Source organism: Erpetoichthys calabaricus, chromosome 2, assembly GCF_900747795.2.
Source record: "Erpetoichthys calabaricus chromosome 2, fErpCal1.3, whole genome shotgun sequence".
Classification (NCBI taxonomy): Eukaryota; Metazoa; Chordata; class Cladistia; order Polypteriformes; family Polypteridae; genus Erpetoichthys; species Erpetoichthys calabaricus.
Window position 1 is genome coordinate 205,248,564 of NC_041395.2, and position 72,089 is coordinate 205,320,652.

The 72,089-nt window shown below is 39.5% G+C and overlaps 1 protein-coding gene and 2 non-coding genes across 5 annotated transcripts; all 3 read right to left on the reverse strand.

Moving 5' to 3' along the window:
• Positions 1-8,526: 8,526 nt before the first annotated feature.
• On the reverse strand, positions 8,527-27,836 carry ncl (nucleolin). Of its 3 annotated transcripts, none has more exons than XM_028795046.2 (16): positions 27,539-27,836; positions 26,819-26,929; positions 24,788-24,935; positions 24,514-24,648; positions 24,120-24,305; positions 23,644-23,799; positions 18,916-19,005; positions 17,340-17,463; positions 15,804-15,937; positions 14,948-15,074; positions 14,283-14,407; positions 12,381-12,501; positions 10,433-10,575; positions 10,198-10,324; positions 9,736-9,950; positions 8,527-9,038 (listed from the first exon to the last, which is right to left on the reverse strand). In XM_028795046.2, the coding sequence occupies exons 1-16, from the start codon at positions 27,554-27,556 to the stop codon at positions 8,980-8,982; spliced, it is 2,019 nt and encodes a 672-aa protein (XP_028650879.2). In that variant the 5' UTR covers positions 27,557-27,836; the 3' UTR covers positions 8,527-8,979. The 3 variants fall into 3 exon arrangements, with proteins under 3 accessions (XP_028650879.2, XP_051778191.1, XP_051778190.1); XM_051922231.1 differs by having other exon boundaries at positions 14,948-15,070; positions 15,800-15,937; positions 18,916-19,002; positions 27,539-27,834; XM_051922230.1 differs by having other exon boundaries at positions 14,948-15,070; positions 15,800-15,937; positions 27,539-27,834.
• LOC114647465 (small nucleolar RNA SNORD20) lies at positions 10,648-10,728 on the reverse strand. Its single transcript, XR_003715527.1, has one exon. It is a non-coding gene; the product is annotated as a small nucleolar RNA SNORD20 (small nucleolar RNA).
• On the reverse strand, positions 17,542-17,614 carry LOC114647464 (small nucleolar RNA SNORD82). Its single transcript, XR_003715526.1, has one exon. It is a non-coding gene; the product is annotated as a small nucleolar RNA SNORD82 (small nucleolar RNA).
• Positions 27,837-72,089: the final 44,253 nt, after the last annotated feature.

The following is a 72,089-nucleotide window of genomic DNA, read 5'->3' on the forward strand; positions in this document are numbered from 1 at the left end:
CCCTAAAATAAAGATTCACGATATAAAAATAAATCGATTTTTTTTTCAGAGATAGTTTGACAATACTATATTTGTGAGACAACGTACTAAATGAGAATATTATTTTATGTACAGTTTTTGGAAACATTTCAGATTCCAGTTACAGCTAAAGAATACTCAATAGTATCTCATGCCATCCCTAGAGGATGACATGGAATAGATAAGCAGTCAATTAGTCAATTGACATATAATGTATTATTGCAAGGAGTTAATTTTTAGGATAAGTAATGTAACAATAATTATAAAAGAAATATTTGTTCAACAATTTATATACCACCTGCAAAAACCTACTGGAAATCTAAATGTGAAATAGTAACTGGCAAAATGTTTGGGTGATGTCAAGTATGCATTGTCTGACCAATAAAATGAAGTGTCATACAAAATTATTCATAACATTTATCCTGTTAAGCAAATTTTATCCAGATTCAATTTCAAACTAGATGAGAAATATATATATATATATACAGTATTGTAATATGGATACAGAAACTATAATGCATTTATTTTATCAAGGTATTCCAAACATTTTGGATTGAAGGACCTTGAATAGTTTGTACAAATTTATTTGAATCTTCAGTTATCCTTCAATGATTTTAAGATTTTATTTTTCTTTATTGTATTAACAATGATTATAAATAAAGTACAAAAAAAAAATCAATGACTGCACATCCTTCACTATTGGTCAGTGCAAGGTCCAAACTTACTTTAAGGTCCAAATCTTAATCATAATAATAAAGAACCAGGCTCAACTTACATGAAACACAAGAATAAGGAAAAGTGAACAAAAATAACAAAGAACTGTAAGTCATAAAAAAACAACAAATTACAGTGGTGTGAAAAACTATTTGCCCCCTTCCTGATTTCTTATTCTTTTGCATGTTTGTCACACAAAATGTTTCTGATCATCAAACACATTTAACCATTAGTCAAATATAACACAAGTAAACACAAAATGCAGTTTGTAAATGGTGGTTTTTATTATTTAGGGAGAAAAAAAAATCCAAACCTACATGGCCCTGTGTGAAAAAGTAATTGCCCCCTGAACCTAATAACTGGTTGGGCCACCCTTAGCAGCAATAACTGCAATGAAGCGTTTGCGATAACTTGCAATGAGTCTTTTACAGCGCTCTGGAGGAATTTTGGCCCACTCATCTTTGCAAAATTGTTGTAATTCAGCTTTATTTGAGGGTTTTCTAGCATGAACCGCCTTTTTAAGGTCATGCCATAGCATCTCAATTGGATTCAGGTCAGGACTTTGACTAGGCCACTCCAAAGTCTTCATTTTGTTTTTCTTCAGCCATTCAGAGGTGGATTTGCTGGTGTGTTTTGGGTCATTGTCCTGTTGCAGCACCCAAGATCGCTTCAGCTTGAGTTGACAAACAGATGGCCGGACATTCTCCTTCAGGATTTTTTGGTAGACAGTAGAATTCATGGTTCCATCTATCACAGCAAGCCTTCCAGGTCCTGAAGCAGCAAAACAACCCCAGACCATCACACTACCACCACCATATTTTACTGTTGGTATGATGTTCTTTTTCTGAAATGCTGTGTTCCTTTTACGCCAGATGTAACGGGACATTTGCCTTCCAAAAAGTTCAACTTTTGTCTCATCAGTCCACAAGGTATTTTCCCAAAAGTCTTGGCAATCATTGAGATGTTTCTTAGCAAAATTGAGACGAGCCCTAATGTTCTTTTTGCTTAACAGTGGTTTGCGTCTTGGAAATCTGCCATGCAGGCCGTTTTTGCCCAGTCTCTTTCTTATGGTGGAGTCGTGAACACTGACCTTAATTGAGGCAAGTGAGGCCTGCAGTTCTTTAGACGTTGTCCTGGGGTCTTTTGTGACCTCTCGGATGAGTCGTCTCTGCGCTCTTGGGGTAATTTTGGTCGGCCGGCCACTCCTGGGAAGGTTCACCACTGTTCCATGTTTTTGACATTTGTGGATAATGGCTCTCACTGTGGTTCGCTGGAGTCCCAAAGCTTTAGAAATGGCTTTATAACCTTTACCAGACTGATAGATCTCAATTACTTCTGTTCTCATTTGTTCCTAAATTTCTTTGGATCTTGGCATGATGTCTAGCTTTTGAGGTGCTTTTGGTCTACTTCTCTGTGTCAGGCAGCTCCTATTTAAGTGATTTCTTGATTGAAACAGGTGTGGCAGTAATCAGGCCTGGGGGTGGCTACGGAAATTGAACTCAGGTGTGATACACCACAGTTAGGTTATTTTTTAACAAGGGGGCAATTACTTTTTCACACAGGGCCATGTAGGTTTGGATTTTTTTTCTCCCTAAATAATAAAAACCATCATTTACAAACTGCATTTTGTGTTTACTTGTGTTATATTTGACTAATGGTTAAATGTGTTTGATGATCAGAAACATTTTGTGTGACAAACATGCAAAAGAATAAGAAATCAGGAAGGGGGCAAATAGTTTTTCACACCACTGTATATAGGGGTAAAGAAAATATTAAATATATACAGTATAATAAACCATATTCCTTTATATTTATCAATCTTTCAGCAGGTCTTTTCTTTACATAATTTAAGCAGAAAAATAATAATTTAAGTCATTTAAAAAATTGAGAAAAGAGTAATTTAACGATGCTTACATTTATGAATAACAAAATTACCTAAAATAATAAAAACTTGACTAAAAGGATATCTTGTTTGTTTTCTAACATAAAACTAAATCTCTGGAGAAACTGTCAAGGTAAGAATTATTTTAGTATAACAATTTGTGCAAATCGTACCAATTCTGACAGAGGTTGGAATAAGTGCAAAAGAAAAACTGAATTAATAATGAAGGGAAATGCTGCAACAGAATTTGAAAAAGTACTCTACACCATTCTTAAACTTGCATATTCTTTTTGACTTACATTAAATTAACATTTTGCACAAAAATCTTTAAAAAGCATAGGATTTTATTTACTATCCAATAGGTGCACCATAGACCAACTGTTCCAATTTCAAACTTTGATTTACATTTCCACCAGAAGCGAGGGGAGGACTGATGGTTGCAACAACCGGTTGGACATATGGATATGTGCCTGTTAGGATGTATAATTCTTGTGGGTGGAATTCTGAATCATCGGACACGTGCAGTGGGCGAGCTAAACTAAGCATTATAGTAAGGGGTAGTAATTATATCTAATATGGAATTACACTATAATTCCTAGAAATATGAGAGTGTAGTGGGCTAAGAGTAACTGCATTATAATAATGATTTTATTTATTTTATATTTAATGAATCGTATGGTGATACCTATATATGTATAAAAGCTGACCAGGAGCCATAAAAAGAAAAAGTACAGAGTAATGAGTACAAGTGCAAGGTATTAAGTCACTTTAATTTTAATAAATTAACTTTATTTTTTGGCTGTAAAAGATACTACATAAGCATTTCTTCCAATGGTTTTGTATGGCAGAATGATCATCTATAACAAGGATCCCAGTATGTTTTCATATTATTATTGCACAGTTTGAGAAGAAAGATGAATGCAACATTTGTTAATTCTCATTTTCCTGATTTTTGAGTTATTGATTATAAGTTGTATTAACATTTTTTTTTACCAACTAATGAATTAATGTTTCATATTCACATCACTTGGTGCAGAATTTCTTTTTTTGTTACTCTGGCCATGCGAGGTCCCGAAATATCTACAAGACAACAGGGTAACACCATGTTACCATGTTCCTGTAACAATATCATTATTAAAAAACAAAAAAGTGTTACCACTCTCCATCTCACAGCCATCAACCTGCTCAGCTATTGAACTTCTGAATTGAGATCCACCGTGACCTGCCAGCCACCAGACCTTTGCAGGCTTGGAGAATACCTCAGCTACATGGTGAATTCATTTCTGACAACTTGTAGACATGGGTGCTGTAATATTATTTAATTCGATCTAAATATAAGATTATTATTACTGTGTCTGGATTTTTTCTGACTGATCTTTGCAGTGAAATTTCCAACACTCAAGTTGCACATTTTAATAAAATCAAAATGCAACTGGCTTAAGGAATAGAGCTACATAATGGGTTTAGAGTATGGATGGATAACACCAGTAAGCCACTTACCAAGTACAGTTTTGTCTTATCACCACAACTTTATTCATTGCATACAGTAAAAAAAGTTTGGCAGCACTGGCACTAATTGGTCAGCCATTCTCTGGAGGAAGAATAGCTGCAGAACAGGTCTTAAAATACAAGAAACAAAATGTTAACAATGAGAAATGACAGAGCAAGTAAAGGATGGTACTTCAACATGTAAGATGATCTCTAAAGGCGCGAGCAGTAATGAGAGGAAATATGGTGTGTCTAAGACAGTGTTACAAGGTCTCAGGTGTGTTAAATTTGGTGTTATTGCTTTCACACTCTCATACTGGTCACTAAGTTCAACATGGCAAAGAACTCTCGGAGGATCTGAAAAAAAGAAGTGTTGCTCTACATAAAAATGGCCTAGGCTATAAGAAGTTTGCCAACACCCTGAAACTGAGCTGCAGCACGGTGGCCAAGACCATACAGCGGTTTAACAGGACAGGTACCACTCAGAACAGGCCTCGCCATGGTCAAACAAAGAAGTTGAGTGCCCGTGCTCCACTTCATATCCACAGGTTGTCTTTTGAAAATAGATGTATGAGTGCTGCCAGCATTGCTGCGGAGGTTGAAGGGGTGGGGGGTCAGCCTGTCAGTGCTCAGACCATACACCGCACACTGCATCAAATTGGTCTGCATGGCTGTCATCCCAGAAGGAAGCATCTCCTAAAGATGATACACAAGAAAGCCTATAAACAGTTTGCTGAAGACAAGCACACTAAGGACATGGATTACTGGAACCATGTCCTGTGGTCTGATGAGACCAAGATAATCTTATTTGGTTCAGATCGTGTCAAGCGTGTGTGGTGGCAGCCAGTTGAGGAGTACAAAAACAAGTGTGTCTTGCCTACAGTCAAGCATGGTGGTGGGAGTGTCATGGTTTGGGGCTGCAGGAGTGCTGCCGGCACAGGGGAGCTACAGTTCATTGAGGGAACCATGAATGCCAATGTGTACTGTGACATACTGAAGCAGAGCATGATCCCCTCCCTTCAGAAACTGGGCCACAGGGCAGTATTCTAACATGATAACGACCCCCAACACGACCACTGCCTTGCTAAACAAACTGAGGGTAAAGGTGCTGGACTGGCTAAGCATGTCTCCAGACCTAAACCCTATTGAGCATCTGTGGGGCATCCTCAAATGGAAGGTGGAGGAGTGCAAAGTCTCTAACATCCACCAGCTCCATGATGTCGTCATGGAGGAGTGGAAGAGGATTCCAGTGGCAACCTGTAGAGCTCTAAAATAATGGTGGCCACACAAAATATTGAAACTTTGGGCACAACTTGGACATTTTTCACTTAGGGGTGTACTTACTTTTGTTGCCAGCAGTTTAGACATTAATGGCTGTGTGCCAAGTTATTTTGAGGGGATAGCAAATTTACACTGTTATACAAGCTGTACACCGACTACATTGTATCAAAGTCTCATATCTTCAGTGTAGTCCAATGAAAAGATATATTTGCAAAAATGTGAGGGGTGTACTCACTTTTGTGAGACACTGTACATTGTTGACTTGTATTAGAAAAACAAAGAACTGAAAAAATGAAATGGAAAACAAACTGAACTGGAAGCCTCTGGAGTCAAGTCTGTTGCGGGCCAATACACTCAAAACAGCAGTCTATGAGCACAATTTTGACAGTGTAATCCCAGAATACTTCAGAGGAAGACCAACAGAAACAGCTTGTGGAATTGATGCACGAAGACATTATGGATATTTTTATCCATAAACTTATAAACTTCAGCACTGATATGTAAGAGATGGTTGTTTGACTAGAAGGGGGATACAACATTCAACCGAAATGCGGAGTATGACTTTAAAGCTAGTGATTGGGGCCAATTATCTGTTTGTAGGACCCTACTGAGTAACAATCAAACATCTAGAGCCATGCCAGGGATCTTAGAATTCAGCTTATCCATGCACGATCACCTTCAAAATAAATGGTGCATTTCTCCATGCATGTTGTAACTCCAATTCAGAAGTTACAAATGCATAACACATCATCTGTGGAAAGATCAAGTTAACCACTGGGAAGCACACCACTCATTAAACCATTGCATACTACAGAAGGGGAAACAAAAAATATTACACACTTGAACTAAACACACTCCACATCCAGAAGTACCTACTTTAGACACCCTGGTTCTTCCGACATCTTCAGAGAAACAGTGCCAACAACAGCTTAATATTGTAGAGACTGAGCAGACAGATGATCCAAAGATCAGGTGGTCAATGTACTGTATTAGAAAAAAAAATAAGATTTGGGCAGAAGGCAAGTGTGCCAAACAAAGAAACTTAAAGGAACAGAGTACTGAGTGAAGATCTGCAGAGTGTTCTTATATCCTCGTTAACAAAGTACCATGCTTGGATCAAATGCTCATCTGTGTGGTCAGTAAAAGAACCATCTCCTTAACTCTGCAGCAAACATGGGTTCTGAACCCTTCCATTTCAGTGTATTGGGGCATCCATCCCCCACAACCAAGTATACATAGAGTCTCATGGGTGATTATATATACAGCTTAAGAAACGTGGTAAAATGGGAATTTGAGTAAATGAGGTTGGAAATGCATATTGCTGTAATGAATATCTGCTATTCTAACAGAAGAAAGGTACAAAAGGCAGACTGACTGCACTTATGAAATGGTCAGTGAAAGTGATCCTGGCTAACGTGATATTAGAAAGGAAGCCCATGTGACACAAGGAGAACCAAATTTTGCCCAGTAGCTAGTTTGTAACATTGGATGACTTTAAAGTTAAACACTTAAAGAGTATTAGTATGCAGGCCCTATATAGAGATTGAGAGGAAAAAAACAGACAAAAAACCACTAGGCACACGCTGCCTGAAGTAGAGAAGGGAGGAAAGTGGAGAAACTGGTAACAGACCAGATGCCTTTGGAAGTGGCGCAAAAAAAAAAAAAAAAAAAAAAAAACACACAAGGAACAATTTGAGAAAGTTTGTGCAAGCTGAAAGCAACTAATGTGAAAATATAAGCCTTTTAAAACAAATTCCTTTGTATAGTAATGGTTAGGTGTTGAGGCACGAGAACTAGACCAAATATTATGAATGCAAGAGTCAATGAACATGTTACAAATGAAGATAATAAACAAAAACCACCAGATATGCATTACTCTAGTCATTGTTTCATCACCGTAACAAGAAGTTCACATAAAGCAGTACAGTGTACAATACCCAATAAAGCTCCAGTAATCTGTGGTAGCAATTCCAAAGACTTAACCAACCACATGATTTCCTTATCTTAGAAAGCAGTCAGATTCCCATATGCAGCTGCACTTCAATGCAAAAAATGGCTTTTTGGTAGCTGCTCTCCATCTCTGGTCATTCAAATACAACTGAACAGTGGGTACTGGGCAGATTATGCTGAACTAGAAATGTTGGAGCAGTAAAAAATAATAAAAATTAGCAGCTAAACAAATCTTTGTTTGATTGTCACCAATTTATCATAACACTTTCAGCACCTATGATGACCAAAAAATAAACACACTCACCACATTCATAACTGTCAATTTTCAACACCATTATATAGTGTCTTTCATTTACTGGTTTCAGAACACAGATTTCCTACTACTAAACATGAAAATGAAAGCTACAATATTGACCTTACTTATCCCTGGGGCAAAACAAAGAAAATCTTTAATTTAATGGGGAACTTTTAAGAAAGATCCCTTCGCTGTCACACAGTCCGGTCTCTAATAAGGATCACCTCAACACTTTTCAAAACCCAAATGAAGCAGTCAGATACAACTTTAAGACAGTACATAGAAGGTAGCTGGCAATTTCCAGAAAAGTGGTGTAAAAAAAGTTAGTCTAAAAGTAGACAAACAGTGCACTTTTGTTACAACTAGTATATTTCGTTTTTAATCAGACTGAATAATGAAGGTTAGAATTATTTTGCAAGAGTACTCAACAAAGAAAAAGTGGTACCACCTAGTGGTCATTTCAAAGACACATTAATCAAGGCACTTCTTTCATTACCCAAAGCTGGAGACTAGCACTTAATGCCACAACTCATACGGAAAGAAGGGGGAGGAGAAAAAAAAAACAAAAACAAAAAAAAAAAAAAAAAAACACCACACACAAAGACACCATCACCAAACAAAAAACAAATCACCTTCAACTGAATACATTACACTGAAGCTTTTGGGTTCACATATTTACCAGGTGCAGCGCACTTCTGTTTTAATTCTCAACTGTGGGGATACTCTGAACTTCTCCGTCTTTGCAATTTCCTCTGAACATTTAGAATCTTCGGTCTTCATTTGAAGCAACTTTGCAGGCATGATAATTATCTTAGAACGGTTACAGGAGAACTCACTATACAACATCTAAATTTTTCTGACATGTACATCACCCTTCAGAGATTCTGAAGTCCACACATACATTTCGATCCTTTTAATCGGTTAACAATACATTTTGCACATTATCAATTTGTAAAACATTTTGCATTTACAACAAACTTAAAAAAAAAAGTATACAAAGGAAACTGTTACTTTTTACAAAAGGTAAAATGAAATTCTACAATCTCATTTCACGTAAAACATGGACCTAACCAAACAATGTATCTGAGTCAGTCACTGCTGCATTCCATTTTACATCTTTTGAAAAAGCTTGACAACCAGGAAGGAACAAATATGGGTGGTCTAGAAACACCTCCGAGTCCACAGAGATCTTCATCTAAAGGGCTTGACAGATCATGTAGAAGCCCCAAAATTTAATATGTTTTATTTCTGGAATGTCCCAAAAAAGAGGCTCTGTCAGAGCATGTGAAAGATGACCAAAACCAGAGTCCATTTGGGAAACGAAAACAAATAAAAAAAAAAAAATAAAAATTTAATCATCAAACTTAATTTTCTTTCCTTGTGGCCGGCCTCCAAATCCACCACCTCTGCCTACAAAGAAAGGAAAAAAAGTGAGGAAGATGAACATGCCCTTATTCATCTGCACATTTCTCCCTAGACATTACTGGCAAATTAGATTTTTCACATCAAGCAAGGAAACTAGTGTGCTAGTTAGGCAACTGAAAACAAAGTTCCTAATGTAGTTAATATGCAGGATCCAGCAAGCACACAGTAAGGGATCCATGTTTTATTAAGGGTTTTGACAAGAGAACATTTTACCAGTGGAAACATATGGAGAAGCTAAGAAACACCCAAGAACAGAGGAAACGGACTACTCCACCATTGCAGGTTAAATGCTCATCTAGCTGTGCCGAATTGGGAGGGGTAGTCAAGGAGATACCTGTTGTACAATGACCGGTGTGGTTTTATTCTTAAATTTGACAAAGGATTATGAAGAATCTCATTTAAGATACATTCAAAAAGGACTCCTCTTTTTGCTCATTTTAGCTTTTAGTCTACAAATCAACACAGTTTAAATTCATCTCTGTCTGGGATGTTAATCTTTTGCATGTTCAAAGTTTATATATCCTGTATGACCTCCCCATATAGCGGAGGAGAGATGTTGGGAGCATGCACCGATAGCCACCGCATGCAGGATTGGGACCAGAATGCAGTGATTTGATACCTTAGCACCACACCTCCCATAACTATATTAAAAAGAGAAGCATTCAGAATTGAGAAAACTCACCTCCAAAACCACCTCTGCTGCCACCTCTACCTCTGAAACCACCACGACCAAAACCTCCCCGTCCTCCTCGTCCCCCACCTCGGCCTCCACGCTGGCCATCTCCCTTAGGCTTGGCAAAGTCAAGGGTCACTTTACTGCCATCTATTTCACAGTCTTCCATGGATTCCTTGGCAGCCTTGCATTCTTCCTCCGTATCAAAGTCAACAAAGCCAAACCTGTCAAGAGACCAAGAAAATTAAATAACCAAATCCAAAGAAAGAAAAAAAAAAATTTCATAAGTCGGATAAAAACACAAAATTATGTAAGCACACCAGACCAGACACTCCATCAAGGAGAGCCATGTGATTCGGATGTGCACTTAATCTACTTCTCGTGCGAATCCTGGCACTGGCACTACACTGTCAGAGAGGAGCTCATGAGAAGAGTGGGGTGGGGATTTGGGGGGTTTAGTATTATACACACCCTTTGGATGATCCTGTATCCTTATCTGTGGCTACTCGGGCAGCTACAGCTCCATCAAAAGAATCTTTCAATGTCTGGTCAGTTGTATCTTCAGACAGACCTCGTACAAACAATGTTTTTGTAGGTCCTGTGTTTACAGAGTAAACAAATGTCATCAAGACAAAGAAATTATGTGCAGTGGTGAAAGAAGCCACTTCAAAATAAGCTTACAATAAATATCAACCCTGAAACTTACCACCTGCTCCTCTACCTCCTTCCGATTTCTGATTTCCCTGGGAAAATTCCAATCTGACTGTCCGGCCCTCAATCTCAGTGTTGTTAAAGTTATCCAGAGCTTCCTTTGCATCTTCTGCACTTTCAAATTCCACAAATGCAAACCTTCAATGATAAAGTAACCATTTTAGAGAGGTAATATTAATGGCTGTTTGTGTCCCAGTATTAAATTAAAGACTAGATCAGTACTTGACTATCTAGAGGATTAAAGTAAAAACAATCATCAGTTTTGCTCAGAGAGTCAGTTCATCATATCTAGTCAAAAACACTTGGGACAACAAAATAACATAGTAAAAAGGGAAAAAGCTCACAACAGACTCAAAGAAAATGAGAATTTGGGATAAAAGAAAAGCAGGAAAATCCGGTACATTGACTTAATGTACAAAAATATAATCTTGTTAGATCATCATCAATCCTGCTCTGTAGAGGCTGTCAAAGTAGTTTTGCGCTGCATTACAGAACACGCTCAGCATTTCTGAGGAGTAATTTTTTTCCACAAGTACAGCATATATTAATTTGCCCCAAAAAGCAGTATTAAGTGAATTTGTTTTAATACATTTAAAAGTCTCACCTAGCAGCTTGCAAGTGCAGCCAGTTAAGCACACATCAGATGCATCACAGTGTATCATGAAATGCAACTAGAATTGTAAATGTTAGTTACAACAGAAAATTTCTCAGCATTCAGACATTCAAGCTCCCACATTTCTACATATCAATTTGTACATCCAATGGTCAGACTCATTACTTAATTTTTATACTATACTGAAAGGAACTTGGGCGGCACGGTGGCGCAGTGGGTAGCGCTGCTGCCTCGCAGTTGGGAGACCTGGGGACCCGGGTTCGCTTCCCAGGTCCTCCCTGCGTGGAGTTTGCATGTTCTCCCCGTGTCTGCGTGGGTTTCCTCCGGGCGCTCCGGTTTCCTCCCACAGTCCAAAGACATGCAGGTTAGGTGGATTGGCGATTCTAAATTGGCCCTAGTGTGTGCTTGGTGTGTGGGTGTGTTTGTGTGTGTCCTGCGGTGGGTTGGCACCCTGCTCAGGATTGTTTCCTGCCTTGTGCCCTGTGTTGGCTGGGATTGGCTCCAGCAGACCCCCGTGACCCTGTGTTCGGATTCAGCGGGTTGGAAAATGGATGGATGGATGAAAGGAACTTTATATATAAAAAAAAAAAGTTCAAATTAACGTATTCAGCAACAAGCCTCCTGTTCTACAACAGCAAGCATTTATGTTACTGAGCATCAATTATTGAGCTCTGGAGACATAATTTGAAGTTTGAATGTAATTAACAACTGATAAGAGAAATGACCAAAAAGTCATCTATCAATCTAGTTAACTGCATCCATAAATTAGTTAGCACTGATGGCTCACATCTCCCATCCAAGTACTACATGAAACTGCTTCCAAGTATTGTTAATGTACAGACTAATCTGGGGTATACACATTTCTAAACATTTAAGCTAGCAGCCGTACCATCTGCTCAAAGAGAATGTACATCCAGCCTCCAGAAAAAATCATGCCAAGTATCTGATAAAAAAAAAAAAAATTCAAAACATGTGCGTTGTGAAAATGAATCTCTCCATTGGGTATTTGGTTAAGGTTTATTTTATGCTACTTTTGGAGATACTCGTTCTTTACTTTTTAAAATCAAATTGCTAAACTTAAGTGAAGGGAAAAAAAAGTTGGTTATGATCACTGACTTCCAAAATTATTTATAAAAAGGAATAACTGATTATGTACACACTGTGCACTTTTCTGGATGCCACTGAAAAGTAATCCAAGCAGGGAAAAAAAAAAAAAAAAAAAAAAATACTACATACCTTACACCCCAGAAGACAGCTCATTTCAGATTCCCATAGACAGAAAGCAACAATAGTTGGAAAGAAGCATAAAGTCTAAAGTACTCATTCTTACCCTCTGGATCGCCCATTGTTCTGGGGTATTCTGCATGACACTGCTTTTTCAAATTTGTTTTGTAGGCTGTCTTCAGTAGCTGAATATGCTAGATTATTGACAATTAGAGTCTTTGCACCTCCTGCAGCGGACACAAAAGGTAAAAGTTAACATAGTACAAGATAAACACGTAAATAAAAAAGAGGAGACAGCAAACAGTCAAATATCTACCTGACACCCAATCAGGTTTTCAGTCAATATGTTAACCACAGAAATGATAGACTGATGTAATTTAAAAAGTAGATTGCTTGTGACCGAAGATGTGCGTTGTAAAGCAAGTTGAACAGTCTGGCTCATCTCCTACAACTGTGTTAAGTGTATAAAGCACAAAAGGAAGGGAATACACAAATCCACTTCTACTGTGCCACATAATATAACTCAGGTATAGTGTAATTTATATAAAAAGGACACACTAACACTAAACAGAACAAGAAAGTTTTCAGCCATGCACTTCGACAAATTATTACCACGGTATAGCAAGCTGCTGTATAAATCCAAACTGGAAGCCCTTAAACAGCAAATCCCTATATATAATTTGTACTTCTGATTAATTACAGCAGGAGTTAAGAATGTTCCTAACATTCATTCAGAAAACTTTTCAAATAAAGTGCAGCGGCAGGAAAATGAGCAATATCCTAAGACAACAGTTTTGCCATATATAAATTTTACTGGTTATTAAAACAAAGAAATTAGCTGGTAGAACAGCAACTCTCACAGTGTTAACACTGGCAAGATGTCTTATTCAAAGTGTGGCAATGCATAAGCCCTCTAGCAAAACTTGAGTGTACTAGTCTCGAGATAATTCTTGCAAAAATAAGCTTACATAGTGTTGTACCATTTTTAAAAGCACTGTTACTATACAGTGATTCACTTTTGTGACTGAAAAAAGTAGAGGCAGGGAAATAAAACTGATACAGCTGAGCACTGCAGTATGTTTTGACGCTTTTTTTTTTTTTTATTCATTGTGAAACATGTGTCATATGCAAGAACATATGCAGCAGTAATTGCTGGCAGTTTGGTTGTCTGTCAGAACATTCATTCATTTAACGGCACGGATAAAACAAAATACGATGGCATAATAGAAGGTATACCACCTAACTTAGCACTGCTGCACATATGTCAACACCAAATGTGCCATACAAGCTTAACTTAAAGACAAGGTTCATCATGGTTTTTGCAAAGAGTATACATTAAAAGTTTAATTCAAAATGTATTAACATTGTTCTACCAGTACACTAAAACCTGTTAGACCTCAAAAGTTTCAAGTACTTTTATATAAAAAAAACAGGAAGTGGGGATGTAATGTGGGCATTTTCAGTCTCTACTAGAGTCTGCCGAGATCCTCAAAAACCTCTTTTTTCTTTAACTTTATTAAGTGTGAAGGAGGACGTCAATTTTTCTGGGTGCAAAAGAATGACAACACAGTGGGAAAAGGACTTCTACTTTACCTTTAGTCAATCAAACAGGGAACGATTCAATGGAAAAACCTCTACAGAATTAAATCAAAATCTCTGAAGACATAAAAACCTCAATATCATATTGTGACCAAACGTCACCATACCATTAGGCCATTTTTTCCCCCCATGCTGTTTACTCTTACTATGACTGCTTCTATAAAGGTTTATTTTATATATATATATATATATATATATATATATATATATATATATATATATATATATATATTTTTTTTTTTTTTTAAAGTTGAGTCTCGTTTGTTGGTTGATTTGAAAGTTCTAATCCATATCAAAAATGCTTGAATCTGGTCGACTTTTAGTATAAGATGTGCCATACTTGTGTTTGTAATAACATTGCCTTTATAAGTGTAAAACAAGACAGCAGCTTAAGTTTTAAGTAGCTTACCAGTTTTGTTACTCTTTGCTCCAATAAAATCCAACATGATTGCTCGGCCTTCAATCTCTGTGCCCTGTTTTTCCTTCATCATTTTCTGTGTTTCAGCCTCAGTCTTGAACTCTATGTAAGCAATCCTTTTTCAAAAGAAACAAAGTTAACTAATGTACATCAATAGCAAAGTCTCAGTTTTACACAAAAATTAAATCTAACCAGTGACCAATCATTCAATTCACATTATAACAAGAGACACATCCACCCAAGAAGTATTCAACTGATTGTCTGCCTGCACCACCTGCTCAAAAGCTGCAACACAGAAAATGCCTTAATGGTGTGCATTAGGCTTGTATAGTAGGTGAACATGCCAATTTAACAGTTCCCAGAAATTAAGTCATTTTCCACTTAAAGGTGATACGTTGTCTTTGTGGTGGTTAGCTGCTGTATCAGTAGCGTCCAAGAGGCTTTTACCTCCAGAACCACATTAGTTTTATCAGCTGGTCTTGGTTTAACTGGAAATGTCTTCTTAAAATGGGTATAAACATACTCTGTCTTTTGTAAATATCACAGGTGAGCGGGCTAAAAGCTAATGCCTCTATCAAGGCAAAGTCCTAAACACAATCCTTGTCTTCTAAAACCCTAAGCTTTGGGATTCCAAAAAAACAGACTAAAATATTTACCCTCGACTGGACCCATCTCGTGCATAAGGCATCCTGACATCAACGGCATTTGGGAACAACTCTTTCAAATCATCTGAAGATGAGGAGAAAGGAAGGTTCTTCACAAATAAGGTGCGGGAATCTCTTTCTGTTAAGGAAGATATTTTAAAAATTTGCATGAAACGAACAGTAAAATGCCAGCAATTGGAAACATCTCAGTACAGTGGCTCTTAGAATTCTGCAAAGTCTCTTGAAAGTTAAATTGGCTGCTTCATTAAAGTCAGCACAAGTTTCTTGAAATCAATCTGCTATTAGCATATTAGAAATGGTTTATGGAGCTTGGTCTTAAAAGATAAAACCAGTATATTTCTACAAGCTAAAGTCATTTTGAAACAAATTTTTATAGCTCAAAAAGAACCCAACATAAGGGTTTCAGATGCTTACAGGGTCACAAGTAATGCACACAAATGTTTTCTATTCCCAGTCACATGAGAGTTAATTCCAATATTGATACTTACACTCTTCTGTGTCAAAGAGGAAAATACAACTTTGTAGAGGTGAAACAGCACAGAGCACAATGAAAACTCTCTCATAAAAATGCATTTAATTAACATTCTGTATATGTTAAAATGAAAAAAAGGATACCTTGGCTTTTTGAATTAAGCAATGCATGAATAGAAAATTTCAGATTCAAGCAATGAAGCACAAGCTTTTATGTAAAACCTGAAAGAATTTTAACATGAAAATTGCTGAAACAATCCAGTTGGCTTGCAATACAAACTTGGACTTAATTATGCCCCAGAGAAGCAAACATGCTAAGGTTGCAAATACAAATTTTTATCTGCATGTGAAAACCAAAGCAAAACATGCTACTTGCCTTTCCTACCTGAAGGGTCATCTTTGCTTTTTGCTTTATCCAGCCTTATTTCCTGACCAAGGACCTTCTTCCCATTAAACTCCAAAGCCTTCAAAAGCTGTTCTTCAGATGCAAAATCCACATAGCCAAATTTCCTGAAAACAAACGAACATTCAATAAAGGAGAATTCCACATGGAACTCCAAATTTAAAGGCGACCTCCTTCCAAAAAAGATGGGGGGTTAGAGAACCACCAGCAGCATCCCCTTTTGTTGATTTTAATTTGTTATATTATATATATATATATATATATATATATATATATATATATATATTATACACACACACACACACACACACACACACACACAAAGTAACCCCGCGATTTGCCAGCGAATCGGAAATCCTAGAATGGCAATCAGTTTCTGTTCCGTCCGATATGTGGATGAATGACATATCATGGAGGGCGGGTGCGTCTGGGGAAATGTCATTTAATCCAATAAGCATATCTGTACTAAAGCGGTTTCGTTTTGTGGAGACGAGAGTCTGTTGCCTTCGCTGACACCGACTGCTTGAACAGGTTGTGTTGTTTGGGGGCCACCTACTGACTCTGGGAAGCCGCTCCGTCCGACTGTGGGGAGAGCGCCACAGCGCAATATGCGCCTCGGTGGGAAGCCGCTGCGTGAAGACATAGCATGGAAGGTATATGTGGTGGTGTGGGTGGTCGCGTCCGGGCGGCTGTACAACCTGGCGTGCACGCTTTACCCCAGGTGTAGTTCACAGGTCGTGGTCTCGTTTCTGTGTTTTCTTTGGTTTGAGCCGTGACTCCTTTCGCAAGCGCGTTGTCACAGCATGGACCTGTTGGGATTCCGTACATCTGGCGAGCCCTGCGTTGTAGTGCGTTAGTGTGGACCTCTGGGGTTTCCGTACTGTAATACAACCTTCGAATCCTCGTTTCTTTTTTTGCTCTGTGGCGGGTGGCAGTGCGCGTGCGCCTCGATGTGCCCAGCGCCCTGCATCCATAACCGGTTTACAACCTTCGGTTAGTAAGATGGATATAAAAATAAAAAAAGTTTCAACAGTCTAGTTTATCTACGGCAGAAAAATGGGGCTAAACTTTGTGGTATGTTTAAAATACTGCAGTATATAACACAATACGGGCGGCACGGTGGCGCAGTGGGTAGCGCTGCTGCCTTGCAGTTGGGAGACCTGGGGACCCGGGTTCGCTTCCCGGGTCCTCCCTGCGTGGAGTTTGCATGTTCTCCCCGTGCCTGCGTGGGTTTCCTCCGGGCGCTCCGGTTTCCTCCCACAGTCCAAAGACATGCAGGTTAGGTGGATTGGTGATTCTAAATTGGCCCTAGTGTGTGCTTGGTGTGTGGGTGTGTTTGTGTGTGTCCTGTGGTGGGTTGGCACCCTGCCCAGGATTGTTTCCTGCCTTGTGCCCTGTGTTGGCTGGGATTGGCTCCAGCAGACCCCCGTGACCCTGTGTTTGGATTCAGTGGGTTGGAAAATGGATGGATGGATGGATAACACAATACTACTGATAAGTATAACTTACCTATTATAACCAATTCGAATATCCTGGACCTCTAAACCCTTCTTGGTAAAGAAGCTTCGCAGGGCATCTTTATTTTCTTCAAAAGTTTTTGCTGTATTTAAATTTCCAACAAAAAGGGCAAAGCCTAAAAAGGAAAGGCACATCATTAAGACATTTTTAAATACTTAAAGGATATCCTATAATGTGGCTAATTCTTACAGCTACACATCAGAATTTTTAATTATTCACATCAAAAAAGTTCAGTATTAAGTCCCTTCTTATTCATCACATGTGTAAATAAATATCACTGAAAAATAAGATGTAGAAGTCACATCTAAGGTGGGAAAAAAAAAATGTGTGTACATATATATTATGTACATATTATAGTATATACATATACAGTGATCCCTCGCTATATCACGCTTCGACTTTCACGGCTTCACTCTATTGTGATTTTTTTCTCATACACGCTTACATCACTATGCATGCGCTTTCTGAGAACTTTTATCTAAGCCCCACGATGGCTCCTAAACGTGCTGCTTTTTCTAAGCCTTCTGACAATGAAACTAAGTGCCGGAGGAAGATGCTTACCATCCAGGAGAAGGTGAAACTCTTGGATATGATCAAAGATGGCAATACCCTACAAAAGCCTCCTCACGCATATGAAAAGACAGCGCCAGCAACTGCCTATCAAGATAATCTTCAGCCGCACACCCAGACACCCACTGCCTACTCCTAGTACTGCTTCAGCAGAAGACAACGACGCACCTGCTGAAGATACTACACCACCTTGTCACGCTTGGGTCACAGATTTGCACAGACACACAGGAAGTTGTAGGAAAAAAAAAGAACTTTATTCAAAACACTGCAAACAAACATTTGTCTCTTTTCAAAAGTTTAAACGTGCTCCATGACAAGTCAGAGATGACAGTTCCGCCAGGAGCAGAGAATGTCAGAGAGAGAGAGAGAGAAACAAAACAACCAATTCCAAAGCTGTGAGGCGCTGCACAATACTTTTAAGTAAGCGGAGTACCGCGTGAGAGGTTTATCGCGCATTATATAGCACAAGTAAGAAGGGTAAGGAGCAATGTGAAGGTAGACTGTCGGCTGTTTCAGGGGTTTTCCCAGGGGCGTCTGTGTCCTCTGAGGGTGCGATCAGCGGTCCAGCTTACAACCTGAAGACTCTCCTACTGAGCTCGTGCCTTCATAGGTTAGTGGTTGTGTGTAAGAACTGAGTGTGTGTGTAATTAAATGTACAGTATAATAATAATAATATGATATTTGTAACATCTGTCATTTTCTCTTATTTTGTCTAATATATTGGGTAATACGAGTGTAAATGGTGACTAAAGGGTGTTATTTCATGTCTAGAGGGCTCTAATAATGTTAAAAAAACGTATTTAGAAGGTCGTAAACAGGTTTTCTATACTCTAACTGCGAAAATATTCGATTTATAAAATAAAGAATCCTTCTTCACGAAAATTCATTTATCGCAGTAGAGTCTGGAACGGATTAACCGTGATAAACGAGGGTTCACTGTACACACTTTTTTTTCACCTTAGATGCGACTTCTAATATATAAAATAAAATTACTTACTTTCACCTTCAGACTTGATCTTTTTGGCTGGTGGTGTTGCAGCTTTTGCAGGTTCTGGTTTCTTTCTTTTCCCTGCTTTTTGGGGGGCTTCTAAAAAGTGAAATAAATTATAAAGATATGATTGCTACCTGGAAGCTCAGCTAAGTAAAAGAACTGTGTATACTGAACTGTTACTACAGTAAATTTTGGCACCATAAAATGCACATTTGGAAATCTGTCCAAGACAGTATAATAGCACAAGGCAGAACAATCATTCTTTTACATATAGTACGCATGTTTGACTTGGTACCTCTCAGAAATTTTGAAATCAACATCTTCACTGTTTCCAGTCAAAACTGTTTTACTCCACATGTGTAACACCCATCACATCATATTTTCACACTGCATATCAAAACACATTTGTATTTCTGGCTGTATACATACTGTACCCTATTATGGCTCAGATTCACTTTTTCTTTTCAATCAGAAAAACCAGCATGTGCCTATATATTCATCAAAACAATAAGAACAAAGACAGCAGCGTGTAAAATATGCTTTGTACTTAGAAATGAACTTTGGATGGTCTGCGCTCAAAGTAACATAAGAAAATGGACAGCAGAAAAATGAGTATTTTGTGATAGGAGTCCATCCACCGGTCACACACAACAGTTTTGTTTTTTTTTTTTTTGTTTTTTTTTGAAGGTTACACAAACCTGTCACCCAATCTCCGTCTTTTGCAACTACTGCACTCACTGGTACTGCCAGAACAAGAAATTGTGTCACTGCTAGTCTACCAACAAAATGTGTCACTGTGGCTGTGTGATTCACGTGTGAGAACAATTAAACATTGCCACTGCACTCTAATAATCTGAATGCATCCGTTCATTTACCAGACAACTGTATCTAATGCGCCTTAAAAAAGTTTACATTTAAAATTAAGATATTTACATACCCAAAGGTGTCTTCCTGCCAATAAATCATAATTTGCACACACATGCTGAGGGAATCAGAGTGTCAATCTGCTTTACCAAAGATGTCAACTACAATGGGCCACACACAGGGAAAGGCTCACTGCCACTGGATAGTGGAGGTTCACAGCCTTCCAAAGGTATATACACTGCCTGGCCAAAAAAAAAGTCGCCACCTGGATATAACTAAGCAAATAGGTACGAGCTTCCTATTGGATAATTACTGCATGGGCGATTATCTTTCAGCTGGCAACAAGTTATTTAAAACCCCAACTGGTGCAATGAGTTGCTTCTCATTTCTTAAACAACCATGTCGAAAGATGCATCTTGTGGTAGTGGAAAAGATGTTAGTCTGTTTGAGAAAGGTCAAATCATTGGCATGCATCAAGCAGAGAAAACATTTAAGGAGATTGCATAAACTACTAAAATTGGGTTAAGAACTGTCTAACGCATTATTAAAAACTGGAAGGATAGTGGGGACCCATCGTCTTCGAGGAAGAAATGTGGCCGGAAAAAAAACCTGAATGATCGTGATCGGCGATCACTTAAACGTTTTGATTTCACCAATCGAAGAAAAACAACAGTAGAACTCAGGTCTATGTTTAATAGTGAAAGTAAGAGCATTTCCACACGCACAATGTGAAGGGAACTCAAGGGATTGGGAATGAACAGCTGTGTAGCTGTAAGAAAACCACTAATCAGTGAGGCAAACCGGAAAAAAAGGCTTCAAATTTGCTAGGGAGCATAAAGATTGGACTCTGGAGCAATGGAAGAAGGTCATGTGGTCTGATGAGTCCAGATTTACCCTGTTCCAGAGTGATGGGTGCATCAGGGTAAGAAGAGAGGCAGATGAAGTGATGCACCCATCATGCCTAGTGCACCATCATCAATGCAAGATCTTGGTGAAAAATTAATGCAACACTGGATGGAACTAAATCTTGTGACATTGCAGAAGCTTATCGAAACAATGCCACAGTGAATGTGTGCCATAATCAAAGCTAAAGACGGTCCAACGAAATAGAGTGTGTGACCTTTTTTTTTGGTGGCAACTTTTTTTTTTTGGCCAGTCAGTGTAGTTGTCAATCATTGGTCATTCATATTGCATTACAGTAATCCATCGCTATATCGCGCTTCGACTTTTGTGGCTTCACTCTATCGCGGACTTCATATGTAAGCATATCTAAATATATAACATGGATTTTTCACTGCTTCGCGGGTTTCTGCGGACAATGGGTCTTTTTACTTCTGGTACACGCTTCCTCAGTTGGTTTGCCCAGTTGATTTCATACAAGGGACGCTATTGGCGGATGACTGAGAAGCTACCCAATCAGAGCATGCAGTTAAGTTCCTGTGTGCTGACTGGCTCAGCGACGGAGTTCTGCATTAACCAGTAAGTCTCATCTCACTCATTCAGCATTAACGTGCTCCTGCTACTGCTTCAGGGGCCGTGTCCAAGCGCCAACAGAAGATGCAAATGATTGCAGAAAAGGCAAAAGTTTTGGATATGTTGAAGGAAGGGAACAGCTACACCGCTGCAGGACACCATTACGGCATCAATGAGTCCACGATTCTTTTTATTTAAAAAGGAGGAAAAGCATATAAGATCTACGGCCGCAGTGTCCTTTAACCAGGGCGCAAAACGAGTTGCAAGTGGACGTGATAAGGCAGTAGTCTGGATAGAATCTGCTTTAGGGAATTGGATTGAAGAGTGCTGGAAGAACAACAACGGCAGTGCTACACAGTCGCCTGAAGAGGCTCCTTTAGAACAGGCTACTTTAGAAGAGCTGTAACGCTATCCTTTGTTGTGCAGTAAAATTAAACTCATTGTTATCGGACAAGTCGTCGTGTCATTGTTGGCGAGTAACCATAATTATCTACGTACAGTACTTATTACATGTACATAGTTTAGTGTCACTGTACACACATTTTACTGTATACAATTTTTCTTGCATTGTACGTATTTATTGCTGGTGGCCTGTCTGTCGTAATGGCTGTAACATATGTGATATCGGAGATGCTCGATATTTTTAAAATAATATTTAGGTTTTACTGTATTTTAAACTGTGTTTACATAGGTAAGATTCGTTGAAATTATGTAATATCTAAGAGAATACAAAGGGTTTATGCTGTATAATTGTGCGGAAAATGTTTACAATAGTGTGGGAGATTTTATAAGGGCTTAAAATATATAAAAAGAACCATATGAACATATGGTTTCTACTTCGCGGATTTTCATCTTTCGCGGGGGGTTCTGGAATGCAACCCCTGCGATGGAGGAGGGATTACTGTACACAGTTGTTCATAAAAGGAAGGAATTGTGTGTGTTACAGCTAATCTTTACACACAATTTTGCAAAAAGATTGAGTCACAGTCCAATCACAATTTTGATTCTACCAAGAGCAGCATGTTTGCCAAAGGACTCGATTCTACACTTGATTTGTAAGCAAGTCACAGTGTACAGCTTTTTAAGTTCAAGCATCATGGGTACAATTACAATACCCAGAGTATGACCTTTGCACACATTCTCCCTATGTTAGTTTTCTGAGCAATGTTATTTTAACTTTTAGTACCTGCAACATTTATTGTACTGGTAAGTACTGTTACGCTGTACCTGCACCTCTCATAAGTTTCACATAGAAATAGTGTTTCTCTGTGTCTAGGTATGAAATTTCAAAAGATAGGCATAAAAGATGTATTCAATGTACAAAGAGGTATGTAGGTTTGTATTCAATGGTTTTACTTTTTACTTAAGAGTGACAAAGTGTGTGTGTGCATAGGTGTGTATATAATGCTTAAAACCAAATAGCTGCAACTGCATTACTTGTTTTACAAGCGTTGATGCAAGAGACAATCTTTCCAAAAATGGAGACACTGTGCCAAACAGTACATCTTTGCAATGCTATGGGATATGACATCTAAAACTTGTGGCACAAAAGAAAAGTGATTCCAGGGTTGTGCATCATTTTTGGTGCTTTATGTAGTTGGTATTTGTGCAAATAAAGGTTTCTAATCATAAATACTTTCAAAAATTTGGAGTGTCGTTCTCATTCTTCAGCCATTTGCAGCTATTTTATTACTCAAGTAGAATTATAGCCATTTCTTTATGGTATGCAATTCAGAAGCAAAAACACTAAAAACCCCTCAGGACAAAATTGGGTAATACATAATTTAATTTTCATAAACATCACTGAAGCAAAGAAAATTCACACTATGAGTGGGGAGCACCGGATTCTTGTATATTTATAGGAGACACAATCTTTCCTGCCATGGTCAAATAACATATAACCTTTACCTGAATTAAGAACAACAATGTGTATTTTTTACTCAATATCAAGGCCTTAAGCATACATTAAACTTAAGATAATTCTGAAACAGCAAGTTAACAAGCTTTCTTGCTTTGGATTCTATAAGGAAATGTTGTTTGGAACCTCTGTAAATTTAACCCATACTTCAATTTTATATTTAAAAATCTTAGTCTCAGTTATTACCACAATCACCCTACTTTCAACAGCCCCCAATATATAACATTAAAACACACAGCATCTCACTTCATTACATGTTAATGGATAAATAATGTTTTCATGACAAATACAGGGATGTTTATTTAGCAAAGAAATATGGTATTGTTTTCATAATGGAGCCAAAACAAACCTAACTTTAATACTCACGTAATGTGTAAGCCTAGTACAAAAACAATTTAAAGGCATAACCAATTTAAACTTATATAGCTCATGTAAGTAGTTTTCTTCACAAACACTCCTCCTGAATCTAAACAGCTCACCTTCCTCATCCTCATCTTCCTCCTCCTCCTCATCATCGTCGTCGTCATCATCATCTTCCTCTTCCTCGGAGTCGTCCTTAGGCTTAGCTTTGGCAGCTTTCTTTCCCTGAACTGCAACAGCTGGTGTTATATCCATGGCTTCCTCTTCCTCTGAATCTAAAATGAAACATTTTACATAAACTGCACAAATAAAAATAGTCTCAATATAACAATTTACCAACTGTAGTCTAACAGATCAAACAACCTTAGACCAATAGGGGAAAAAAAAGGAGCCACATCCACCCAGCCAATATCAACATTTTTCCTAATGTTGCATAATACACTACAAAAAAATTAATTTGCAGCAGCTTTCAATTCACTTCTACATTCTGCAGGCATATTTTATGGTACACCTAGTTTGACCATATCTGTTTTGGAGGGAAACAAAAAACAAGCCAACATCAGGTGTGCACCTGATGTTTCAAAAATGACCTCACCTTCTTCGCTGTCATCTTCATCCTCCTCTTCTTCAGATTCCTCATCTTTTGCTGCTGCCACATTTGACTTAGCTGGTGTAACTTTCATACCTGCCTTGGGTGCAGGGGTCTTCTTGGTCATAGTAACTGCTGCGCCTTGCTTAGCTGGAGTTGCTTTCTTTGGGGGTGAAACAGTTGCTTCTTCATCTGCAAAAGTTGAGAAAGAAAAAAAGAATGTAGCCTCACATAAAGACAATGTCCCATACAACCTAAGAAAATATCAGTATGGCTTAAATCTATAGTAAGCTGCATAAGAAACTGGAATAGATTAGTTCACTTTAAGAATACAATTCCTTTAAATCCCATGTTGCATCTGTCTACCCCAATAAAAAGCACAATTGTGTATAAATCATACCATCATCATCCTCATCTTCCTCTGAAGACTCTGCTTTTTTTGCTGGGGTAGCCTTCTTGGAAGACATAGCTTTCACATGTACAGGTATTGCCTTGCCCTTTTTAGGGTTAGGTGCAGACTCTTCATCTTCAGAATCTAGAAGGTAAACAAATCACTTTTTAAATGGCCAGATCAATAATTACTCTAATAAATTAATTGAAGGAATGCATTCTTACTGCAAGAATGCAATGTACACATTTGCATATTAATGAAAATACCAATTTGAAAGTCTTACCTGATGCCTCACTATCCTCATTTTCGTCATCATCATCTTCCACCTCCTCCTCCTCCTCAACTTGCTTTTTTGCTAGTTTTCCATTTTTAGCTGCTTTACTTGCCTTAGCAGGTGTTAACTTGTTTCCCTTAACTTTCGGCTGTGGTACCTACAACAGCAGAACAATCTATGATTGCTGGAAAAACTAGAAAAAATGCAAGGTCTTCATGCATGTTTGCAACAAATTATAGCACTGGATCTCAAATCTTCAACAAAATCATCTAAATGTATTAGAAGCACAAATGTAAAATGAAACCAATACTCCTGTCAAAAATTGTATTTTTAAAGATATTTACCCCATGAAGTTTATAGTGGTGGTCAGGCAGAATGAGTAAACAATTTATAATGTAACAATGTAATGCTGACCTGCTCTCTCCAAAAGCCAAACACAAAAAATAGCCAATGGGAAGAAAAAAAAAACCAAAGATAAAACACACAACACACCTCATGCTGCATTATTATCCACATGTCTGCTCTACATACTTTTCGAATTGATATTTAGCTAAATTATTACTGCTTATACTTAAGTCAAAACAATTTAGCACAGAACAGGAAATACAAAATTCCCATAATTCAGTGTATTTGAACTGAAGAAAGGACCCTTGAGGAAAGAGGCAGATCTTTAATGGGAATGCATCTTTCCTATTTATATTTCATGTTGAGTCTTTCGAGGCAGTAGTATTTTTTTTACAAAATATACATGCATTTTTCAAGTTGAGCATCTAAATACATAATGTGGATCATACAAGATGTGAGTTTTCTCCTCCACCCGCCATTTTTTACATTATTATCACTGAAAACAGAACCACCACCACCACTCCCCTTTCATATTTTTCAACACAGATGTCCCCTTTCATAAAAGACATAAAAAATGTGATTCACACTGCATTTACATTCATATTATTATCGTTGGTTTTGCACAACTGACACCAAATACCCCTTTCTGAACAGTGGTATCAGCTGCTGCCATTTGGGCATCATTTTGATTACCAGGTACTTCAAAATGTGCAGTTTTTTTTAAATGTAAAGCTTATATTTTTAATATAACTACACAAACAGACCATGAAAAAGAACTTTGGTACTACACAGTGTACGGAATACAGTCCATACACGAACATGGAAGAGAAACCTCAATGTTGATGATATATGTTTTTATCAAACATATGTACAAAAACGTATCCTCTTTTCATTCTGCAAGTACCTCTCTGGTTATGTTTTTCGCCACAAAGGGTTAAACTATGCATGTGTATAAACACTGGACTCCTGTCTGTTGTACTTACTGTAATTAACCAATCGCTCACAAACTACTCAATATAGGACTTCTTTGTAACTGGAATGTGTGGAGTGTCTGCAAAATCCAAAATATGGGCCACCTGAAAGCCACGTGGTTATGACTGCGCCCAGCACTCCACGTGACTATGACGGGGCCATACAAATCTGCGTGTTCAAAAATGCATTTCTACAAAGTTTTGTAAACCATAGAATAGTGGAAGCAAAACGAGTATTACAAAACCAGATGCCTACAGTGCAACAAGCAGGCCGTTAATGGATCAAATCCCGCTGCCATTCCTTGCCTAAACCAGACACGTGGCTACCAGGCAGCCCACCGTATCCACTTGCATTCTGGGACTTGTGGTTCTTCTTTTTAATGAAACGCACAGGTGGTAATCGAACTTTTTGTCTGACGCTCGACCAGTCTACGACAAAATCCGATTAAACAATGTAAAACACAAATAAACGCGTTTCAACATGTGTGACCTGATATGTATGCCGGAGGACAAAGAAGGAAGGAACCCTAGGGTCGAACGTCTTGTCCAAACTTAAGTGTTTGTTCAACCACGCCAGAGTATGACCTACGCATGTGGCCAAGCTTTCAGACTTCGAACTTTATTCTATAGCCGTAATTACTCGTCTGTTGAGGACTAGAAATATACAGACACTTTTTATATGCCTTATGGTAGAAAAGCACATGTGGCCAGATTTTGTTCTTACCATTTCCTCCTCTTCTTCCTCCTCTTCGCTTATATCCTCATCCTCACTTGACTCGACTTCTTTCGGAGGCGGCGGGGCTGCCTTCTTAGGATTGAGTTGTTTTTTGTTTGCCTGATATGAGAAAACAAAAAGTGGCAAAAATTGAACAGAGATCACCTTTACTTTTAAAATAAATGATTACTTGGTTTTTCCAAAATCTAAACGGGGTATCTGTATCAAAAAACAATCACCATCAGGGATGCACGCGGGCCGGCCCACTGGATATTTCACGTGCTGCTTACGGCCTACACCCGCTTTCTGCGGCACGCGACACAGTAATCATAAAAATCTCACTTAACGCATCATCTACGAGTAGAAGACGTCCAAGTAATCGTCTCACATGCAATCATTATTTTACACGCGTTGATCTAATTTAGGCACGATCGTGGCTCGCATAGAGAAGGCAAAAAATGAAGACATCACCTACGACGCGATGGTCTTAACAAAAACGACCGGATTTTTTAAATGGCGGTCGACTTCGGAAAGGCAATCGCAGTTGATGTCAGTGAATAAAAACAACAAGGCAGCGATCGCCATATATAACGCCACAGTCAGCCATAATCTCGCGCGCAGGAGTCTGCAAAGTAAGGTACTGAAAACAGGATTAAACGGCGGCCGCATTAAATAAAAAAAAAATACTAATCTTCGCGAGGTTTGCATAAAAAGTGCAAACAAAATTACCTTGGCAAGCTTCACCATCCTAACGGTCGAAAAACTTGGATTTTGATTCAGATCTTTTCTTAATTAATGGCGCTATTCAGCACGTGGCCTAACCTCTGCTGCTCTAGGCGGTTGTGAACAAGAAAAGACAGAGACGCAGGAAGGCGCGCGAGTTCCCTTCTTTCGGCCCTACAGCTACTCACACCGCCCCCCTGGCGTCCTCATACACACATGACCGTGGTACGTCCAATCATAGCAAACGATCATTACTCTCTGTGTCATTCGCCCAGTCAGGGAGTGAGTTCGGTGCACGCACGCCCTCCTTCTCCTGTCCCCCACGGTTACGCCTGGTAAACTTTGTTTCACAAATCACAAGAGCCCAGCGAAACTCCTTCGTCACCGCCTCTTTCAACTCGTCAGTAAGATTGATAGGATCGAAGGGCGGTCGATAAGTTGTGTATGGCTTGCAAAAACAACCAATCAACGACAACAAATGCATAGATCGTCTCCACAAGGTGGGTGTTTGTTTTTCCATTAGCCATTAGAATTTCGAGTAATCCGTCACGTGGTCTTATGTCGTCCAACGAAATAGAAAGCATCGCTGCCTACCCTCTAGTTAACACGTGGTAGAAGACTAGGTGGCCATGTTGGTTGTGTACGCTGTGTGATATAATTAAGCTTTGCGCGTACTAAAATGACTTTTCCTCACTGAAACGTCGTTCAGTTGATAGTATGGCAGGTACTGACTTACCAAAACAAAATCATTTTTAAAATAGACATGATTTTTCTGCTGTCAGAATTATATTGTGTCCGTTAAAGAAAAAAGGTTTTCATTTGTCTCTGTGTATGCCCAGTGCTATAGCCTACTAGATTCGGCAAAAAGAAAAAAGGTTTTCATTTGTCTCTGTGTATGCCCAGTGCTATAGCCTACTAGATTCGGCAAATTAGTCACTAATCATTGACATTTACGCTAGACATGGGCCTTAAAATGTCAAAAGTGTTTGGAAAAGTGGCAAGTGGTAGGAATGCATTTTTGTGAGGTGGTTTGCTTTCATTTTTTGAACTGTTAACTGAGGAAATGTTAATATTTCTAAATATTATTTAAGGTGGTTTTCAAGCATAAACAGCCTCGGTTAAGATGATATAACATTATAGGCTGATGATTAAGACTGATTCCTTACAACTACAGGAGAATGGGGTTGATGTCGGCGATGATCAACTAAAAATTCAAACGGAAGACAATACATTACATGGTGGTAAAACCGGGATCTTCATTCGTTGTCCTGGATAGCTGCAGGCATTCGTTCCAACCAGTTTTTTAATTAGGAGGCAGTCGTTGTAGATGATGAAACTTGGTATTTAACTGTATTGCTTATTAGTGCATTCATTCAAGACAAATTTTACAATATAGTTTTATGAGAACATTATCCTTTTGACAGTGGCACAGTGGTAGCACTGCTGTCTTGCAGTAAAAAGACCAGGGTTCATATGTCAGTTTTTTCTTGTATGGAGTGTTCATGTTCTCTCCATGTCTGAGGTTTCTTGTGGGTGCTTCAGTTTCCTCCCACAGTCCAAAGACATGCAGGTTACATGGATTGGCAATGCTAAATTGGCGATGGTGTGTGTCTTGTATGTGTTTGCCTGGGGATTCACATTGCACACTATGGTTGCTGGGATTGACTTCAGACACCCACAGCCCTGCTCAGCATTAAGCGAGCTTAGAAAATGATAGTATTTATCCATACAATTTGCACTTCACAGTCTTCTCCTTTTCTCTAATTTTATTTCTAAACATATTACTGTATTAATACAGATAAATCATGATGTGCATTCACAATTGTAAATGGAACTGGGTTAGCAAGTTATTAACTTTGACTGGTTAAGTAGACATGAAACAATTAAAACTTTAGTGCAGCTACTTAAAACTAAAACAGACACAAAGGTTTTGAATCATAACAATCAAGCTAACTAAAATTAAGCCCCTAAAATATGTTGCTTTATCAGAAATTAAATGGGTTGTAATTAAGAAATTGGTTGAAGTCAAAACCCGTGGCCACTGCTGTCCTCCAGGACAGGGGTGGGCAAAGTCATTCCTGGAGGGCTGCAGGTTTTTGTTCTAACCCAATTGCTTAATAATTATCACTCATTGCTCTAGAAACACTTCTGCTTCATTTTAGTTATCTCTTTCATTAAGATTTTGAACCCTTATTGCTTATTTAAGTCTTAAACAGCTGCATTCTCGGTTTTCAATTGCTCCTTATTAGCAATAAGATGCAAATGACAAAAGAAACCAGCAGTTATCCATTTTGCTTGTTACCCTTTACACCTGTGTGTATTTATCGTGCACTATTTGGTTTAATTAAATACTTGGAAGGAAAGAGAAGAGAAAAAAGTGAAGGACTGAGAATTACCCATCCGTTTTACAAAGTATTTGGATGATATCCTTAGAATGGATAAAAAATCTAGATTATGAGAATGACTTGACATAGCATAGTTAAAGCACTAATAAGCCATGAAATGTAATTATTGGCAAGGATTGTTTTCTAATTAAGCAACTGGGTTGGAACAAAAACCCGCAGCCACTGCGGCCCTCCAGGAATGACTTTGCCCACACCTGCTCCAGGACAATGAATGAAGACCCCTATGCTAAAAGGAAAATAAAAACAGTATTTTAGCTCCTGAACAGAAAGATTCTTTAACTGAATATACTGTACATAGGGATCGTTGGAATCTGTTAATTCATTTATAATCTCCAGTGAACAAGACCATTTCAATTCTTATTGGCTGCAAGTCAGGAACCTACTGTGGATGGGGTGCTTGTTTGTTATGAAATACACTCACACACATAAATACACAGGGTGATTTAGGAGTGAAGAGTAAACCTAACATACATGTCCCCGTGATCATCAGAGGTGACTGTGTGCAGATGGTACAGACCTATAAATACCTGGGAGTGCAGCTGGATGATAAATTAGTCTGGACTGCCAATACTGATGCTCTGTGTAAGAAAGGACAGAGCTGGTTATACTTCCTTAGAAGGCTGGCGTCCTTCAACATCTGCAATAAGATGCTGCAGATGTTCTGTCAGACGGTTGTGGCAAGCGCCCTCTTCTACGCGGTGGTGTGCTGGGGAGGCAGCATTAAGAAGAAAGACGCCTCATGCCTGGACAAACTGGTGAGGAAGGTAGGCTCTATTGTTGGCATGGAGCTGGACAGTTTGACATCTGTGGCAGAGCGACGGACGCTCAGCAGGCTCCTATCAATTATGGAAAATCCACTGCATCCACTAAACAGTGTCATCTCCAGACAGAAGAGCAGCTTCAGCGATAGACTGCTGTCACTGTCCTGCTCCACTGACAGAGTGAGAAGATCGTTCCTCCCCCAAACTATGCGACTCTTCAGTTCCACCTGGGGGTGTAAACATTAACATAATACAAAGTTACTGTCTGTTTTTACCTGCATTATTATCAATCTTTAATATTGTTTTTTGTATCAGTAAGGTGCTGCTGGAGTATGTGAATTTCCCATTGGGATTAATAAAGTATCTATCTATCTATCTGTCTTTCTTTAGAATTTTGAGGAAAGCAAATGTAGACATGGGGAGAAGGTGCAAACACTTGCATCCAAGTAGTTTGGAATCAAGCCCAGTTTACTGGAGCAATCTATTGTATACCCTATTCATCCATCCATCCATTTTTAGGTGTGTTTGTATATAATGTGCAAAACACCTATTGTGATAGCCATGACTGTCAGTCTGACTGCATAAACCAACTCAGCCTCCAGTGGACCAATTCTGAACTCTGACACACTCTTCAAGAAAGGTGGTCTAGACAGTCAATTTTGTGTTGAGATATCTTAAGCAGATTGTACTGCACAAAATTATGACATTTTAAAATAGATTGAAAAGCATTTGCAAATCTGTGAACTTGTCTATCTTAAAATGGAGAAGCATTCTGTGCAACTTTGTGTACAAATTAGTTTACTGTTTCAATTTTACCTTAACAGTAATTACATCAGCTTGTACATTTAGTATATTTTCCTCTTTTACTCATCTGAGCACCACTTGGATTACCGGTACAAGTGAGTCAGACACCAAGGAGAGTACACACAGGCAAGCTGCTCTTAGAGATAGATGGATACTTTATTAATCCCAAGGGGAAATTCACATACTCCAGCAGCAGCATAACGATAAAGAAAATATTAAAGAGTGATAACAATGCAGGTATACAGACAGACAATAACATTGAATAATGTTAACGTTTACCCCTCCAGGTGGAATTGAAGAGTCGCATAGTGTGGGGGAGGAACGATCTCCTCAAGTCTGTCAGTAGCGCAGGAAAGTGACAGCAGTCTGTCACTGAAGCTGCTCCTCTGTCTGGAGATGATACTGTTCAGTGGATACAGTGGATTCTCCATGATTGACAGGAGCCTGCTCAGTGCCTGTTGCTCTGCTACGGATGTCAAACTATCTAGCTCCGTGCCTACAATAGAGCCTGCCTTCCTCACCCGTTTGTCGAGGCGTGAGTCGTCCCTCTTCTTTATGCTGCCTCCCCAGCACACCACCGTGTAGAAGAGGGCGCTTGCCACAACAGTCTGATAGAACATCTGCAGCATCTTATTGCAGATGTTGAAGGACGCCAGCCTTCTAAGGAAGTATAGTCGGCTCTGTCCTTTCTTACACAGAGCATCAGTATTGGCAGTCCAGTCCAATTTATCATCCAGCTGCACGCCCAGGTATTTATAGGTCTGCACCCTCTGCACACAGTCACCTCTGATGATCACGGGGTCCATGAGGGGCCTGGGCCTCCTAAAATCCACCACCAGCTCCTTGGTTTTGCTGGTGTTCAGGTGTAGGTGGTTAGAGTCGCACCATTTAACAAAGTCCTTGATTAGGTCCCTATACTCCTCCTCCTGCCCACTCCTGATGCAGCCCACGATAGCAGTGTCGTCAGCGAACATTTGCATGTTGCAGGACTCTGAGTTGTATTGGAAGTCCAATGTATATAGGCTGAACAGGACCGGAGAAAGTACAGTCCCCTGCGACGCTCCTGTGTTGCTTACCACAATGTCAGACCTGCAGTTCCCGAGACGCACATACTGAGGTCTGTCTTTAAGATAGTCCACGATCCATGTTACCAGGTATGAATCTACTCCCATCTCTGTCAGCTTGTCCCTAAGGAGCAGAGGTTGGATGGTGTTGAAGGCGCTAGAGAAGTCCAGAAACATAATTCTTACAGCACCACTGCCTCTGTCCAAGTGGGAGAGGGATCAGTGTAGCTTGTAGATGATGGCATCCTCCGCTCCCACCTTCTCCTGGTATGCGAACTGTAGAGGGTCGAGGGCATGGCAGACCTGTGGCCTCAGGTGGTGAAGCAGCAGCCGCTCCATGGTTTTCATCATAGAGAAACACATACACAAAAAGTCACCTATCTGGAAATAAATGGAAGAGGAAAGAAATTCTATAGGCGTCACTCAATAAGAATAGGATGAACTAATAGTACTGTATTTACATTATGGTATAAAGCACCTTCTTCTTCTTTCGGCTGCTCCCGTTAGGGGTTGCCACAGCAGATCATCTTCTTCCATATCTTTCTGTCCTCTGCATCTTGTTCTGTTATACCCATCACCTGCATGTTCTCTCTCACCTCATCCATAAACCTTCACTTTGGCCTTCCTCTTTTCCTCTTCCCTGGCAGCTCTATCCTTAGCATCCTTCTCCCAATATACCCAGCATCTCTCCTCTGCACATGTCCAAACCAACGCAATCTCGCCTCTCTGACTTTGTCTCCCAACTGTCCAACTTGAGCTGACTCTGTAATGTACTCATTTCTAATCCTATCAATCCTCGCCACACCCATTGCAAATCTTAGCATCTTTAACTCTGCTACCTCCAGCTCTGTCTCCTGCTTTCTGGTCAGTGCCACCGTCTCCAACCCATATAACATAGCTGGTCTCACTACCGTCCTATAGACCTTCCCCTTCACTCTTGCTGATACCCGTCTTGTCACAAATTACTCCTGACACTCTTCTCCACCCATTCCACTCTGCCTGCACTCTCTTTTTCACCTCTCTTCCACAATCCCCATTACTCTGTACTGTTGATCCCAAGTATTTAAACTCATCCACCTTCACCAACTCTACTTCCTGCATCCTCACCATTCCACTGACCTCCCTCTCATTTACACACATGTATTCTGTCTTGTTCCTACTGACCTTCATTCCTCTCCTCTCTAGAGCATATCTCCACCTCTCCAGGGTCTCCTCAACGTGCTCCCTACTATCGGTACAGATCACAATGTCATCAGCAAACATCGTAGTCCACAGGGACTCCTGTCTAATTTCGTCTGTCAACCTGTCCATCACCATTGCAAATAAAGGGCTCAGAGCCGTGTGATGATGCAGGTTCACTCCAGGTTCCCATGCAGCTTCAGGAAGCTCTTGAACCCGACACCATCAGTAGTGTCACTGATGAGCTTGGCAGTGAGGCATAAACAATGAAACAAAGGAATGGTGTAAAAGTGTCAAGTGCTTTTATTAAAACCACCAAAACAGTGTTCAAATAAATAGTGCAGTTCATCACAGTTTCAATAAATAAATAATCTAGTAAAATTGAAACGTGGTAAAAGTGGAGGTTAAAATCCAATTGAAAAACTCTTGAAAAAACAACGAGGTTAAAATAATGGCTGGAAACAGTCTCTTTAAAAACAAAGCCTGGTGCCTTCTTTTTACCTGGCGGCTCCCCTGCTTCTCCCATCGGGCTTCGCAACAGGAGAGTCGCCCTACCTGCAGCTGACCTCCTTCGCAGATCTCTTCTGGTGACTTTCCGATCCCTGGCTCCGGTTCCGATTCTTGGGCTCCCCAGAGACCAGGACACTCTCACTGGGGCTTCTCTTCCCAATCTCCGACTCCCGCTGCCTTCGCCTTCTATTTATTACAGGGATGTGAATCAGCTGTGGCAATCAGCAGCTCCTGGGAACAATTACAGATACGGACTTCTCCTCCCCTGTGCACTTAAGCGAGAATCGCCGCATCACAAATCACCCCGGGAACCGATCTGCCACACTTTCCATGCCCCCTCTCAGCCGTGAGTGTGGCAATTATTTATTTTAAAAACTGGCCCTTTTGACATGAGCTGTGAACCCGTTATACCACAAGCCGATCCCTGATGTAATCCCACCTCCACCTTGAATGCATCCGTCACTCCTACTGCAGACCTCACCACTGTCACACTTCCCTTGCACATATCCTGTACAACTCTTACGTACTTCTCTGCCACTCCCGACTTCCTCATACAATACCACAGCTCCTCTCGAGGCACCCTGTCATATGCTTTCTCCAGGTCCACAAAGACGCGATGCAACTCCTTCTGGCCTTCTCTAAACTTCTCCATCAACATCCTCAGAGCAAACATTGCATCTGTGGTGCTCTTTCTTGGCATGAAACCATACTGCTGCTTACTAATCATCACCTCACTTCTTAACTTTGCTTCCACTACTCTTTCCCATAACTTCATGCTGTGGCTCATCAATTTTATTCCCCTGTAGTTACTGCAGTCCTGCACAGCCCCCTTATTCTTAAATATCGGCACTAGTACACTTCTTCTCCACTCATAGCTGTCCTTACTTTCTCCTTGCTAATCTGTTGCACTTCCTGATTCACTATCTTCACATCATCCAACCTCTTCACTATCTCGTTCACTTCATTCATCAGCCTCTCAAAGTACTCTTTCCATCTGCTCAACACACTCTCCTCTCTTGTGAGTATGTTTCCATCTTTATCCTTTATCACCCTAACCTGCTGCACATGTTTCCCAGCTCGATCCCTCTGTCTAGCCAATCGGTACAGGTCCTTTTCTCCCTCCTTAGTGTCCAACCTCTCATACAACTCATCATACACCTTTTCTTTAGCCTTTACTACCTCTCTCTTCACCTTGTGCCTTATCTCCTTGTACACTTGTCTACTTTCTGCATCTCTATGACTATCCACTTCTTCTTTGCCATCCTCTTCCTCTGTATACTCTCCTGTATTTCCTCATTCCACCACCAGGTTTCGTTTTCCTCCTTCCTCTTTCCAGATGTCACGCCAAGCACCCTTCTTGCTGTCACCCTTACTACATCTGCTGTAGTTTCCCAGCTGTCTGGTAACTCTTCACTGCCACCCAGTGCCTGTCTCATCTCCTCCCTAAATTCAACCTTGCAGTCTTCCATTTTCAACTTCCACCATGAGATCCTTGGCTCTGCCCTCACTCTCTTCCTCTTCTTGATCTCTAACGTCATCCTACAGACCACCATCCTATGCTGCTTAACTATACTTTCCCCTGCCACCACTTTGCAGTCTTCAATCTCCTTCAGATGAACTCTTCTGCATAGGATGTAATCTACCTGTGTTCATCTTCCTCCACTCTGGTACGTAACCCTATGTTCCTCCCTCTTCTTAAAATACGTATTCACCACAGCCATGTCCATCCTTTTGGCAAAATCCACTATCCTCTGACCTTCTTCATTCCTCTCCTTGACACCATACCTACCCATCACCTCCTCGTCTCCACTGTTCCCTTCACCAACATGCCCATTGAAATCCCCTCCAATCACCACTTTCTGTCCCTTGGGTACACTGTTCATCACTTCATCCAACTCACTCAAAAAATCTTCTTTCCCACTCATTGTACACCCAATTTGTGGTGCATATGCACTAACAACATTCATCATCACACCTCCAATTTCCAGCTTCATAATCATTACTCTGCCTGACACTCTTTTCACCTCCAAAACACTCTTGACGTGCTGTTCCTTCAGAATAACTCCTACCCCATTTCTCCTCCCACCCACACCATGATAGAACAATTTGAATCTACCTCTAATCCACCTGGCCTTACTCCCCTTCCATTTAGTCTCTTGCACGCACAATATATCAACCTTCCTTCTCTCCGTCATATCTGCTAACTTTTTCCCCTTACCAGTCATACTGCCAACATTCACAGTTCCTACCCTCAGTTCCACTCTCTTTACTTTCGTCCTCTCCTCCTGCCTCCGGACACGTCTCCCCCCTCTTCTTATCCTTCTTCTTATTTGCCCAACAGTAGCCCAATTTCTGTCAGCACCCTGTTGGCTAACAGTACTGGTGGCAGTCGTTGTTAACATGGGGCTCGACCGATCCGGTATGGAAATTTGTATCGTTGTCCGCATATTGATTTGGCAAAATTTTACACTGGATGCCCTTCTTGACGTAACCCCCCCCATTTATCCGGGCTTGGGACCGGCATGAAGAAACACACTGGTCTGTGCATCCACTGTACCTAACGGGTGAATTATCTTGCTTTATTATTGTAAAGAACAGACGTTATTAACCTGCAGCTAAACAATATTTGAACTAATTGATCATTTGAGGAAGGTGCAGCATCCCCTAAGTGATATAAAGATAACATGAGGTTAGAAAGGGAACTGCAGTCTATATACAGTATAGGCAGAAGATAAGAACTGTGTGGTATATAACAAAGATCACACTGTGTTTAGTTTCTGCAGTTCACAAAGGACCATGTGCTGCAAATAACAAGGGCGGAGCTGAACTGTGCTGTACCAAAACAGTTGGGTAGCTGCCAGACATTTGACAAAGAGTTGGGGTTACTCTTTTCCTTCTTTTTATTGTGAGACAGAAGTTAAAAACTTTAAGTGTTACCTTTGTTATACAATAAATCATTTCATTTCCAGGTTCTTAAATATTTAGATAGTTTTAATAAATTACTGTTACTAATAATATTAGTTTTAACTAATATTAATGTATAAAAGGGGAACTAATTTCAGTTGCTTTTCTTCTTTTATGGAGTAATATTGATTGTGATTTTATGGTAGTGTTATCCATTTTTACTTTACAGTTATTTTTCTTTTGGTACTTTCACATTATTTTTTATACAGTATGAGTTGGCCTTTAGTTTAACTGACTGGTGTTGTAACATTACTAACATTGAGTAAGGGCATTGTATTTAATGCACTAAATATTTGTTTGGTGGTAATTGTTCTTTTTTGTCTTTTTGGGAACCCTTTGGTTGACATTGTTTGCTGTGTACTTTTATTTTATTAATTACCCTATTTATATTAATGTAATTCAAATTTTGTTATTTTCTGTACAGTTTCAGATAATAAGGTTTTTAAATAACAGTATCTTGAATGCTGTTGAGTGTAAGTAGACTGATTCAGGAGTTGAAATTACACATCTTAGCATTTTAGTGTATAAAAGATAGATAGATAGATACTTTATTAATCCCAATGGGAAATTCACATTCTCCAGCAGCAGCATATTGATACAATAAATAATATTAAATTAAAGATTGATAATAATGCAGGTGAAAAACAGACAATAACTTTGTATAATGTTAAATGTTAACGTTTACCCCCCCGGGTGGAATTGAAGAGTCGCATAGTTTGGGGGAGGAACGATCTCCTCAATCTGACAGTGGAGCAGGACAGTGACAGCAGTCTGTCGCTGAAGCTGCTCTTCTGTCTGGAGATGATACTATTTAGTGGATGCAGTGGATTCTCCATAATTGATAGGAGCCTGCTGAGCGCCCGTCGCTCTGCCACAGATGTTAAACTGTCCAGCTCCATGCCAACAATAGAGCCTGCCTTCCTCACCAGTTTGTCCAGGCGTGAGGCGTCTTTCTTCTTCATGCTGCCTCCCCAGCACACCACCGCGTAGAAGAGGGCGCTCGCCACAACTGTCTGATAGAACAACTGCAGCATCTTATTGCAGATGTTGAAGGATGCCAGCCTTCTAAGGAAGTATAGTCGGCTCTGTCCTTTCTTGCACAGAGCATCAGTATTGGCAGTCCAGTCTAATTTATCATCCAGCTGCACTCCCAGATATTTATAGGTCTGCACCATCTGCACACAGTCACCTTTGATGATCACGGGGTCCATGAGGGGTCTGGGCCTCCTAAAATCCACCACCAGCTCCTTGGTTTTACTGGTGTTCAGTTGTAGGTGGTTTGAGTCGCACCATTTAACAAAGTCATTGATTAGGTCCCTATACTCCTCCTCCAGCCCATTCCTGATGCAGCCCACGATAGCAGTGTCATCAGCGAACTTTTGCACATGGCAGGACTCCGAGTTGTTCTCCAAGAGGTGAATAGATTTAATGTGTTGTCTTCTGAAAATTTTAGAATGTGTAACATATCCTGTATTTGTGTTTTTGTTTTGGTTATCTGTTACAACATAATGTGCTCTAAATTTAGCTCTTTTTCATCTTTATGCACAAACGTATGGTGCTACTTTTCAGCGTGTGCATGGTATAAGTAGCTAACAACATATGGCCCAGCTGCAGAGAGGTTCCTTAATCTTCTGTATAATCCATCCAATGTCCTATATTTTGCTTCTCAACATGAAAACTATTGTTCTTGTTTCTATGGTCATACATTTTCTGCTGTGTCTAGCCAAAACATCTCATTTTCATGTAGTCTTTTTTTTTTTTTTTACTTTCTTGGTAATATTTCCAACTGCACTGTTTTTTCCCTACATAGATAAGTGCCAGGAGCTGTAATGAGGTGTGGTAACCTGCCTGTCTTTTTTTCACAAAACCCAATATTTTGTCAGAGTTAGATGCAAGACCATTTTACTATCTAATTATGAGTAAAATGTACTATTTCATCCTATTGTATATTTTGCTTTCTAATAATCTCAGTTTTATAATGAAGTCTGAATGAAAGATTAAATGTTATTAAGAGCGGTAAAACTTTGTAAGTGGTTTAAATAATTGCATAAAATGCTGTTCTGACCCTAAAGTGCTCATCTAGTTGCAAAATGCAGGGCCATTTGCAGTGGTCTCATAATCATTTGCATGTCCCATATTCCCTGAATGTTAACAATTTGGCTTCACAAATTTCATGCTCCTTCACAACAGTGAGCTAATGTAAGGTATAGAAAAGAATAACAGGTTTTTCTACTGGGTAAATTGTTGTGAAAGTGCATGGATAACTCTGAACCATGAAGATTGCATCTATGGTGATTGAATCTCTGTTTGTCTGGAAAAAGCAGTAGCTGAGTGATGAGAATGGTGCTGGCAGAACAAAAGTATTAAAGTTAAACAAGCTTCCCGTTTGTCAGTGAATTTTAGATTGGACTTAACTTTACTACAGCTTCTTCTTTAAACTTGTAGTTTTGAAATGAAACCAGCAGAAGGCAATGTTGTTCCACTGAAATGCTGCGATAGTATGGTCTCCTAAGTATCAAAACAGTGAGTGTCTGAACAAATTAAAGAATAATGTCAATGTGCCTGTACTGAACCCGCTAATTAGCACAGCAAAAATGGCATAAAAAGATAAATACTGAACTTAATAAAAGCAGTATTTTCTATGATTAAGAAAAGTGTTGAAATTAAGAAAATTGGGATCATACTGTTTTACCACTCAGTTTTCATTTTATATATTAATAGAATTCTCAATCTCGATGCAGATAAATGATTAAAAGTACACTATCAAATTTACAAGCTTATCAGTACAAAAAAATCTAACACAGCATACACCATAAAATTTGTCAATGCTGTATTTTAACAGGAAGTAAAAATGTGTTTTACAAATTAAACAAACTTGCAATATAAACTACAATAAAGGATACATTGAAGAATGATAGAAAAAGTAACAGTGTCCAATCATGATAAATTTTGGGAAGAGTTTTAAAAGGTAACAGTTCAAGTTAAAATATCAAACAGTGACCGCACCGTTATTGTAAAGAGTTCTTCCACCCATTTTGTTGTAACTTATTTAGGTTTAAATTGTCCAGTCAGTGCTGGCTCATTTTTTATAGAGCAGTCATTGAAAGCATCCTCACCTTTCCCCATAATCATAAGGAAATCCATATGAGCATATGTACCGTTAAGAATATGTATACATCGTAGGTCAGGAAACATGCATGAAATATAAAAAAGACCACACTTAGCCAGCTCGTTATGTCACAGTCTAAATTCATATATGCTTTATATTTTATTGTCGTTTTTGTTACTTTTGAATAACTTTTCATATTTTTATGTTATTTCTATTGATTTTGTTTATTATTGTTTAATTGTGTACTGTTCCGTTAAGTTTGTATTATGTTCCATTTTCTTTGTAGGTGGTTGCCAAAGAGGCAGGGCCATGCTGATGTCACCACTCCTGAACCCTATTCCTGCCTATTTAAGCCAGAGAAACAGGATCTAAGGGAGCACTTCATTGAAGTTTGTGAAAGGTATTAAGGTATTGTTTTCTGTAATTAGGTTTTCTTAGAATATTGATCATTATGTTCTATTTCTGCATAATTGTTGGGAATTGTTTGCATGAGGATTACCTTTGAGTCAAATCCACTTTATTTAATGACCACCTTTTGTGATTATGTTTGTTCGTTATTAAAATAATTTCTTTTTACAATTAATCTTTGTTGCCCTTTGGCTACAAGCCACAGTTTTAAGGATGTTTCTTCTCCTTTATGAGTAATTTTGAAACTAGTAAGAATTTTATTGAACTTTAAAACCTAGTGTTCCAATTTTTGAGTTGCTAGGGAAGGTCCTGGCCTGCATGTTTTGTCTATTTTGAAGGCCCCATACCCCTTTTTGCCATGTTCAGGTATTCCTCACACAGTATAGGTAATCATCTCTTTCATGTATTATTGTCAAGGAAGAAGTACAGGTCATTAAAAGTGAGATCTATTAGGCACATAGTTTCTTTCCTACTTCAGTCACTCTGGAGAAGTACAATCTCTCATTCTTCTCCACCATCTCCAGACATCTCCATTCAGGCCAAATTATTTTTCACTTTTTGAAGAATTATTATATATATCTGGGCATTAGCTAGTGGGCATGAGTTGTTTTATATAGTTATGTTTTATGCAATATATCATAACTTAATCTATGTATGTTATTTGTATGTCATATATTGTGTATTGTGCTTGTATTTACTTTTTGTTATGTCTATAGATGCAACACCAAAAGAAATTCTTATCAACTACCTTGCCTGGAAATACTGATTAAGTTAATAATTTGCACCATCTCAAAGTACTTTAAAGGGTTAAAAATGCAATACAGTATCAAATTCAACAAATTGAACATACTGTACATCTTCTGTACAAATAAAATCATAGATTGTCTGTTCGTTACTTTGTTCACCAATCATGTAAAAATAGATGAACTAATTTCCATGAAAGTTTCATTACCATTGGTCCACCTTAAAATATAGGCTTTATTGTGTATTAGGTAGGGAGGTTGTAATGGTGGGGGGGCAATCCAAAAACTAGTGCAGACTCAGGGGCTAAAATTCTCATGAGCACACACAAAGCAGGAGCTCATTTAAGACCACAGTTATAGCATTTTTTTCTCAGCTAATTTGGAAAATAATTTAATTGCCTCACGTCATTATAGTGTCTAAGAGTATGTATTTTTGTCTCATCATGAGTTGTGTTTAGCTATGTTGAATTTTCCAAAAGACCATTTTTCCCCATTTATTGTCATCTGAACTCTTTTCTGAGAAATATACTGGATCAAAAGGTGTACTGTGTTGCCAGACCCTTGAGGAGCAGTGTTCCTTTCTTTCCATCCCCCCAAAAACTTTTAACGCACCAAAATACCCTTTTTTAGTGAGTTTTGCTGTTATGAACTTTGGCTGTTTCATTATGTATTATTTTGTGGTTATATTTTATATAACCTACAGCAGGCGATTCGTGCTGATGGACAAGGACAGTGGTGGCGTGGTGCATGTTTGACAAGTATGCAGATAGTTATTGTTACATGTACACAATGAAATCCCTATGAAATGAATAGATAATACTACATTTTTTAAAATGAATTTGCATGTAATGCAGAAAGCACTTACTACAGCCATGTCTGACAAACTGTTCGACTGTATGCCCACATGAAACAACTCAGCCCCCCATGGATCAACTTTGTTGAAATGTGGCACACTTATTCCTTGATGAAATGTATCAAGACAGGTCCATTTTCATTGAGATATCGTGAACAGATCATGCTATACAAAGTTTTGAAATTTCTAAATCTTCCATTTAAAAGGATTGGCGAATTTAAAAACTCGTCTATTTTTAAACAGAGACTTCAACTACAAATTAGTTTACTGTTTCAGTTTTACTTTAAGAAGTTACTTCAACTTGTATTTTTTTTATGTTTTTCTTTTACTCAGTCAATACTGTTGTTATGTGCACTGAAGCAAGTACACTAAGTCACTGCTGGACACAGAATGAGCCAAGGTAGAGTACTACCATATAAAAATTCTATAATGTTAGATTTTTATTTATTAATTAAGTTCATTAATAATAATGTTCTTTATTCAATATGACAGTAATGATATTCTTATGCATCATCATACAAGGTAAGAACCTCCTTTACTATATCAGAATGCAGGGGTTGGTTTCATTACTGTATATGCTAAAAGCCTGGCTTCTGCCATGACCACATTCTGTGCTTGCCTCTATGACTGCAAGGCCTCTTGTGCAAACCTCAGCTGCAGCAACTCATTTCTGCTGCTTCTTGAAACTGAAGTGGGTAAGAGATATAATGTTCATGTCTGTAAAAGTAACAAACAAAAACAACTTAACTTATGTAGAAATATATGAAAGTTGGGTCAGTGACACCTGATTCTACAGTGACCAAATGTGTACTCAATATTTCTGTTATACTAAAAACAACCTCATTGCTGCTCTGTCTAAAAAATAATATTGAGAGAATACTTGTCTTTGACATTGTAATTTATCAGCAGAGTTCCACAATGATCCAATATCTATGATGACAGGAGGCAACCAAAAATTTAAACTTAAATTTTCAGCCTGTTTTTTAAATCTGTATTGGGTACGTCTTTGAAAAAGTTTATATTTAAGAAATCTGAACTACAATTACCGACAGAATCGTGAAAAAAATTGACTTCGAGATTTTCATTAATCTTGACGTTTTAGACCTTCTCTATTCCGAAAATGCCATTTTTGAAATTATGTCTGTCTGTATGTAAACACAGTAACACGAAAACTCTTTGATCTAGGACAATGAGATTTTGTACAACAACTTTTTATCAAAAATAAGGAATCCTGTCAACGTTTGGGCCACTTCTGGCAACCAGAAGTGGTACTTTAACTGAATACCTTTGCAAATTTTCAAGTAAACTGTGGTCATAATTGCAGATAGATGATTCAGTTTTCTATAGATATTTATAATGATAAAACGCAAACAGATATGAAATTTGAGAAAAATTACTCAACTGGAGGTAGTATTTTGTTTAAACAACCATCCACATTTTTTGTATCACGGAAATATAAATGTGTACTTGATATTAAAAACTGTATTCAATATAATGCATATTCTTTCAATAGCTTTTATTAATTGTTTTAATTTATACATCATCAGTTTAACAGTAACGTGTAAACATTGAACATGCCGTGTAAATTTAAAGATGTAATGGGAACAATAAGCTGTTACTTCCCCATTGTGTTTTTTGTAATACATTTGTATTTTTTTTTGTTTTATTTCCGCCATCATTATCATAATTAAATGTAGCTAAATGCTGTTTTACCTATAGCAATTTATTGCAACAAATATTATATAATACTAACACTTTTTCTATGTTTTTAGGTAACTATAACTCTTTTTTTACTTTGCACATAATCTAGGTAATGCATATGTAATCGTAAAAAAATTCCACTACCGTTTTTGACCCAAGTACAAAAATATCATTTTAATATAAAGTGTGATTATAAATAAAGATAAATGATTGTGTCCCAGTATTATCAATTAGTTATGATGAGAAACAAAGAGATATGATATTTGAGAAATATTGCGCAACTGGAAGTGGTTCTGATGACCTTTTCCTCTATCTATCATGAAAAATGAGTGGAGCACACTCACGATTTTTTTTATTTCTACATTATTTCTGAATTTACTTGTAAATTCAATTTATTTTTTTCCTTTACTAGGGGGCTTTGCCCCCTGGTCGCTTCGCTTGCGAACCCCTGTGTTTGGTTTTCCGGATACACACTTTTAAGATTTTTTTTTCTTTGAATTGTTGCTATTTCATTAGTTTCACTTTTTTTTCAGAACTTCGTTAAAAACAATATTTGGAATCTTTCGAGTTCCAACATGCTGAATCTTTTAAATGAGGTCCATGAGACAAGTGTTTAATAACTTTGTTCCATAATTCAGGATAGGTTTCTCTGTTTGGAATTTCAGCACGGACAAAACGATCTACATCATCAGCAGTTAATAATTTTTTTCACAAAGTAACCAATAAATGCATGTGAGGTAAACCCCGTTTTTTAAATACTCTGAATTAAACTTCAAAGTCTTACAGTATTTACATACTTCTGACATATCACCTATGTCCATATATTCAATCTCCATTCCTTGCTTTGTCCTGCTTTTTTTTCAATGACACCTGGTTTTTGGTGATTATTTTACCATTTTTCGAGTAATAATTTCCGTTGTTTGTGCTACTGCGATCTTTACTTTCTTTTTTTGATACTTTCTAATTTTCCTGCTTTCATATTCTTTAACGTTCTCTGCATTTGTATCGCGCCATTTTTTTGAGCCTTTCGAATTCCACTTCTTTCATAATCTCTAACCTGCTCTGCATGTGTATAGCGCCAACGTTTTTGAACATCTTTATGAAGTTCTACTTTGTCTTTTACTCTTTGTCTTTTAATTCTGAGTCCGATTGGACATGCTTTTTTTCAATTCCACTTGTTCCGGGCTGATTATTACTTTCCTTATTTTCTGAATTTGCACCTCAATTATTTTTTTTTCTTTTTTGCATTTTTTTCTCTCGTAAACATCGGAGCAACAAAGGCACAAGTTGCTACTTTTGAAGTTATCGACCAGGGGCTGCTCGCCACAATAACTCCAGACCAAGGTGGCGGACGCGACCCACCCGACCACGCCTGGAGGATGCGGAGGAGAAAACGTGGCCAGCATGCTGGGATCCAAGCGAGGACAAAACGCAGAGGACTGCGACTTCCACTGCCTAGCATTCTCCTGGCCAATGCCCTGTCTCTGCGTAGATAAGTACAGCTGTAACACCATCCTTAAGTTTGCTGATGATACCACTGTAATAGGTCTGATCAGTGAGGACGATGAGACGGCTTAGAGGGAGGAGGTCAGACTCCTGGCAGAATGATGTCAGGACAACAACCTCACCCTCAACGTTAGCAAAACTAAGGGGATGATTGTGGATTTCCGCAAACAGGCAACAGAGCACAGCCCCATCTACATCGGAGGTGAGGCTGTGGAGCAGGTCAGCAGCTTTAGGTTCCTTGGAGTCACCCTCACTGATGACCTTAAATGGTCAAGTCACACTGCGGCAGTAGTCAAGAAAGCTCAACAATGCCTCTACTTCCTCAGGAGACTGAGTAAGGCCTGGATGTCCCCCACAACCCTGTGCACATTCAACAGGTGTACTATGGAATCCATCCTGACAGGATGCATCACATCCTGGTACAGCAACTGCTCAGTTCAGGACTGCAGAGCTCTGCAGCATGTGGTGAATACAGCACAGCAGATCACACGCACACAGCTCCCTGCGATCCATGACATCTACACTACACGCTGTCTCAGGAAAGTGAACCGTATCAGGTGGGACCCCAGCCACCCTGCACTGTTACTTTTCACCCTCCTCCCATCTGGGAAGCGACTAAAGTCCATTCAGACACACACCTCCAGGTTCAGGAACAGTTTCTACCCAACTGCAATCAGACTCATGAATAATCAGTAACCTTGTGTCACCTCCACTGCTACCTCCACATATACTTCTGCCACTGTCTCTATTTATTCCTAGGATTCTTGTTTTATTTATTTACTTATATTAATTTATTTATTGTGTGTTTTTTTGTCTATGTTCACTGTCTGTGGGGGAACATGCAAGCAAGCATTTCATTGTACATGGTACTTGTACTTGTACACATGACAATAAAGAATTGAATGTTGAAATGAATGAATGAATGAGAATAATTCCATGCCAGACCAGGGGGTGGCAGAGTGCACAAATTCTTTCTCTCACTTTTCTGTAGACTAGTTATGGGAAATTCCACTTGGCCCTGATGATGTCACTTCTGGTTCCATGCTCAATGATGCCATTAACGGTTCCGGCCCCACTAATGATGTCACGTCCAGTCCCAGCCCTGATGATGCCACTTCTGGTTCCAGCCCAACGGATGACGTCACTTCCTTTGCTCACCCTTAAAGCCACCATCTTTGTCCTAGCAAATCAGTTCTGTTGTGGACTCCAGTCTGTACACATCCATACCTTATTAATATCCATTTTTGCAGCCAGGAATAATATACGGGTGGCTGCCCCAATCCTTTTTGTGGCTCTTTTGTCGTGTTTATGACAATGTATACTGTATATTTGTAGCTGGAGATCCACAAAGGGAGAAAAGGAGTCACATGTCTTAGTTTTTTTATTTTTATTACTAAACTTTCGATAACCTACCAGGTGTTATCATCAGAGGAAAATGATAAGATATATAGGATTCAACAGCAATATAGGTGAGTGAGTTGGATTAATAAGGTGGGGTTTGGATGGTGTTGGTCATAAATTCTTCTTTTTAAGCCTGCATATGCTGGGTTCAAGTGTCTGTTAATGGCATTTTCATTAGAAAGCCAGGATTCAGCCAGCTCTCTGGCACACTTAGTATATGCCATGATGCAAAATCTGAGGCTTCTGAGGTTCAGTCCCCTCCAGGGGAAGCAAAGAATATGTAAACCTGATGAGCCCCAAATAGGGTGAAACACATGTCATTTACTGGTAAACCCATTCACCTGGAGACGCATCACAGAGCAGCAATCAATCAGCAGCAAGGAGAATCAAATATTGCTCTCATATTGGCTACTTTCACCATCCCAAACCGCGTATCCCTCAGCGGTGGTAAACCCATTCACCTGGAGACGCATCACAGAGCAGCAGTCAATCAGCAGCAAGGAGAAATGAATAACGCTCTCGGACTGGCTACTTTCACCATCCCAAAGTGCATTTCCCTCAGCGGTGGTAAACCCACTCAGCTGGAGACGTGTCACAGGGCAGCAGTCAATCAGCAGCAAGGAGAAATGAATAACACTCTCGGATTGGCTACTTTCACTATCCCAACCCGCGTTTCCCTCAGTGGTTGCTTTCTGTTCTCTCTACAGCACAGTATTGCCACGAAAAAAGCCATAAAAAATTGCGGAGGATATTTGCGCTATCCGCTAACAATTAATAGTTAGGTTCTAAGGAAAAATCCATGAACGACTGAATCCGCGAACCCTGAACTGTGAGTTTGCGGGGGTCTACTGTATATAATAACTAATATATACTGTATATACACTGTGGAATATGACCCGGACACAGACAGGCAGACACGTTGTAAGTACCCCACACACGTTTATTTTCCTCTTCCATAGTACAAAATGCTCTCCAACAACCCCAATACCCCGCGGTTCTGGCCTTATCACAGTGTCTTCTCTTTGTCTTCAGACCGCCTCCTTCTCCCTTCCAGAGACCTCGTCCCCTCTACTCTCCCAACTCAAGTCATCCTCTGAAGGGAGGCGGCCCCTTTAAATAAGCACCCGGATGTGCTCCAGGTGTGGATATTGGCTGGGTATTGTTCGTTTATTACGATTATAGTTATTGTGTAGGTATTTTATACTTAGTTTACATTGTTCAGGTACCCATTTCCTTTATCGTTCCAACCATACCCCCATTAACATGTCTATCGAGGTGATCACCATCGATCAAAGAACTGTCACTTGCCGAGTGGTTTCCATGCCCGGATATGGCGACTGCCTTTTCCATTCTCTGTGTTACATATTGCACGGCCATATCAGGCTCACTCTTGATATCCGGAGGAACATTGTGTCTTATGTATTGAATGACTGGGATAGGTTCAAGGTGTGGACTGATGATGGTACAGGAGATAATTTATACTACACAGGAGCACTATAAGAGTGAAATGCATAAGCCCTTCACCTATGGTTCTGCATGTGAGTTGATGGCTGCCGCTGAATTGTTCGGTTGTTGCTTTCAAGTGTACCAAAATGGCCAAATATTTTACACCTTTGGACAACTGGCAATACCTCTTAAACATCTTAGATTCACAGGTGACGATTTCAGTAGTGAACACTTTGATGTTTATGAATGTTTAAACTCTCAAAAGCTGGATGTGAAGTTATCGATGAAACCCATTTCAATTCAAACGCCTCCAATTTCAGTAAGGCTCTGCACTGCAATGACAATTAATAAGTCTCAGGGACAGACCCTACAAAAGGTTGGCATTGATTTGAGGCAAGATTGCTTTTCACATGGCCAACTATACGTTGCATTCTCAAGAGTAAGCTCAGCGCACAGCTTGGTCATTTTACAACCGGAGGGCCGAACTAACAACGTGGTATACAAAGAGATCCTTAACAAATAATTATTGGTATATTTTCCATCAGTTTAAAAAGGTTTACTTTTCTTCTTAATAAAAATTTTAAAGCAGTACTTTGCCGCTGCGAAGCGCGGGTATTTTGTATGAGTGAGAGTGAGAGAGACTTTACCACTGTTACAGCACAAACCAGGAGACTTGCATTTCCACCTATGAGCTTGACAATACTCACAGTGAACATCCATGGATCCAATGTGTACTGTTTTGTCAGATTCATAATGTATGTTTGGGTCGTACGCAAATCCACAATCGGCTTTTTTGAGCCAAACCTGTTGTTTTCGTATGAGCCGCTTTTCGTTATTGGGATCGTACCTGGAAACAGAAGCTCTATTAACTTGTGGATTTGCCTGTGAATATTTAGCGGCAGCGTGTCTATGAACTTGTGGATTTGCCTGCGAGTATTTAGCGGCAGCGTCTCTATTAACTTGTGGATTTGCCTGCGAGTATTTAGCAACAGCATCTCTATGAACTTGTGGATTTGCCTGCGAGTATTTAGCGGCAGCGTCACAAAGTTGTTTCTGTCTAGCTGCATCAGAAAACGTACCACAACGTCTGACAAGCCTCCTTTTTACTGTTTTCTCACAGCTTGGATTGCTGCTGTCATAATCGGTTTGAGTTTCATGGTTTGTTTCAATTACGTTAGTATTTGCAGGACTTGTTGTGTTGAAGTGACATTCGGCATCTGTCAAGCATTGTAAGCATACAACCGATTTCATCAATAACTTCGCATCCAGCTTTTGAGAGTTGAAACATTCATAAACATCAAAATGTCCACTACTCAAATCGTCACCTGTGAATCTAAGATGTTTAAGAGGCATTGCCGGTTGTCCAAAGGTGTAAAATATTTGGCCATTTCAGTACACTTGAAAGCGACAACCAAACAATTCAGCGACAGCCATCAACTCACATGCAGAACCATAGGTGAAGGGCTTATGCATTTCACTCTTAGAGTGCTCCTGTGTAGTATAATTATCTCCTGTACCGTCATCAGTCCACACCTTGAACCTGTCCCAGTCATTCAATACATAAGACACAATGTTCCTCCGGATATCAAGAGTGAGCCTGATATGGCCGTGCAATATGTAACACAGAGAATGGAAAAGGCAGGCGCCATCTCCGGTCATGGAAACCACTCGGTAAGTGACAGTTCTTTGATCGATGGTGATCACCTCGATAGACATATTAATGGGGGTATGGTTGGAACGATAAAGGAAATGGGTACCTGAACAATGTAAACTAAGTCTAAAATACCTACACAATAACTATAATCATAATAAACAAACAATAAAACAGTGGAGAAGCCGTGGATTAAATAAAAAGGCTGCAGTTATCAGCAGGGAGACGTGAATACCGTGGCGAAGCAAGGAAGGGAATGAAGAGACCGGAGCAACAGACGGCCTTATAAAGGCAGGCAGCCAACTATGTGGGAGGCGTGGGGATGGGGGATGCAACACCGCCTCACACGGTGACCGAGCTGCAGGCTATGGACATATATATTTACGTAAGTAGGTTTCAGTTAGCACAGGGAAGCCGCCTACCAAATTTCATGAAGATGGCGCCATAAATACTAAAGTTTAACATGGTGGACATTGTCGACCGTTAAGACCGTTACGCGTAGAATTTCGAAATGAAACCTGCTTAACTTTTGTAAGTAACCTGTAAGGAATGAGCCTGCCAAATTTCAGCCTTCTACATACATGGGAAGTTGGAGAATTAGTGATGAGTGAGTCAATGAGGGCTTTGCCTTTTATTAGTATAGTAGTATAGATATATGTTTATATATGTGTTTATGTATGTGTGCGTGTGTGTATAATGTGGCCACCAGGGGGCGCTCCAGCTTACCAAGCACCTGACACAAACAGGCTCTAGACACAAGTTTCCACAAACAAGAGTTTTTTATTGTGGGAAACTCTTCTGTAAGTAAGCATTTCCCACAACACCCACAATACAATAAGCATACAGCAATAATGCTGACTTTGGCTTCCTGAGATGAGCCAGGCAGCTCCTTTTATGTAATATTCAGAAGTACTTCCAGTGTCCTAAAGACTTGGCCCAGAAACACTTCCAGGTAAGGCTGGAGCCCCATGAGGTAGGGGTCACTAATCCCCACAGCACACTCTGGCAGCACCCATGGAACCCAACAGGGCTGAGCTAAAGAACTGCAGTTCCCATGAGGCCCTGTGGGAATCCATGGGTGGTGGGTGGCGGGTTACCCAGGGGTGCTCCCATCTAGTGACCTGGGGGAAATAATGCTCTGTGTTTTTGATAGTGTTGACAGTATCTTCTGTAAACATCTAAAAAGCTTGATTTGACATGCAAGAAAGTCCACACTATTATGTTTTCTATTACCTCTGCCCACATTAAAATGACCAAAAATGCATATAATGTGGCATTCGCCTACACTTGGCATGCACGTATCTGCAGAAACAGGAAGTGTCTTCCAGGCTAGACATTCATTTGCAGCTTCTGTTTACACATTGAGAACAGCAATGGCAATTACGGACAAAAGTAAACATCATTTTGTTTGGACTGACGATGAGATCGAATTGTTATTGAGAGTAACACATGAATATAAGGTAAGCTAAGTGGCTAAGAAGATGTAATGGGCAGGATCTAATGAAGGAAAGGCCATGTAATAAGCGCAAACCAATCAGAGCGTGATTACAGTAATCCCTCGCTATATCGTGCTTCGCCTTTCGCGGCTTCACTCTATCGCGGATTTTATATGTAAGCATATTTAAATATATATCGCAGATTTTTTGCTGGTTCGCGGATTTCTGAGGACAATGGGTCTTTTAATTTCTGGTACATGCTTCCTCAGTTGGTTTGCCCAGTTGATTTCATACAAGGGACGCTATTGGCAGATGGCTGAGAAGCTACCCAACTTACTCTCTCTCTCTCTCTTGCACTGACTTTCTCTGATCCTGACGTAGGGGGTGTGAGCAGGGGGGCTGTTCGCACACGGATGCTCGTCTAAAAATGCTGAAAGATTATCTTTACGTTGTTACCTTCTGTGTGCTGCTGCTTCCTGAAGCGACATGCTGCATGGTGCTTCGCATACTTAAAAGCTCAAAGGGCACGTATTGATTTTTGACTTTGTTTTTCTCTGTCTGTCTCTCTCTCTCTCTCTCTCTCTCTCCCTGCTCCTGACGGAGGGGGTGTGAGCTGCCGCCTTCAACAGCTTTGTACCGGCAGTGCTTCGCATACTTAAAAGCCAAACAGCCCTATTGATTTGTTTGCTTTCCTCTCTGTTTCCTTTGAAAAGGAAGATATGTTTGCATTCTTTTAATTGTGAGACAGAACTGTCATCTCTGTCTTGTCATGGAGCACAGTTTAAACTTTTGAAAAAGAGACAAATGTTTGTTTGCAGTGTTTGAATAACGTTCCTGTCTCTCTACAACCTCCTGTGTTTCTGCGCAAATCTGTGACCCAAGCATGACAATATAAAAATAACCATATAAACATATGGTTTCTACTTCGCGGATTTTCTTATTTCGTGGGTGGCTCTGGAACGCAACCCCCGCAATGGAGGAGGGATTACTGTATTGTTTATGTTTTTAAAGCTGTCAGTTTTCACCCATCCACACTGTAACACTGAGCCATTGTTTTCAGAAATATACAGCTCTGGAGAGTGTTTATAAAAGTCTCTTTTTTCAGGAGTTAAAAATGTCCTGGTAATATGTGTGAGAGGTGAAAACAGAGACTGATATTTGCGTTTTTAAACAAAAATTTAGGATTGTGGACATAGTCTAAGAATTTCGCTTTACTCTGTACATGTGATAATACAACTATTACTATTAAAGCTACTACTGTCGTGGACCAAATTGAACCAGTTACTCCTATGTGTCATCTTACTTCATCAGTCACCTGCATCTTTTCATATACCTTGGTTAATCCAACTTCATACACAGTACAGTGCTTGATCAAATTCTTTTAGCATCAGTATTATACCCCAGGTTATTCTATTTGACAACATGATCTAATGTTCTTCTCTTAAACTGAAGACACCCAGCTATACTAAAATTTAAAACTCACTTTGGGAAGATACCTGGCCACCTACTGTTCTTCCACAAAAACAGCAAACACAAGGGTGATGTAAAAAAAGAAGCCTTTCCAAGGTCAATGTTGTAAATACTTTTTAAGAGTCAAAATGCCAAAGCTCAGTACATAGTTCATTGTTGAAAAAACAAAGTGGTATTCCTAACTACCTGAGGCTCAGAATTAACTAGAAAGCAAGATTTGTTTACAGAGGATATCTACAAACTTGGACAAAGAGGAAGATGCAACCCTGGTTTAGATAATATTGCCTTAATAATCATGTGACATAACTCTGTGACCGGTCCCCAACAATGGCTACTCACATCATAACACTTACAAATACAACTTGACATTGCTGGTTTTTCAGAATATAACTAAATAAAATAACAAATCCCAAATAAAAATAAAAGTAGAAAATGAAAATAAAGCTGAATTCTACACATTTCAAAATCCAAGTAAATAAATAGGTCAGTGAAAAAAGTAATAACATTAAAGAAAAATTCACAATGATACAATGTCATAACACCTATAACACCTCAATGCCTGACTTTCTGTAAAGGTCCATCAGCTCAACACTTGCAGAACTGTATTGCTTCTTACTGGATCACCTGTACAACATAAATGCCCTCACTTTCTCTGTCTTGTGATTTGGATGTGGCCATAGATTATTTTTTAACAAACAACCAAAACACATTTAATATAGTAAACAAAAAATGCAGTTTGTTCATTATTGTTATATAAGATCTGTATTTTTGTATATTTTATGTTTTATTATCATTTTTGAATTATCACTGTTCATATCTTAGTGTATTTTCTGTTATATGTGTATTTATGTACCATGTCTTTATATGTGGAGCCACTTCAGGTACTTTGTGGGCGGATTCCCAAAGGTGGGGTCCACCCTAACATCACTTCTGGTGGCTCCTCTCTCTGCGTTTATCAGGAAGCTGGATGGAGACAACCAGCCAGTGGATCATTGGGAGTTGATGTGAAAAATTTCCAGTCTCCATCCAGTGGATCATTGGGAGTTGATGTGAAAAATTTCCAAGTATTCTTTTCTTTTTTTATATTTTCTGGTTCTACATATTTTCTTCTGTTATTGCATTTTGCTTGTGGATTTCATATTGGGACTTGTTTCACTTGGATTGCCTTTATAAGCAAATCCTTTTTTGCCTCTTTTTCCTCTATTGAGCATTGTTCTGTTCTTTGCAATAAGTAATTCCCTTAAAAATAAAAATAAATAAAAATAAAATTAAAAATAGATTTTTATGTGACATGTTTCTTCTTTTAAATGTTCTATTTCTAGTGAGGCATTTTTCTGGGACTTTTATAGTCTTTTTGAAGTTCCTAAGCCAACTACCCCTTTTGGGACCTGTTAGATGCATGTAGTTATTTGAGCCAAGCTGGTCTGAAGCAAGCCTATTCTGGGCTGACCAGGAAATGTTTCTAACCCTGCTATATGGTAATTTTGGAAACTTAAGACCCTTTATTGCCATGTTTGTGTCTACAACTCACAACAATAACGCAAGTACAACAGAACATGGATAAAGGCAGGTATATACAACAAAGGCAGGTATATACAGTATAGACACAGGATAATAAATGCACAAAACATACACGTAAGCTGGCTTGTTGTTTCTGTGTGTTACATACTGTTTAAATCTGACATATGACTGTGTGTGACAAATGTTAGTTGAATGAAAGAAGTTTATACTGCCATGAATGTTATACTGATTGTGGGAGGGTAGACTTATAAAAGCTAAAGATTTACCATTCACACCGAATATTGCTTTCAGCTGCATTAATACCAATAACCAGACATACGTATGATAATATGTATGCTGATACGAGAGACATTCAAAAAGTTTCCGCACTTTAATATTTTCATTGGAAACGGAGAAGGCGGAAGGAGTAGTAATTGGACATTCAAAAGTTGATACAACCCTAGGAAAATTGCATCACAAACGAAGGTGACAATGTAGAAAAGTGATGTAATTTGTTTGTGAAATTCTTAATAAATAGAGTTAAAAAATGTGGAAACGTTTTGAACGTCCCTTGTTAATTCACTGGCTCATACCAGAATGTTCTCCTGGGTGAAACCAACAACTTGAGCACTTTGGTTCACCCTAAGCAGTGTTGTCATCTGTGTTCCCTAAAATGCCAAAATACAGATGCTGGTCATAAAATTAGAATATCATGACAAAGTTGATTTATTTCAGTAATTCCATTCAAAAAGTGAAACTTGTATATTAGATTCATTCATTACACACAGACTGATGTATTTCAAATGTTTATTTCTTTTAATGTTGATGATCATAACTGACAACTAATGAAAGTCCCAAATTCAGTATCTCGGAAAATGAGAATATCAATTAAGACCAATGCAAAAAAAGGATTTTTAGAAATGTTGGCCAACTGAAAGGTATGAACATGAAAAGTATGAGCATGTACAGCACTCAATATTTAGTTGGGGCTCCTTTGGCCTGGATTACTGCAGCAATGCGGCGTGGCATGGAGTCGATCAGTCTGTGGCACTGCTCAGGTGTTATGAGAGCCCATGTTGCTCTGATAGTGGCCTTTAGCTCTTCTGAATTGTTGGGTCTGGCGTATTGCATCTTCCTCTTCACAATACCCCATAGATTTTCTATGGGGTTAAGGTCAGGCGAGTTTGCTGGCCAATCAAGAACAGGGATACCATGGTCCTTAAACCAGGTACTGGTAGCTTTGGCACTGTGTGCAGGTGCCAGGTCCTGTTGGAAAATGAAATCTGCATCTCCATAAAGTTCGTCAGCAGCAGGAAGCATGAAGTGCTCTAAAACTTCCTGGTAGACGGCTGCGTTGACCTTGGACCTCAGAAAACACAATGGACCAACACCAGCAGATGACATGGCACCCCAAACCATCACTGACTGGAAATGCAAAATTTACTTTCATCAGAGAACATAACTTTGGACCACTCAGCAGCAGTCCAAAGGCGAGACGCTTCTGACGCTGTCTCTTGTTCAAGAGTGGCTTGACACAAGGAATGCGACAGCTGAAACCCATGTCTTGCATACGTCTGTACGTGGTGGTTCTTGAAGCACTGACTCCAGCTGCAGTCCACTCTCCCCCACATTTTTGAATGGGTTTTGTTTCACAATCCTCTCCAGGGTGCGGTTATCCCTATTGCTTGTACACTTTTTTCTACCACATCTTGTCCTTCCCTTCGCCTCTCTATTAATGTGCTTGGACACAGAGCTCTGTGAACAGCCAGCCTCTTTAGCAATGACCTTTTGTTTCTTGCCCTCCTTGTGCAAGGTGTCAATGGTCGTCTTTTGGACAACTGTCAAGTCAGCAGTCTTCCACATGATTGTGTAGCCTACAGAACTAGACTGAGAGACCATTTAAAGGCTTTTGCAGGTGTTTTGAGTTAATTAGCTGATTAGAGTGTGGCACCAGGTGTCTTCAAATATTGAACCTTTTCACAATATTCTAATTTTCCGAGATACTGAATTTGGGACTTTCATTAGTTGTCAGTTACAATCATCAACATTAAAAGAAATAAACATTTGAAATACATCAGTCTGTGTGTAATGAATGAATCTAATATACAAGTTTCACTTTTTGAATGGAATTACTGAAATAAATCAACTTTGTCATGATATTCTAATTTTATGACCAGCACCTGTATATGAATTTTTTGTAGTACCAATGGTAACAAAGTGTCTTTTTTTGCTTAAATTGAGATTAACTTTTTTGTGTTGTTGTTTGGTATGCTCCTATTTTATATGATCCAGAGGAGGTTTAATTGCAGAGCTACCTACTCCTGAGGAGACATTCCAGATTGTCCAGCACCAGATTCTGCAGATGGTGATCCCAGAGTACCAGACATCACCAGGAGAGGCTGTTGCCACATTCCAGGCATCCGGCTTTAGGCTTCCCCGAGGCAGAGTTACAGTTCCCCACTCATCCCCAGGGAAACATTTTGTAATCGTGGGTTTATGTCAGGATGTGTCTGCCCCATCTACATCTTCTGTCTAAATATTGTCCTTGGCCCCGCTTATTATTGTCTGTTGCTCTGTAACTTATTCAGACAAGAGTCACATAAAGCAAAGGGCAAGGTAAATAAAAGAAAGAGTTCAACAAAGTCACTTTGCTTCAAAAGTGAGTGTACTGGATTGTACAAAGCTTAGGCTGATGGTGACAATACAATTGTAACTAGTAAGTCAGTTCAATAAATATATCTTTTATTTAGGTACTTGAACTTCTAGTACGTCTAATATAATTTAAAAAAATTATGAAAGCATGTAATTGTCTTTAAACATTTACCCACGATTCATGTTTACAGTGTATTCAAATTTTTGCAAATATTACAGTGTCACTGTCAAATCAAAGCACTACGAGAAACTATGGAGATCCTCAAAGAATGTCAAGACAGAATGTGAAAGGTTCATTAATCAATTCATAGATCATGAAGGAAGATATTTTCCACATTTTAAAGCAAGCTTTAATGTGAGCCCATTTGAGAAATGCTTATACAGTACTTTGATTTCAATCACCATTTAGAAATGCAGTCAAAGTGTAAAATTGTAGTCTGGTTGCCATGTTGATCATTAAATTTTAGTTTTGCCTCATCTGTGCCTTTTCTACTACTCCAGTATAGAGGTTTTTATTGTTGCTTCTGTTGGTGTTAGATTATTGTATACATTGTAGCCTATCATCCACACCATTCCACATGTTTGGTACTCTAAGAAAGAGAATTTTGGACAGCTGTTTAAAAAATAGTACTTTAATAATAGAACAAAGGTGAAAAATCACCTACACTAAACAAACTTCAAAATGCAATCAGTTTGAAATGATTAGTTGTTATTGAAAATGTAATTTTGTTACTTAATATCATAAATGCTATTATAAAACAGTTTAAGTAGTCTTTAAATTTTATTGATTTTGTTATTGTTGATTTATTTTTTAAATACAGTTTCACTTGAAGGGTAAAAATCAATATAATGCTCATTTTATTCACTGTTTCATTTTTAAAATCCGTATTTGTTTATTTAAAAAGAAATATGTACATTTTAATAGAAATACAGTTAAGTCCAAAAATATTTGGACAGACACAACTTTTTTCTAATTTTGGTTCTGTACATTACCACAATGAATTTTAAATGAAACAACTCAGATGCAGTTGAAGTGCAGACTTTCAGCTTTAATTCAGTGGGGTGAACAAAACGATTCCATAAAAATGTGAGGCAACTAAAGCATTTTTTAACACAATCCCTTCATTTCAGGGGCTCAAAAGTAATTGGACAATTGACTCAAAGGCTATTTCATGGGCAGGTGTGGGCAAGTCCATCGTTATGTCATTATCAATTAGGCAGATAAAAGGCCTGGAGTTGATTTGAGGTGTGGTGCTTGCATGTGGAAGATTCTGCTGTGAACAGACAACATGCGGTCAATGGAGCTCTCCATGTAGGTGAAAGAAGCCATCCTTAAGCTGTGAAAACAGAAAAAAAAACATCCAAGAAATTGCTACAATATTACCAGTGGCAGAATCTACAGTTTGGTACATCCTGAGAAAGAAAGCAAGCACTGGTGAACTCAGCAACACAAAAAGACCTGGACGTCCACGGAAGACAACAGTGGTGGATCGCAGAATCATTTCCATGGTGAACAGACACTTCTTCACATCAGCAAACCAAGTGAACAACACTCTCCAGTGGGTAGGCGTATGAAGACTGCATGAAAGTAAATACAGAGGGTGCACTGCAAGGTGCAAGCCACTCATAAGCCTCAAGAATAGAAAGGCTAGATTGGACTTTGCTAAAGAACATCTAAAAAGGCCAGCACAGTTCTGGAAAACCATTCTTTGGACAGATGAAACCAAGATCAACCTCTACCAGAATGATGGCAAGAAAAAAGTATGGAGAAGGCGTGGAACAACTCATTATCCAAAGCATACCACATTATATGTAAAACACGGTGAAGGCGGTGTGATGGCTTGGGCGTGCATGGCTGCCAGTGGCACTGGTACACTAGTGTTTATTGATGATGTGACACAGGACAGAACCAGCCGAATGAATTCTGAGGTGTTCAGAGACATACTGTCTGCTCAAATCCAGCTAAATGCAGTCAAATTGATTGGGCGGCATTTCATGATACAGATGAACAATGACCCAAAACATACTGCCAAAGCAACCCAGGAGTTTATTAAAGCAAAGAAGTGGAAAATTTTTGAATGGCCAAGTCAGTCACCTGATCTTAATCCAATTGAGCATGCATTTCACTTGTTGAAGACTAAACTTCAGACAGAAAGGCCCACAAACGAACAGCAACTGAAAGCCGCTGCAGTAAAGGCCTGGCAGAGCATTAAAAAGGAGGAAACCCAGCATCTGGTGATGTCCATGAGTTCAACACTTCAGGCTGTCATTGCCAGCAAAGGGTTTTCAACCAAGTATTAGAAATGAACATTTTAATTCCAGTTATTTAATTTGTCCAATTACTTTTGAGCCCCTGAAATGAAGGGATTGTGTTAAAAAATGCTTTAGTTGCCTCACATTTTTATGCAATCGTTTTGTTCACCCCACTGAATTAAAGCTGAATGTCTGCACTTCAACTGCATCTGAGTTGTTTCATTTAAAATTCATTGTGGTAATGTACAGAACCAAAATTAGAAAAAAGTTGTCTCTGTCCAAATATTTATGGACCTAACTGTACTGTATATTCACTTTGTGCTAGGGTGAAACCATAACCTCCAGAACTCAAGCTAACTAAGAAGCCTCCTTAATGTTATATTTACTCCTGTAATATCATGTCAAAAACATGAAAAAAAATCATCAAGAAAAAAGTTATGTGTAATATATAAGTATCAAAAGGTCGACATACTATAAATAAAGTACAAAAGATATGTCTAGTGTCCACTGCTCTACTGATGCAGATTTAGTACATATCTTTTGTGTGATATATTTTGTGACTGTCACTGTAATCAGAACATAAGTTTAATATGTCACTGTCCTCTTTATAAATACTAGCCAACCCGCGGCGTACCATACACCGCATAATCAGGCCGCTTTTTTAATGATTTTTAAGCACAGGGAGAAAATTAACATTTGAAAAATGGGTAATGTAATAAATCACCAAGAAAAGTAACATTGTAACAATGCACGGAACGAACCAACACACAATTGTCCGTGACTGAAAACTGGCGGACCGCCATCGCGCCTTCTCCTCCCAGACCGAGGGATGGGGGTGGACGGCGCTTGGGCACAGTCCACATGCACCTGTGAGTCACGTAGACCTTTCATTGTTCTTTGCGGTTTTGGCTGCTTTTCTATATATAATCCACCAAGTTACCCGACCACGGGTAGTAGCGGGAGTGGGTGGGGGGTGTACAAAGGGCAGGGACGTAATTAGTGCGAGTGTATGACTCGCACTTAGTGGTAATTCCCCGTTTGCAGCACGAATGGGCTTCAACGGCTTACACACGCCTTTCTGCGCCTGGTAGACACACGTTGATCCATTCAGTGTAGCGCGGGTGCAGTTACTTGATGCAGGAATCTGTATAACATTGAAAGAAGTGTTGTTTCCATGAAATACATTTGAAGCGGTGGCCATGGAAGGCAAATGAACAGTCAACGCGGCTTACAGCTGGATTGATGCCGTGTTTTGTGTCAGCCGTCCATGGTAGAAGCGGGTTTGGGGTGTACAAAGGGTAGGGACGTAATCAGTGCGAGTGTATGAACCGCACTTCCTGGGAATTCCTCGTTCGTGGGGAACAAATGCAAGCCCCGGTTGAGGCATTCAGTGTAGTGCGTGTGCAGTACGGGATATCCAAGGGCATCACAGACCTGTTAATGCTCAATCTCATGCATAATTATTTATTGAATGCTAAACACTTCAGGAAAGATACAGTTGTCTAAAACGGGTTGGTCTGAGAATACAACAGTAAGTGAATGAAAAGATGGAACTCTGGAGAGAGCAAAATACAACACAATAGTGAACCCGCGGCATAACAAATGCCGCATAATTATTTATTGATGGTTGAACACTTCTGGAAAGACACAGTTGTCTAAAAAGGGAGGGTTTGAGGATACAACAGAAAGTGAATGAAAAGATGGAACTCTGGAGAGAGCAACATATAATTGTCCGTGAGTGAAGACTGGTTTTGGCAGATACAGGCATATCTTTTTGAAAGTGTGTCCCTGTGCCTTATTAATTGTCATCGCAAATGCCAATCGAACAGGAAATTGTCTTCGGGTACAAGTAAAAGGCAAATTTGAATCTGACGGGGTCAGGCATATCCAGGGAATAAGGACAGTTTGTGAGGTTACAGATGTGATAGTTTTACACTCCAGTACATTGCGGTGAATGGCGCTAACAGACAGTGTAGTGCCATTACAAAGACCTTTTGCAGGCAGGAGGTTTCTGAGAAGCATGATGACGGATCCATTTTTAATTTTGAGTTTATGTGGAGGCATTCCAGTAGGAGTAAGACTATTAAGAAATTCCTCGGGGAATGAAAGTTGATCTGCAGGATCATCTGTGATGATGCAGTCCACGCTCGTGAAAGTCACCTCATTGTTAGGGATAAGTTTTAGCACTTGTTCATTAAGGAATAGCGAGTCCTCGTTGGTGACGCTTAATATAGCTCGCGTGCTGAGTTGTTCCAGAGTGACAGTTGAGAAGTCGATGTCGCCATACAGTTGTTGAACAGGATCAGAAATTAAAGGAAAACAATGTGAAGGCAATGTCACAGGTGTTCCGTTTATCCCGTCCCCAACTTCAAGGAGCCATTGTGCGAAATGTTGTTCTTCAGGAAGAGCTCTCATGTTTGTTGTCAGTGTAAGAACATGCATGTGATGCCACAAAGGGTGCTTGTTAATGCAACTGGCGACAGTAAGGGCGCGGGAGCCACGCATAATGACGGGGAGAATTTGTCGGAAATCTCCACCCAATAGTATTGTTTTGCCTCCAAAAGGCTGCATGTCACCAGTGAGGTCACGTAATAACCTGTCAACTGCCTGGAATGCGTATGCGTGTGTCATTGGCGCCTCGTCCCATATAATAACTTTGGATTGTAGAAGATGTTGAGCTTGTGGTGATGAAGGTTTGATGTTGCATGTGGAAGTAGTATTGAGCTTCAACGGTATTTTAAAAATAGAATGGGCAGTTCGTCCACCCGGTAATAATGTTGCAGCTATTCCTGTAGATGCTACGGTTGTAGGAATGTCTCTCCAGCTAACTGGGTGGTCGGTGAGTTTTTGCGTCCGGGCACATGAGCAGGCAGTATGAATGCCTAGAGAGCGAGGGTAGACACGGACCGGGAAAAAAGGAGTGTTGGTGGGCGGGGAAACGTCTTCCATGTTCCTACAGGACCATCTAAGAAGCCGCATGTTTGTCGCGGATGCGAATTGCTGTATGTAGCGTGTAAAACAGTTTGCTATGGTGCACGCGGTCGTGCCTCGTAACCGAAAACGCATGCTTGTCGCGGATGCGAATTGCTGTATGTAGCGTGTAAAAGAGTTTGCTATGGTGCACGCGGTCGTGCCTCGTAACCAAAAAGTCAACGTGGCTCAGAGGTGCATGTGTACTGTAGCCCAGCTGAACATAAATGATGTCGTTTTTTCAGAGTTGTCGCATCCGAGTTGGTGGGCGTGGCTCTGCGAGTTGTCGTCGTATCCAATGGTCTTGGGCGTCTTACTTGTCGGCGGCTTATTGAATCCACGCCCCTTCCGGCGTGCTTTCCATGGGTGGCTACTTGTCTTCCGGCTTAGTGAATTATATATATAGATATTTTATAAATCTACTTTTCTTTCTACTCACATGCACATTCGACACAGATTTAGCACAGAGGCTCATCATTTAGAACTGCTAAGACAAGACAGATAAAGACAGCTGGGGAAACATGCACTATTTTTCATCTGTCAGAGTCGGCATGAAATTGTATCCTCTTTGCCTTGTTTGGAATTTTATTATTCACCTAAGTGGGGGCCCTGCACATGAAGACAGAGTATAAAAAACCTTGGAACATTGCCCGGCACACCTTTGAAGCTGACGGACAAATGGAAGATAACATCATCTGATCCTGAAAATCCTTCCAACGCAGTGACGAAAATGGCAGACTCTACACATCGGGCCCCCACTCCCAAGCTGGGTTCTTGCCATTGGCTTCCTTTGTCAGTTATGCAGCGTACGCCATCATTAAAGAAAGCTATCCTATGTGATTTCACCTTTGAAGCTGACGGACAAATGGAAGATAACATCATCTGATCCTGAAAATCCTTCCAACGCAGTGACGAAAATGGCAGACTCTACACATCGGGCCCCCACTCCCAAGCTGGGTTCTTGCCATTGGCTTCCTTCGTCAGTTATGCAGCGTACGCCATCATTAAAGAAAGCTATCCTATGTGATTTCTTACTGCCGTATCACTAAGGGAGGGGTATCACCTTTTAATATCATATCTATATAGAGTCGGGTTATGTAACACGCTGCAATTACAAAAGAACTCATTCCAATAAGGGAGCTAACGCCCCCTGCTGGATACAGTCACAAACGTTCAGACTGATGTTGTAATTGGCACAGTAGAAGCATGTTTCTTTGCACACTTTCTTTATAATATTTTTTCTGTTGCTTGAGCATAAGAGGGTTGAATGTCTGTGCCTGGTCTGCATGATCGATGCACATATTGTGCAATTATAGACTCTCTCTGTCCAAGGTTTAGTGACTTCCACATTGCTAGTTGCTACATTGTGGACAGTACTTTTCTTGTCTTTCTACTTGATTGCAATCATTTTGCCTTTTCACCCCACACCTACTTGCACGATGGTGAACCTACAGGCAGCCAAATTCACCAAGCATATTACGGCAGTTTGTTCATACAGTGACTTATGCATCACTTACCCGAACTGTGCTGTGACTGAAGACCGATTCACATTGTCACCACTATTGCTTGATTCAACTAATGCTTCAGTTTCAGATTGTTCTAAAACTGGCTTTGCTGCTTCTCAGGCATCTCTTGGGGTCAATGCCAAGGAGGTTAAGCCATTATGCTATTCAACTATTGTAGCGCTCAGCTTATCATTGAAAAGCAACAACTGAATGAATCAAATTCAAAGCAATGTTTTCAATTAAACTTCTTGTAATACTGAGTCACAACTCTGTTTACACATATACATTATCAAGATTGTTGTATATATTAGTTTCCTTAGATTGTCAATGCCATATTATATTTCCTATTAGAGGTGATTGTGCAGTACAGTTCCTTCAGGAAAAACAGGAATGAGAGACTTCCCCTGCATGCTAGTGTCTCTGTGGGCAAACCTGGTTGGCGTGTGGAAACAGTAACTCAATTACAAGATTATAATGTAAGAAGATCAAGAACTGCCACTTTTTGCTACCAGTGTATGATTGGAATGGCGATTCACAGCTATTTTTCTTTATTTTGTGCTTAATGTTCTCTCTCTCTCTCTCTCTCTCTTTACATTTAAATGGGTGGGAATACAGTTTAAATAGCCAGTTACCTTCATTTCCTGTATGCTTCTTTTTAGAGAAACCTGCAACTCAGGCCAGGAGGAGTGAAGCTCGCTCAATGAAGGTGAATGAGCTGGTGTCCTCCCACGTATTTGGAAGGACTGACCATGATTCACATGTTCACCTTGAGGCACAGAAGCACCTCTGAAAAGGTCCACAATCCACAATGAAGAAGAAAGCAGAAAACCATAGACTTGATCCTAATGGCAGTCAGGGCCAAGATAGCCCATGGCTGGAGACACCTGTACATGAAGCATATATGAAACTAGTCAGATATTTTAACCAGGATCAAATAGGAGATAGAATATGTTGGAATCTAAGGCTTCCCACCCTACGTGAAGCAAAGTACAGTAAGTCAGAGTGATCCAAAGGCCAGATGAGATCTGAAGCAAGGGAGCTCCACTCGGGTGTGTGAATTGCGTAGATAATAGATAGATTGCTGGGACCCAGCCACAGGGGATGCATAAACCAATGTTTTTCTTTGTGCCAGTCCCAAACTCGGATAAATGGGGAGAGTTACGTCAGGAAGGGCATCTGCTGTAAAATTTTGCCAGATCAATATGCAGACAATAATACACGTTTCCATACTGGATCGGTCAAGGCCCAGGTTAACAATGGCCACCACCAGTACTTTTAGCCAACATGGTGCTGGTGGAAGTTGGGCTACTGTTGGCCGAAGAAGAGGGGGGAGGTAAAGAGACTGGAACTGAGGGTAGGAACTTTGAATGTTGGCAGTATGACTGGTAAGGGGAGAATTAGCTGATGTGATGGAGAGAAGGAAGGTTGATATATTGTGCATGCAAGAGCCAAAATGGAAGGGGAGTAAGGCCAGGTGGATCAGAGGTGGATTCAAATTGTTCCATCATGGTGTAGATGGGAGGAGAAATAGGGTAGGGGTTATTCTAAAGAAATAAGTATGTCAAGAGTGTTTTGGAGATGAAATGAATGTCAGACAGAGTGATGATTATGAAGCTAGGAATTGAAGGTGTGATGATGAATATTGTTAGTGCATGTGCCCCGCAAGTTGGCTGTGCGCGGATGAGAAAGAAGATTTCTGGAGTGAGGAATGAAGAGGAATGAAAAAGGTCAGATGATGGTGGATTTTGCAAAAAGGATGGACATGGCTGTGGTAACTATGTATTTTAAGAAGAGGGAAGAACATAGAGTGATGTACAAAAGTGGAGGAAGATGCACACAGGTAGATTATATCCCATGCAGGAGGGTCAATCTAAAGGAGATTGTAGACTGTGGTGGCAGGGGAAAGTGTAGTTAGACAGCATAGGATGGTGGTCTTTAGGATGACGTTGGTGGTCAGGAAGGGGAGGAGAGTGAGGGCAGAGCCAAGGATCAAATGATGGAAGTTGAACAAGGAAGACTGCAAGGTTAAGTTCAGGGAGGAGGTAAGACACACTGAGTGGTAGTGAACAGTTGCCAGATAACTGGGCAACTACAGCTGAAGTAGTAAGGGTGACATCTGGATAAAAGAATTAGGAAAAGGAAACCTGGTGGTGGAAGGGAGTACAGGAAAGTATACAGAGGAAGAGGTTAGCGAAGAAGAATTGGGATAGTCAGAGAGATGCAGAAAGTAGACATAAGTACAAGGTGATAAAGCGTAAGGTGAAGAGAGATGGTGAAGGCTAAAGAAAAGGTGCACAATAAGTTGTATGAGAGGTTGGACACTAAGGAGGGAGAAAAGGACCTGTACCGATTAACTAGACAGAGGGATTGAGCTGAGAAAGATGTGGAACAAGTTATGGTGGTAAAAGATAAAGATGGAAACGTACTCACAAGCGAGGAGAGTGTGTTGAGCATATGGAAAGAGTACTTTGAGAGGCTGATGAATGAAGAGAATGAGAGAGAAACAAGGTTGGATGATGTGGCGATAGTGAATCAGGAAGTGCAACAGATTAGCAAATAGGAAGTAAGGTCAGCTATGAAGAGGATGAAAAATGGAAAGGCTGTTGGTCCAGATGACATACCTGTGGAAGCATGGAGGTGTTTAGGAGAGATGGCAGTGGAGATTTTAACCAGATTGTATAATGGAATCTTGGAAAGTAAGAGGATGACTGAGGAGTGGAGAAGAAGTGTACTGGTGCCGATTTTTAAGAATAAAGGGAATGTGCAGAGCTATAGTAACTACAGGGGAATAAAATTGATGAGCCACAGCATGAAGTTATGGAGAAGAGTAGTGGAAGCTAGATTAAGAAGGAAGGTGATAATTAGTGAGCAGCAGTATGGTTTCATACCAGGAAAGAGCACCACAGATGCAATGTTTGCTCTGAGGGTGTTGATGAAGAGGTATAGAGGAGGCCAGAATAAGTTGCATTGCATCTTTGTGGACCTGGAGAAAGCATATGACAGGGTGCCTTGAGAGGAGTTGTGGTATTGTATGAGGAAGTTGGAAGTGGCAGAGAAGTATGTAAGAGTTTTACAGGATATGTACGAGGGAAGTTTAACAGTAGTGAGGTCTGTGGTAGGAGTGACGGATGCATTCATTGTGGAGGTGGGATTACATTGGGGATTGACTCTGAGACTTTTCTTATTTGCAATGGTGATGGACAGGTTGACAGACGAGATTAGACAGGAGTCCCCATGAACTATGATGTTTGCTGATGGCATTGTGATCTTTTATCAAGTTGAGGAGACCCTGGAGAAGTGGAGATATGCTCTAGAGGGAAGAGGAATGAAGTTGAGTAGAAACAAGACAGAATACATGTGTGTAAATGAGAGGGAGGTCATTGAAATGGTGAGGATGCAGGGAGTTAGAGTTGGCGAAAATGGATGAGTATAAGTACTTGCAATCAACAGTACAGAGTGACGGGGATTGTGGAGGAGAGTTGAAAAAGAGAGTACAGGCAGGATGGAATCAGTGGAGAAGAGTGTCACAAGTAATTTGTGACAGATAGGTATCAGCAAGAACGAAAGGGAAGGTTTATGGGACGGTAGTGAGACCAGCTATGTTATATGGGTTGGAGACCGTGGCACTGACCAAAAAACGAGACAGAGCTGAGGGTGGCAGAGTTAAAGATGTTAAGATTTGTATTGGGTGTGACGAGGATGGACAGGATTAAAAATTAGTACATTAGAGGGTCAGCTCAGATTGAACATTTTGGAGACAAAGTCAGAGAGGCAAGATTGCTCTAGTTTGGACTTGTGCAGAGCGGAGGTGCTGGGTATATTGGGAAAAGGATGCTAAGGATAGAGCTGCCAGGCAAGAACCATGCCTAAGAGAAGGTTTATGGATGTGATGACAGATGACATGCAGGAGATGGGTGTAACAGAGCAAGATGCAGAGGACAGGAAGATACGGAAAAAGATGATCCGCTATGGCATCCCCTATTGGAAGCAGCCGACAGACGAAGAAGAAAATAGATAAATTGCCGGCCTTGAGAGAAAGAGTGTCATCTTCAATGACATCTATGAGTCCCACAATGGATCATAGAGTGATGGAGTAAGCAGAGGATGCTTAACACCAGAATGTTTGTGTGTAAGTCTGGCTAGAAAATGAAGGCCACCAGGACAACTGACTCTAAGGAAGTGGATAGTGTAAGTGTTACCCTCCCGGGCCTGGTGAGTGCCAGGGAGAGTGTACTCCTGTAGTCAGAAACAAAGAGGCACAAACTTTAGCTTGCGTTCTGCTTGGCTGCAGGATTTAATCTCATTTTTCATAACCACAAACACATAACATTTATTCCAGGGCTAACACAATAAGTCCATTGTAACACCAGGTATGTAACACTAACTGGAACAACTCATGTTACAGTCTATATACCATATTTTCAAGTATTAACAATATTACAGAACACATTTTACTCCATATAAAATAACATTTGTATAATTATCCGGCTGACATCTTGCTTCTCTTTTTTTCTCATTCTAAAACCATATGATTGAAAGCTTATTAATTATCAAACTGCTCATATTTAATAACCACATAAACATACCGCAATACATTGACATAAACCAAGATAAGATGTGTATCAGCCCTTTAACGTGTCTGGCGCTTAATGTGGAAAAAACCCTCGTGGCTTTAGCTTCGCTGTGTATAGCTAAACATCTTATTTTATCAAATTACACCAATAAATACTTTACTCCCAGCTTTGCACGTTATATACACAGCTTCACAACACTCTTATATCTTACTCAGGAGTATTACATCTCGTTTGGAGGAATATTAACCCACCTGTAGTCAGAAACAAAGAAGCACAAACTTTAGCTTGCGTTCTGCTTGGCTGCAGGATTTAATCTGCCGCACTTGCCTCTGTGGTGTTTTAGGGTTCCTCCCTAACGATAGCACCATCTAGTGACCGCTTCCGGTATTTCCCTTGACACAGTGTTCACAGCAGAGCACCAGGCACCATGAATTTGACATTCAATGAACTGTGAGGCAATTAACTTAATACTTTTTTTTTTTTTTTTTTTTTTTTTTACTGCATGTTGTTTATTTTTACCCTTTTACATAAGCATATGCAGTGTCTATTGGAAAAGCTATTTCTGATATATATTTATAACATAGTTCTGGGTGTAACAATATTCAATAAAGTATGTGCTGCGTTGGACTGGCGTCCTGTGCAGAGTTGGCTCCTGCACTGCACCCAGTTCTATGGTGAATTGGATAATGTGAGCCTGAGAATGTAAAACACAGAAAAAAGAAATAGCATGTGCAGGTATGTTGGGTGCCTCATCCCAGGAATATACTTGTTTTATTCCAACTGACTTTCAGTTTAAGCACTGACACCTTGACTAGGGTACAATAATTAAAAAATGTACAGGGAGTAATCAACACATGTGAATTACCCATTTGTGTAATTTGTGGTTTATAGTGTATGTTTGTTTTTTCAGGACCAAGTCAAAATAGATGCAGAAAATTGGGATTTCTTGTTGCCTAATTAGCATATACCAGGACCAGGTCTCATCCTATGCCACAGTCAAGAGGCTTACAGCAGAATTCTCTTGTAGATGACCAAAAGGCTGACTGGCTTTAGACACTAATGACAAAAGAAAATATGACTACTGTGGAACAAATTGTAATGAAAAATAGAAGTATAGTGGTGTGTGAGTTAGGAAACTCTGTAGTGATTAGTTAATTTGAATCCATCAATAATAATTAAACATGAGCAAGGACTATGGCCAGAATGCTGACCCCTGAAATGAAGTACCACTCCATCCAATGTTTAAAGAGAACCAAAAGCTGGAAAATTAGGACTGGGAGAAATATAATAAAACATTTAATAACTGGGTAAAACTTGGAAACGTCACTTATGACTTATAGTCCAAATACCAATCAAAGCTATTATTCTCCAACACAAATGAAAATCGCGTTCAAACCACTGCTGATGTACTCCATGTACATTACATCACTCAGAAAGCTGGCATAACCAGGTAATATTATGTCAATTTGCCATGGCAATTGTGGCCACCAGTTAGGCAAAAGCAGTCAACCAACGCTCTTCCGCTTCTGGACAATGTTCTTACCTGCAGTGTGAAGGCTGAAAAGACTTTTGAGAAACTGTGGATTCAAAGAGATGGAAAATATCCTTTGTTCTCCAGGTCTTCGCCAGGCCCTTATAACTACAGCCTGTTCTACAATCTGAATGACCACCATATTCCATGTCAATGCTAAAGATGTCAAGTCATCTACAGAGGAAGCTCTGTGACCATTACAACAACTAAATCTGTTTGCTTTCCTCATTAAGACTGCTATATGATTGAGTATGTCACTTAGCCCCTGAAGGGATATTTTAATGGTTTCCATAACCACTAGCTGGGCTACCCATTCAAGTTGAGATGAAATCTACGTATTCAATGTAGACCTCAGTGTTGACATTTGCAGCGCACCATCTTTTGAAATGTGTTTTGTAATGCATGTAATAATAAAACACATTGCATTTTGTCATTACAACAGGGGGCGCATCACAAACATTTGTGGTAATAAAATGCATTGCTACAAATGTCTGTGTATGCCATCTTTTGGAATGACAAATGCAATGTATTTTATTGCTACAAATGTTTCAGGTGTGCCATCTTTTGGAACGTGAGAGTCGTAGCAATCTGACGGACACATAGACACCCTTTTATTAACGTGGATACACCTTTTATACAGTATATGTCAATTATCTGTGTTTGATTAATGCCTTACATTGTCATATGGAGCTGGAGCTTATACAAGCAATACATGACACAAGGCAGGGGACTAACCATGGACGGGGTGTCAGTCTGCCAAAGAGTATATTCATACACATGCCATTGCTCACTAACATACTGAAGTGGAAGCACATTTGTGGTATGTAGGAGAAAACTGAAAACAGTGACCAGTCCTGACATTTTTAATTTAACTAGTGTTTTCCATATGTTCTAAATATTTGTTTATATAGTACATTGGTTTCATATGTCCTGTTCTCATCCAAAATAAAACAGTAAAAAAAGAAAAAGATGATCCTGATACTTAAATCAGTTGGCTTGAGAATTTCAAGTGGCTAAGTGTGATCAGCACTTAGCATAAGGAGTGTTTTTCAGTTGAGGACATTGTAAATGAAAAGCTGCTAAACTGTTGAGGACATTTGACTTTTTTCTCTACTACATTCATTTTTTTCGTTCTAGTTTGATGTTTTGTATTTCCAATAGTTTGCTAAGTTTCTTTTTTGTTGTAAGATGGAAGGTATTTTAGGATCTTCACAGTCATTTAAGATGGTAGCGATACTTGCTCACATTCAATTTAATTTATTTGTGTGTAGCATTCTTCACTGGGTATAGGCAAAGAGTAATAACAGCCGTAACAGTAAATTATTAAACCAAGCAACATTAACATACAAAAATACTCTGTCACATAAACGCTAATATTGTAAGCCATACAGGCACTGATTTGAAAGTACCACCGAGGAAGGATTTGGGGGTTTACCACAGCTTACTGGTTTATCTGATTTTCCGCAATTGCAAGGCGAGCCCTTCTGAACCCATCTCCCAGTCCCTGCAAGCCTCTCCTTCCCATCAGCATGCTTCATAACCCTGAAAATACCTCAACAAGTCATCAGAATTGGTACAAGTATGTTCAAAGCAGGAACTTTCAAAAACTCATGTCAGAGGGAGCAGATTGATTTGTATTCCTTTTCTTTGTTCTTTCGTTTTTGCCACCAAGCAGTTAAACAGCAACTTCCACCTGGATTGCAGACCTCTTACATCTTGTCTAATCATATTTGTTCACAACTCAAACAACATTTAACACACAGTTTAAAAAAAGAGCAATTTCAGTTTGCTTAACATAAATCAAACATGATAATTTAAAGTCCATTATTACTGCGATAAAGACATTTAACAGTGCGGAGATAAAACAAAAACATAAGTTGACAACATTCCTGGAGGAAAGACTAAACCACAGTTGAAATGATCTAAGTCAATTGTACATCCTTCCCGCATAAGCACAAGCTAGACATTATGAAAAGAAGATGAAATCCTTTACTTGTTTGTGTCAAGGCTCCCAGTATCTATTGTTTCATCTCATGGGCTGAAGCAGTAGCCTGGCAATGCTGCTGTAGCACCAAGTTCATAATTAATAACATACTTAAGTGTCTGTGCAAATGAATAATAAACAGAGTTGAATGAAAATTAGAATATGATAGAATTCAGT

Bases quoted from the DNA above. Each gene is read 5' to 3' on its own strand.
- ncl (XM_028795046.2), bottom strand. The intron at 19,006-23,643 runs GTGAGCTGTTTA...TTCACTTTTTAG, and splicing joins GGAAGATGAGGATGAGGAAG to AAGCCCCCCAAAAAGCAGGG. The intron at 9,951-10,197 runs GTGTGTATAATA...GTCTCTTGACAG, and splicing joins GATACAGGATCATCCAAAGG to GTTTGGCTTTGTTGACTTTG.